Source organism: Lepidochelys kempii, chromosome 1, assembly GCF_965140265.1.
Source record: "Lepidochelys kempii isolate rLepKem1 chromosome 1, rLepKem1.hap2, whole genome shotgun sequence".
Taxonomy (NCBI): Eukaryota; Metazoa; Chordata; order Testudines; family Cheloniidae; genus Lepidochelys; species Lepidochelys kempii.
The window spans coordinates 5,412,868-5,483,876 of NC_133256.1; the positions used below are offsets into that span (position 1 = coordinate 5,412,868).

General features: G+C 46.6%; 4 protein-coding genes and 1 pseudogene across 4 annotated transcripts; 2 read left to right on the forward strand and 3 right to left on the reverse strand.

The window, feature by feature from the left end:
• Positions 1–1,382: 1,382 nt before the first annotated feature.
• Positions 1,383–6,629, reverse strand: LOC140905604 (olfactory receptor 51G2-like). The gene is made up of 3 exons (XM_073329114.1): positions 6,497–6,629; positions 4,986–5,012; positions 1,383–2,281 (listed from the first exon to the last, which is right to left on the reverse strand). Exons 1-3 carry the CDS (start codon positions 6,627–6,629, stop codon positions 1,383–1,385), a joined length of 1,059 nt encoding a protein of 352 aa, XP_073185215.1.
• Positions 6,630–12,082: 5,453 nt separating this feature from the next.
• Positions 12,083–13,018, reverse strand: LOC140896722 (olfactory receptor 51G2-like). The gene has a single exon (XM_073308793.1). The coding sequence runs from the start codon at positions 13,016–13,018 to the stop codon at positions 12,083–12,085; it is 936 nt and encodes a 311-aa protein (XP_073164894.1).
• A 17,473-nt stretch (positions 13,019–30,491) lies between these two features.
• Positions 30,492–31,413, reverse strand: LOC140896812 (olfactory receptor 51G2-like; annotated as a pseudogene).
• Positions 31,414–42,630: 11,217 nt separating this feature from the next.
• On the forward strand, positions 42,631–43,566 carry LOC140896877 (olfactory receptor 51G2-like). The gene has a single exon (XM_073308982.1). It carries the CDS (start codon positions 42,631–42,633, stop codon positions 43,564–43,566), a length of 936 nt encoding a protein of 311 aa, XP_073165083.1.
• Positions 43,567–68,512: 24,946 nt separating this feature from the next.
• On the forward strand, positions 68,513–69,448 carry LOC140896926 (olfactory receptor 51G2-like). The gene has a single exon (XM_073309119.1). The coding sequence runs from the start codon at positions 68,513–68,515 to the stop codon at positions 69,446–69,448; it is 936 nt and encodes a 311-aa protein (XP_073165220.1).
• Positions 69,449–71,009: the final 1,561 nt, after the last annotated feature.

Genomic DNA, 71,009 nt, shown 5'->3' on the forward strand with positions numbered 1-71,009 from the left:
CCAAAACACAGGCTCTCCGATCCTCCAGCCCCATCTTCCTCCTTTGCTCAGGAACATCCCCACCATCTTGCTTGCTGGGGTGACATTTGTTTCAGACATGCCACATCCCCTACTCCCCTTTTTCTCCTGAAGCCCCACCCTGTATCCCATCTCTTCCCACTAAGCCCTGCCTCCTGCTTCTCCACTTTCCCCGATGCTCCGCCTTACATGCAGGCCTGAGTCAGGCCATGGTAAGAGCTGCTCCGGGAGCACTGTCTGCTGTGAGGAACCCCAGACTGCCCACTTTCCCTGGCTTGTACATCCTGGGGAGTAAAATGTGGAGGGTCTGGGGCACCCACAGTGGCTGTGGCTGTCTGGGCAGCTCTTACCATGGCCCGGCTCTGGCTTCCAGCCAGACAAGGGAGCAGAGTCTCAGTGTCAGGGTTCCCTCCCCTCTCTGAACACTGGGGTACAGATGTGGGGACCCGCATGAAAGACCCCCGAAGCTTATTTCTACCAGCTTAGGTTAAAAACTTCCCCAAAGCACAAATCCTTTCTTTTCCTTGGATGGGTACTACTGCCACCACCATGTGAGTTAGAGAAAGATTCAGGAAAAGAACCACTTGGAGTTCCTGTTTCCCTAAAATATTCCCCCCACCTCTTTACCCCCTTTTCTGGGGAGGTTTGAGAATAATCTACCAACCAAATAGGTAAACCAGGTGAGGACAGACCAGACCCTTGGGTTTTTAGGACACTAAAAACCAATCAGATTCTTAAAAAACAGAACTGTATTATAAAAACAAAATAAAACAAGCACCTCTGTAAAATCAGGATGGAAGGTAATTTTACAGGGTAATCAGGTTCAAACACAGAGGATTCCCCTCCAGGCAAACTTCAAAATTACAAAAAAAAAAAAAAGGGATAAACCTCCCTCTTAGCACAGAGAAAATTCACAAGCTAAAACAAAAGGTAAACTAACGCCTTCTCTTGCTATACTTACAATTTGTAATCTTAGAGGATTATTTCAGGTATGGTTTAGGAGAGGTTTTTTTCTTTCCTGCCTGGTCCCCCTCTTTCTCCCGAGAGAACACAAATAAAAACCTTCCCCCACAGATTTGAAAGTATCTTCTCCCCTTATTGGTCCTTTTGGTCAGGTGCCAACCAGGTTATCTGAGCTTCTTACCCCTTTACAGGTAAAGGAGGGATTTTATGCTACCCATAGCTGTATGTTTATGACACTCTGTGAAAGGGGAGTATAGGGGTGGGGCCCTGGGGGAAGAGATGAGGCAAAAGGAGGGGCCTCAGGGAAAAAGGAACCAGGATGGAATAGGTGGCCGTGGCCGTCACTCATGTTTTTTGGATCCTGTGTCACAGGTGCCAGAACCAAGTGATGAACTGACCCTTCACTTGACAAATGCCCTGATTATCCTCTCACGAAGATGTTTGCTTTTCACACTGTACACAATTGGATTCATCACGGGGGGGACCAGCAGGTAGACATAGCCCAGGAGAATCTTAAGTAAGTGAGAAGAGCTATTCCCAAATCTGTGTATCACAGCCAGGCTGACGTTTGGTGTGTAGAAGAGCAGGACGGCACACAGGTGGGAGACGCAGGTGTTCAGGGCCCTGAGGCACTCCGTGTGGGACGTGATGCTCAGCACTGTTTTGAGAATCATCATGTAAGAGAGGAAGATGAGCAGTGAGTCCAATCCAAACGTGAAGAGAGTAGTAAACAAGCCATAGATGTAGTTGACTGTGATATCCGAACAAGCCAACTTCATGACATCCTGGTGCAGGCAGTAGGAATGCGAGAGGACGTTGGCTTGACAGTATTGGAACCTTTTCAGGAGACAGGGGAATGGTAATGCTACAGCCAGCCCTCTTACCACAAACACCAACCCCATCTTGGCTATTCTCGGTGGAGTTAAGATGGAAGCATATCTCAGCGGGTTACAGATGGCAACAAAGCGGTCAAAGGCCATCAACAAGAGCACGGAAGATTCAATTTTTGCAAGAAAGTGGAGGAAGAACAGCTGCCCAAAACAAGCATTAAGGCTTATCTCCCTAGAGTTAAACAAGTATATGCCCAGGATTGTCGGTATGGTGGATATAGATAAGCTAAGGTCTGTGACAGCCAACATGGAAAGGAACATGTACATGGGCTCATGGAGGCTTGGATCTGTTTTTATAATGAACAGAATGACTGAATTTCCTACTATCGAAATAGCGTACATTAAGCTGAAGAGGATTGAGATCCAGATATGGACGTCTTCCTGCCCAGGTATCCCAGTGAGAAGGAACACTGCAGAGTTGAATTCGGTGTAATTCGCAGCTGATATAATGGGCTGGGCCATTCCAAAGAGTTTTGAGATTTACTTCCTAAAATAAAAAAGAACAGGAGACTAGATGATATTTAATGAGACATTTTTCTGCTCTCTGTGCCACTTGAGAGACTTTCAGGAGCTTAAGGAAGATCAGCAAATAAATATCCTTGGATTTGCAGCACCAATAGGAAGATAGGCACTGCCAGAGTGGATCAGACCTGCAGTTCATCTAGCCCAGTATCCAGTGACCAGTTCCAGATGATACAGAGGAAAGTGGAAGAAGCCCTGCAATAGGCAGCTATGAGATAACCTGCTCCCAGGAAAAGTGTCCCCCTGACACCAACTAGTTAGACATATTTTGTGATGTAAATCTGGAAGGTTTAGAGCTCTTCCAAGACTTTAAAAAACAAATCCTCATGACTGTAATTGGATTTTCTGGTTACCCGTATCAACCTCCAGTCCTTCTTTGAATCATACTTAGCCCTTGGCCCCATTTGTATCTTGTGGCTTTGAGTTCTACAGCCTAGTTGAGCACTGTGTGATTGTACAGTTGCGACCTTCCTAAAGACACCCTTTCTGGCCCTCCACTTCTGAGTGTGACCCGTTGTATCATATGTATCAGATGGTAAAGACATGGCAAGTGCAGTGAAAACAGTCATTCTATAGAGCTGAAAACAGTGATTCTATTTAGCTGTCCTGCATTGAAGCTACGTATAAACATGTTTTATTGCTTCTGTAGAGGTTATGATCTACCGAATCTATTAATCCTGTTTGTATACATGTCTCATTTTTGCATTCGAAGTTATGAATATTGGCTGCATACTTGTTTAATTCTGAGTAGGTTTCAGTGAAGCAGTTGGTCAGCTTCCTGAGAAAAGACTATTCTCAGTCAGTGCCCAATCAAGAAGCCATAATGCCAACAATGAACTAGGAGATGCCGATCCACATCTGGGCTTTCCCAGTAATGTGGCTTGGCTGATAGGGAACTCAGTCATGCGTGGACATGTGACTTGCCCGGGGGACCCCAAAACTCCATTTTGCAGCTGGACTTTGTATAGAGGAGTGGAGGGGGTCTCCACCCACAAGATGTTTTGTCTGTTACTACTTGGAACCTCTTAAATCCTACTTTCTGTATTTAATACAATCACTTTTCACTTTTTAATTGACCCAGAGTATGTATTAATACCTGGGCAGGGGTGCAAACAGCTGTGCATACCTCTCTATCAGTGTTATAGAGGGTGAACCAACTGATGAGTAGTTACCCTTCCCTTCATAAATATAAAGGGAAGGGTAACCACCTTTCTGTATACAGTGCTACGAAATCCCTCCTGGCCAGAAGCAAAGTCCTTTTACCTGTAAAGGGTTAAGAAGCTCAGGTAACCCGGCTGGCACCTGACCCAAAATGACCAATGAGGGGACAAGATACCTTCAAACCTGGAGCGGGGGGAAAGGCTTTTGTCTGTCTGCCTGATACCTTTGCCGGGAACAGATCAAGGATGCAAGCCTTCCAACTCCTGTAAAGTTAGTTAGTAATCTAGCAAGAAAATGAGTTAGGTTTTCTTTGTTTTGGCTTGTGAAATTCGCTGTGCTGGAGGGAATGTGTATTCCTGTTTTTTGTGTCTTTTTGTAAACTAAGGTTTTGCCTAGAGGGATTCTCTTTGTTTTGAATCTGACTGCCTGTAAGATTATCTTTCATTCTGATCTTACAGAGTTGTTCTCCTATCTCTTTTTTGTTGTTCTTCTAATAAAGTTCTGTTTTTTAAGAATCTGATTGGGTTTTTGGGTCTTAAAAATTCAAGGCTGGTTTGTGCTCACCTTGTTTATTCTCAAGCATCCCCAGGAAAGGGGGTGTAAGGGCTTGTGGGGATATTTGGGGGAAATAGGAACTCCAAGTGGTCCTGTCTCCATTCTTTGTCTAAATCACTTGGGTGGTGGCAGCATACTGTTCAAAGACAAGGCAAAATGTGTGCCTTGGGAAAGTTTTTAACCTGAGCTGGTAAAAATAAGTTTAGGGTTTTTTTCATGCGGGTCCCCACATCTGTACCCTAGAGCTTAGAGTGGGAAGGCAACTGAGAAGGGTAAAACAGATTTATTTAGGGTTTGGACCCCATTGGGAGTTGGACATCTGTGTGTTAAAGACAGGCACACTTCTGTAAGCTGCTCTCAGTTAAGCTTTCAGCAGTTTGTGGGACGTGATTTAGACCTCGGTCTGGGTTTGCAGCAGGCTAGCAGGTCTGGCTCAAACCAGGCAGGGCACTGAAGTCCGAAGCTGACAGAGCAGGAAAGCAGGAGCAGACGTAGTCCTGGCACATCAGGTGGCAGCCTCCAAGGGGGGATCTGTGATCCAATCGGCCACACTCTCCCCGTGTAAGGGTCTGTAGATTTTTAGCAAGTTACAAGGTAACACAGAGAGTTACTTCAGCTGGGCGGGGGAAGGGATGGCATCACAAAAGTGTGAATATGCAAACACTAGGTTTGCGCTAATGTCAAGCTGAGTGTGCAAGTTACTTCAGCCATGCTCATGTAACAGGTGATGGGCGTAAATTACATGCAAGCTCTGTTACACTCCCCTTTCCTGCCCCTCAGCTCTCGTGTTTGCTGAAATACAAACTATCAGTTCTTTTCTCTCAGGACTTTTTGGAAAGTCTTGCCCAGGTATTGCAGAGGGTTTGTGTTCATCACCCTGAACGTCAGTGTTAGAAAGAGCTTCTGGTCAGTGACCAGGAGACAGTATCGTACAACTAGAAAAGGAGTACTTGTGGCACCTTAGAGACTAACCAATTTATTAGAGCATAAGCTTTCGTGAGCTACAGCTCACTTCATCAGATGCATATCGTGGAAACTGCAGCAGACTTTATATATACACAGAGAATATGAAACAATACCTCCTCCCACCCCACTGTCCTGCTGGTAATAGCTTATCTAAAGTGATCATCAGGTGGGCCATTTCCAGCACAAATCCAGGTTTTCTCACCCTCCACCCCCCCACACAAATTCACTCTCCTGCTGGTAATAGCTCATCCAAACTGACCACTCTTCAAGTTTGGATTTAAACTTGAAGAGTGGTCAGTTTGGATGAGCTATTACCAGCAGGAGAGTGAGTTTGTGTGTGTATGGGGGTGGGGGGGATGTGAGAAAACCTGGATTTGTGCAGGAAATAGCCCAACTTGATTGTCATGCACATTGTGTAAAGAGTTGTCACTTTGGATGGGCTATCACCAGCAGGAGAGTGAATTTGTGTGTGAAAAGCGGTCTCTCACTCACCCCCCCGCCAGGGAGGTGGAGAGACAACACTGGAGCTACGTGCTGGCAGAGCCTATTTCTGGGCTCCAGCCATGTCGCTGAGTTCACAATGCTGAGAAGCTCTTCACACAGACACGCTCAGACATCGCTGGGGAAGTCTGAAGTCCCTCGGCCTGCCCGAGTCCCCATCAGAGTGGATCCAGAATGGAGCCAGCCTGCAGCCTTTACGCTTCACTTCACATTTTAAAGACGGTGAAACCTACCAACGTACCCAATTCCTGCTAGAAGAGAAGCCGCCAGAGGTCTTCATCCTAGAGGACAAGGAGTCATCGGAGCGGTTGCATGGGCAGCAGGCAGTCTCTGTTCAGACGGGGAGGCAGGTGTCTATATGAAGATGCCGGCACTTTCCCCTGGGGGCCACTTGGCCATTTGGGAACCTGAGATGCTTGGCTAAGTGTGCACCAGCTTTAACCCCTCTCATGACCTATGGCAGGAGACCAAATCACAGGGGACGTGTGGTGAGGCTACCCAACTGGACTGCAGTGTCAGCCCTGCTGCAGGCTCTATTCCTTGTATCTGGGCTTGTCATCCCTGTTCATATAGTTCCAGTTAGTCACAGGGCTACCTCAAAGGTGGCCGAGTGGTAATGATCATGCTGTCACAGCTGTGATCCTGCTGAAATAAAATATAATATAATATAATAGTAATTATTATTAACAACATAGGACCGGATTTCTCCCCGGCAGCCCCCTGTCCTGAATGACAAACCCAGGGTGCAGGCCAGGGAAGGGAGAGTCCACAAGGCTCCCTACATGGAAATTTCCCTTGGATTGTTCTGGGGAGGGGGGTGTTCCTTCCCTTCTCCCTTATGAATTAAAAGGGGGACGAAGGACCCAGGGATCCCCAAAGTTAGGCACAGATCTCAGTGATCCACTGGTAGCTAGACCTACCCACCCACAATCTCTGGGCCTCCACAATTGCTCTAGGAACCTCTCCAGCTCCCTGCTGGCACAGGCTGATCAGAGAAGTGCTACCAGGGCCAGTCACAGTAGCTACTGCCTGCAGGATCTGCTGGAGAGGCATTGTACAGTTTGAAGAGGGCTGCATGGAGATGGGAATTGCAGAGTGCAGCCATAGACTCAGTCAGTCCAAACTTCATTTACGTTATGACGATGAGGCAGATGAAAAGACTCTAGTTTCTCTTTGGGATCCAGGCAGTTGCAGCTGGGCAGTAACTTTCAGATTAAAATGATCCTTTTTCTATGAATACTCTGCCCAAAAAAGTGAATGAAAAGGAAACGCTTCACTTTGGGTCAAAATGTTTCATGGAGTGAAAAAAAAATTGTTTTCCAGCCCAGCTCTTGCTCAACCCATGAGCCTCTGTCCCTCATGCTACAGGACCTCACCCCTAGGTGGCAGCACTAGCCCCGAATTCGCCTCCCATGAAGAACAGGAACTTAGGGTGACCGTATTTACCAATGAGAAAACTGGAGACCCTCAGCTGCTCAACCAAGGATGTCTCCCTCCCTCACACGAGATTGTTGCACGTGGCTGAAACCCTAGAGGAGCCCACCCAGTGCTTAGGAAGCTGTCACCTTTGGCTGGAACGCTGATCTTCCCTCTCCCCCCCACATCTCACCCCGTTTCAGGGGCTGGCTTCTCCATTCACCTTCCCTGAAGATTCTTCCATTCCCCACGTTTTTCACAGAAGTGGGCATTTGTCCCATTTCCTCCTCCCAGCTGGTCAAGTCACCAAGACCAACCAAGACAAATGGCTCCTTTTGACATTAAAAAAAAGTTGGTGTGGCTGGGAGAGAACTTAAAAAAGGGACTGTCCTGGCCAAAACGGGACGTGTGGTCACCCTACCATGGATGTCTGCTAGGGTGGCTGCACCAGCTTTATAACAGAGGGAGCCCCTGGAAAAGGCTTGTCTCCACCAGCCCATCCATCGGAGGAACAATTTAAGAACAGAGGAGTGGCCATATGGATTCAGACCAATGTCCATCTACTCCCTTGTTCTGTCTTCTGACAGTGGCCAGTGCCAGGTGCTTCAGAGGGAATGGACAGAAGAGGGCAATTATCAAGCGGCCCATCCTCCGTCATCTGATCCCGTCTTCTGACAGTCAGTGGTTTTGAGACACCCACAGCATGGGGTTGCGTCCGTGACCATCTTGACTAAGAGCTGTGGAGGAAAAATCCAGTAGGCCTAAACTTCCTGTTAGGATATAGATATTCAGGCCTGTCTGCAAAGGCCTGTTGCCGGCACCCAGTGCCGAGAGGCTGAACAACAGCTTGAGTGGTTCGTTACCCGGTGTGCTACACCCAATAATCACAACGGGGTGGAGAAGCAGAAAAGTTTATTTGCAGCTGCAAAAAGGTACAGGGAGAATAAAATCTCAAATCCTGCACAACAGAGCAGGAAGTTACACAGGCTTTTATACATCCTTTTTCCCAGCATACTTATCCAATAGCAAGCTGCTCCAAGTATTCATATAGCCAGCCAATCCAGTTCCCAGCTAGTTCCCTGATTCTCTGTATCATTTGTTAAACTATACATAAAGCTGCTTTATTCAGCATTGTTCTTCCATATCTCCCCTGTTTGGCCTTGCTTAGTTTCAGGCAGTCTGACTCTGCAACATACTGTTGCAGATTCTCAGCATAACTGCTGTGTGTGCCTCCAGGCGGGGGGGCCAAGGACACTTGGGCCTAGTACGCAGAGCTGCTGCGAGTGCCTCCAGGCAGGAGGGGGGCGGGGGCAAGGACACCGGGGCCTAGTGCGAGGGGGCTTCATCGACACTTGTGGTCTTCCATCCCCTCGAGTTACCTAGTGGCCATGCCCCAGTGTTCCCAACAGGCCTGTACTTTAAGAATTTAGGTGTATTCTTATCACTTGGTTTGTTCTACAGGTATAAAACAAAGAATCAAAATCACTGTCTGCTGGAGTAAGGGCCTTCTCTTACTGTGACAGTCTGAGGCCCTGTTCTTAGGCTAAGGCCTTTGGCTAAGCAGCAGAGGCAGCCATAAGCTAGGAAGCGACCGGTCACATCCTCACATTCCAAACTAGTCACATTGAAATAAGGTGCTATTGGGCTGTTAGGCACTATCAGGACAGGATTTTATTCCTATCACCTCCAGAGAAAGGGAAGTGCCTAGAAAATACAAAAGGAAACTTAGTTTGATAGCATCCTGTCTGGCAAGAACTCACTTACCAATAGCTGGGATGTGAAATCCTCACTTCTGTATTGTTTTGTCATTATAGTTCCCACTTTGCTATTGTTTGTCTGTGTAATCTCTGCCTGGTTCTGTGATTGTTCCTGTCTGCTGTATAATTAATTTTGCTGGGTGTAAACTAATGAAGGTGGTGGGATATAATTGGTTACATAATCATGTTACAATATGTTAGGATTGGTTAGTTAAATTTCAGGAAAATGATTGGTTAAGGTATAGCTAAGCAGAACTCAAGTTTTACTATATAATCTGTAGTCAATGAGGAAGTGAGTGGGTGTGGTTGGGGGAGATGGGAACAGGGAATGGGGGTAAGAAAATTGGAATCATGTTTTGCTAAAGGGGGAAATGGGAACAGGGAATGGGAGTAAGGAAGTTGGAATCATGATTGGCTAAGGGTAGGAATGGGAACAGGGACTCAGGTGTAAGGCTCTGTGGTGTCAGAGCTGGGAAGGAGGATCTCCCAAAGTCTATTGTTAGTTAAGTACTCCCAATTACTTGAATCGTCCCTTCACAATATCAGGTTTCAGAGTAACAGCCGTGTTAGTCTGTATTCGCAAAAAGAAAAGGAGTACTTGTGGCACCTTAGAGACTAACCAATTTATTAGAGCATAAGCTTTCGTGAGCTACAGCTCATTTCACTATGCATCTGATGAAGTGAGCTGTAGCTCACGAAAGCTTATGCTCTAATAAATTGGTTAATCTCTAAGGTGCCACAAGTACTCCTTTCCTTCACAATATGTTGGCCAAATCTCCCTTATGTGTTTCCTACAGCAAACACTTCAAATAAAAGCATAGAAGCAGTGCTCATAACTTCAGATATAAAAATGATACATGGATAGAAATAGGATGAACACATTCAGTAGATAATAACCTTTGCAAAGATATGTTACATGGCGTACCTAGCACAAAGCATATTCCAGTTATGTCATATTTACACTCATAAGCATATTTCCATAAACAAATAGAGTGCAACATCACAATTATCACAAAGCAAGTCTGATTGGACAGCACAGTCTCTTCCCTTTAGGGGGTTTTGTGACCAGCGCTACAAAGTCCACCCCAGCCTCCTTCAAAGTAGAAGGTTTATTGTCAAATAGAACAAAGCATTAGAGAAAATGGATTTAAAATAACAGGCAGCTGTCACACGTCTACACTCATCTATCTCACGTCTCACTACCAACTGAGTTAGACAGGGTTTGCTCTGGAAATAGAGGAACAGAGCTGGCCCATCTTACATTCTTTTGGAAAGCCAAGGAGCTCTTGGGACACAGCTTAGTTTCCCTGTGTCTCTGAGAACATCTTCCCATCTTTTGTCCCCTTTCTTGTGGAAGCAGCCTTTGCTGAAACCTGTGTGAGCCTGGGCCCAGTCACCACAGTGCTCAGCCTGCTGTGAGGCAGGGCAGGGCTATTATCCACCTGTCCAGAGAATCAGAGACAGCCAATGGCTTGACCAAGGTGACACATGTCAGGGAATCAAACACAGCAGTCCTGAGTCACAGAGCAGTGCCTGGACCACAGGACCAGACTTCCAGTCTCCTGAGTGGTGACAGGCCTGGCTGGATTCTCTGGTCTGCCAGCAGAGATTGAGAATGGCAAGAATCCCTGCACTTCAGAGATTGAGAATGGCAAGGAGCAAGTTACAGTGATTTGATTCACTGGCCTGTTCTCACCCTACAGTGTGGAGTCCAGAGCAGCCTGGGGACTGGGCTGACATACTCTCATTGGTAACAGCTTCCTAGAGCACAGAACACCCAGACCAAGTCCCTGAGGACAGATGCCACCTCAGGATGCCTCCTTCAGGCCTGAGGTGGCCCTGTAGGCACACTGACCTTCCCTCTGAGATTTTTGCAGTGACTTACTCTCAGCCTGGGATACTTAAAAGAGGAGCCCCCTTTGTGGGGTCACATTAATTTAGTCTTCTCCAAAACACAGGCTCTCCGATCCTCCAGCCCCATCTTCCTCCTTTGCTCAGGAACATCCTCACCATCTTGCTTGCTGGGGTGACATTTGTTTCAGACATGCCACATCCCCTACTCCCCTTTCTCTCCTGAAGCCCCACCCTGTATCCCATCTCTTCCCACTAAGCCCTGCCTCCTGCTTCTCCACTTTCCCCGATGCTCCGTCTTACATGCAGGCCTGAGTCAGGCCATGGTAAGAGCTGCTCCGGGAGCACTGGCTGCTGTGAGGAACCCCAGACTGCCCACTTTCCCTGGCTTGTACATCCTGGGGAGTAAAATGTGGAGGGTCTGGGGCACCCACAGTGGCTGTGGCTGTCTGGGCAGCTCTTACCATGGCCCGGCTCTGGCTTCCAGCCAGACAAGGGAGCAGAGTCTCAGTGTCAGGGTTCCCTCCCCTCTCTGAACACTGGGGTACAGATGTGGGGACCCGCATGAAAGACCCCCGAAGCTTATTTCTACCAGCTTAGGTTAAAAACTTCCCCAAGGCACAAATCCTTTCTTTTCCTTGGATGGGTACTTCTGCCACCACCATGTGAGTTAGAGAAAGATTCAGGAAAAGAACCACTTGGAGTTCCTGTTTCCCTAAAATATCCCCCCACCTCTTTACCCCCTTTTCTGGGGAGGTTTGAGAATAATCTACCAACCAAATAGGTAAACCAGGTGAGGACAGACCAGACCCTTGGGTTTTTAGGACACTAAAAACCAATCAGATTCTTAAAAAACAGAACTGTATTATAAAAACAAAATAAAACAAGCACCTCTGTAAAATCAGGATGGAAGGTAATTTTACAGGGTAATCAGATTCAAAACACAGAGGATTCCCCTCCAGGCAAACTTCAAAATTACAAAAAAAAAAAAAAAAAAAGGATAAACCTCCCTCTTAGCACAGAGAAAATTCACAAGCTAAAACAAAAGGTAAACTAACGCCTTCTCTTGCTATACTTACAATTTGTAATCTTAGAGGATTATTTCAGGTATGGTTTAGGAGAAGTTTTTTTCTTTCCTGCCTGGTCCCCCTCTTTCTCCTGAGAGAACACAAATAAAAACCTTCCCCCACAGATTTGAAAGTATCTTCTCCCCTTATTGGTCCTTTTGGTCAGGTGCCAACCAGGTTATCTGAGCTTCTTACCCCTTTACAGGTAAAGGAGGGATTTCATGCTACCCATAGCTGTATGTTTATGACACTCTGTTAAAGGGGAGTATAGGGGTGGGGCCCTGGGGGAAGAGATGAGGCAAAAGGAGGGGCCTCAGGGAAAAAGGAACCAGGATGGTATAGGTGGCCGTGGCCGTCACTCATGTTTTTTGGATCCTGTGTCACAGGTGCCAGAACCAAGTGATGAACTGACCCTTCACTTGACAAATGCCCTGATTATCCTCTCACGAAGATGTTTGCTTTTCACACTGTACACAATTGGATTCATCACGGGGGGGACCAGCAGGTAGACATAGCCCAGGAGAATCTTAAGTAAGTGAGAAGAGCTATTCCCAAATCTGTGTATCACAGCCAGGCTGACGTTTGGTGTGTAGAAGAGCAGGACGGCACACAGGTGGGAGACGCAGGTGTTCAGGGCCCTGAGGCACTCCGTGTGGGATGTGATGCTCAGCACTGTTTTGAGAATCATCATGTAAGAGAGGAAGATGAGCAGTGAGTCCAATCCAAACGTGAAGAGAGTAGTAAACAAGCCATAGATGTAGTTGACTGTGATATCCGAACAAGCCAACTTCATGACATCCTGGTGCAGGCAGTAGGAATGCGAGAGGACGTTGGCTTGACAGTATTGGAACCTTTTCAGGAGACAGGGGAATGGTAATGCTACAGCCAGCCCTCTTACCACAAACACCAACCCCATCTTGGCTATTCTCGGTGGAGTTAAGATGGAAGCATATCTCAGCGGGTTACAGATGGCAACAAAGCGGTCAAAGGCCATCAATAAGTGCACGGAAGATTCAATTTTTGCAAGAAAATGGAGGAAGAACAGCTGCCCAAAACAAGCATTAAGGCTTATCTCCCTAGAGTTGAACAAGTATAGGCCCAGGATTGTCGGTATGGTGGATATAGATAAGCTAAGGTCTGTGACAGCCAACATGGAAAGGAACATGTACATGGGCTCATGGAGGCTTGGATCTGTTTTTATAATGAACAGAATGACTGAATTTCCTACTATCGAAATAGCGTACATTAAGCTGAATAAGATAGAGATCCAGATATGGACGTCTTCCTGCCCAGGTATCCCAGTGAGAAGGAACACTGCAGAGTTGAATTTGGTGTAATTCGCAGCTGACATAATGGGATGGGCCATTCCAAAGAGTTTTGAGATTTACTTCCTAAAATAAAAAAGAACAGGAGACTAGATGATATTTAATGAGACATTTTTCTGCTCTCTGTGCCACTTGAGAGACTTTCAGGAGCTTAAGGAAGATCAGCAAATAAATATCCTTGGATTTGCAGCACCAATAGGAAGATAGGCACTGCCAGAGTGGATCAGACCTGCAGTTCATCTAGCCCAGTATCCAGTGACCAGTTCCAGATGATACAGAGGAAAGTGGAAGAAGCCCTGCAATAGGCAGCTATGAGATAACCTGCTCCCAGGAAAAGTGTCCCCCTGACACCAACTAGTTAGACATATTTTGTGATGTAAATCTGGAAGGTTTAGAGCTCTTCCAAGACTTTAAAAAACAAATCCTCATGACTGTAATTGGATTTTCTGGTTACCCATATCAACCTCCAGTCCTTCTTTGAATCATACTTAGCCCTTGGCCCCATTCGTATCTTGTGGCTTTGAGTTCCACAGCCTACTTGAGCACTGTGTGATTGTACAGTTGCGACCTTCCTAAAGACACCCTTTCTGGCCCTCCACTTCTGAGTGTGACCCGTTGTATCATATGTATCAGATGGTAAAGACATGGCAAGTGCAGTGAAAACAGTCATTCTATAGAGCTGAAAACAGTGATTCTATTTAGCTGTCCTGCATTGAAGCTACGTATAAACATGTTTTATTGCTTCTGTAGAGGTTATGATCTACTGAATCTATTAATCCTGTTTGTATACATGTCTCATTTTTGCATTCGAAGTTATGAATATTGGCTGCATACTTGTTTAATTCTGAGTAGGTTTCAGTGAAGCAGTTGGTCAGCTTCCTGAGAAAAGACTATTCTCAGTCAGTGCCCGATCAAGAAGCCATAATGCCAACAATGAACTAGGAGATGCCGATCCACATCTGGGCTTTCCCAGTAATGTGGCTTGGCTGATAGGGAACTCAGTCATGCGTGGACATGTGACTTGCCCGGGGGACCCCAAAACTTCATTTTGCAACTGGACTTTGTATAGAGGAGTGGAGGGGGTCTCCACCCACAAGATGTTTTGTCTGTTACTACTTGGAACCTCTTAAATCCTACTTTCTGTATTTAATACAATCACTTTTCACTTTTTAATTGACCCAGAGTATGTATTAATACCTGGGCAGGGGTGCAAACAGCTGTGCATACCTCTCTATCAGTGTTATAGAGGGTGAACCAACTGATGAGTAGTTACCCTTCCCTTCATAAATATAAAGGGAAGGGTAACCACCTTTCTGTATACAGTGCTACGAAATCCCTCCTGGCCAGAAGCAAAGTCCTTTTACCTGTAAAGGGTTAAGAAGCTCAGGTAACCCGGCTGGCACCTGACCCAAAATGACCAATGAGGGGACAAGATACCTTCAAACCTGGAGGGGGGGAAAAGGCTTTTGTCTGTCTGCCTGATACCTTTGCCGGGAACAGATCAAGGATGCAAGCCTTCCAACTCCTGTAAAGTTAGTTAGTAATCTAGCAAGAAAATGAGTTAGGTTTTCTTTGTTTTGGCTTGTGAAATTCGCTGTGCTGGAGGGAATGTGTATTCCTGTTTTTTGTGTCTTTTTGTAAACTAAGGTTTTGCCTAGAGGGATTCTCTTTGTTTTGAATCTGACTGCCTGTAAGATTATCTTTCATTCTGATCTTACAGAGTTGTTCTCCTATCTCTTTTTTGTTGTTCTTCTAATAAAGTTCTGTTTTTTAAGAATCTGATTGGGTTTTTGGGTCTTAAAAATTCAAGGCTGGTTTGTGCTCACCTTGTTTATTCTCAAGCATCCCCAGGAAAGGGGGTGTAAGGGCTTGTGGGGATATTTGGGGGAAATAGGAACTCCAAGTGGTCCTGTCTCCGTTCTTTGTCTAAATCACTTGGGTGGTGGCAGCATACTGTTCAAAGACAAGGCGAAATGTGTGCCTTGGGAAAGTTTTTAACCTAAGCTGGTAAAAATAAGTTTAGGGTTTTTTTCATGCGGGTCCCCACATCTGTACCCTAGAGCTTAGAGTGGGAAGGCAACTGAGAAGGGTAAAACAGATTTATTTAGAGTTTGGACCCCATTGGGAGTTGGACATCTGTGTGTTAAAGACAGGCACACTTCTGTAAGCTGCTCTCAGTTAAGCTTTCAGTTTGTGGGACGTGATTCAGACCTCGGTCTGGGTTTGCAGCAGGCTAGCAGGTCTGGCTCAAACCAGGCAGGGCACTGATGTCCGAAGCTGACAGAGCAGGAAAGCAGGAGCAGACGTAGTCCTGGCACATCAGGTGGCAGCCTCCAAGGGGGGATCTGTGATCCAATCGGCCACACTCTCCCCGTGTAAGGGTCTGTAGATTTTTAGCAAGTTACAAGGTAACACAGAGAGTTACTTCAGCTGGGCGGGGGAAGGGATGGCATCACAAAAGTGTGAATATGCAAACACTAGGTTTGCGCTAATGTCAAGCTGAGTGTGCAAGTTACTTCAGCCATGCTCATGTAACAGGTGATGGGCGTAAATTACATGCAAGCTCTGTTACACTCCCCTTTCCTGCCCCTCAGCTCTCGTGTTTGCTGAAATACAAACTATCAGTTCTTTTCTCTCAGGACTTTTTGGAAAGTCTTGCCCAGGTATTGCAGAGGGTTTGTGTTCATCACCCTGAACGTCAGTGTTAGAAAGAGCTTCTGGTCAGTGACCAGGAGACAGTATCGTACAACTGTTTACTGAACAAAGCGTTAATAGCACAAGCCCATTTTGAATACTAGTTGGAGTACTTCTGAAATACTTTCTAGAGTCAAAGAGATTAAGCACAAAGTTACCACTGCTCCTTGCCTTCGAGATTGCAACAACTCTGCAGCAGGCTCTCAACATCTATTCATGTCATGAAAGTGTAGTTTGTAATATTTGTATTACAATTAAAAGTTCTGGCATAATATTTACACATCTGGACTTTGGTACACACACGTCAACCCATTGTTTCCCCTCTCATCTTCCTTCAGAGATGATTTCTCATTGTCATGTCAGAGTGTGACTTACAGTGTCGAGTTTGTCATCTGGATTTCTTCAGAACCTGTAGAGATCGCAGCGTCTCAGCCATCAGTCAGTTGCTTGTCTGCCAACAAAAGTCCAATAACTCCTCTGTCCCTGGGTTAATAGCTGACGGGTTCTCCTCAGGTTCTGTTCTGTCAGTCTGTAGCCTGTATCCGGAGTGGTAACAGGCATTGGGGTCAGTATAGAAAATATTCATTCCCTGAGCTCTCACTCTCCAGTACAGAGTAATCCCAGCACCTCTTATTTGCACCATGATGTGGATTTACAAGAAGTGGATTCAAAGTCAAATGCATGAGTATTCAAGGAAATGGAACCTCATTTCACACACAAATGTTCTCTATTGCTTGCTCTCTCTCTCTCTCTCTCTCTCTCTCTCTCTCTGAATGTCTATATCCTGAATTCATAAAATACATCACACACTGGAATGACATTGGGACAGGCATGGAGCTGAGCTGCCATAATGAATGTGTCTGTAAAACCCAGTTCTTGGGATGTTTGCTGTAGAGCTATAGTGGGTTGACTATTGGGGTATTTAAGCTATGGCTGTATTAGGTGAAACTAGCCTGGCTCTTCTTAATTTAACACCAGGCTTCTGGAAAAGAAGCAATAGCTAAAGAAAAGCGGTCTCTCAGTGACCCCCCCCCAGGGAGGTGGAGAGACAACACTGGAGCTACGTGCTGGCAGAGCCTATTTCTGGGCTCCAGCCATGTCGCTGAGTTCACAATGCTGAGAAGCTCTTCACACAGACACGCTCAGACATCGCTGGGGAAGTCTGAAGTCCCTCGGCCTGCCCGGGTCCCCATCAGAGTGGATCCAGAATGGAGCCAGCCTGCAGCCTTTACGCTTCACTTCACATTTTAAAGACGGTGAAACCTGCCAACGTACCCAATTCCTGCTAGAAGAGAAGCCGCCAGAGGTCTTCATCCTAGAGGACAAGGAGTCATCGGAGCGGTTGCATGGGCAGCAGGCAGTCTCTGTTCAGACGGGGAGGCAGGTGTCTATATGAAGATGCCAGCACTTTCCCCTGGGGGCCACTTGGCCATTTGGGAACCTGAGATGCTTGGCTAAGTGTGCACCAGCTTTAACCCCTCTCATGACCTATGGCAGGAGACCAAATCACAGGGGACGTGTGGTGAGGCTACCCAACTGGACTGCAGTGTCAGCCCTGCTGCAAGCTCTATTCCTTGTATCTGGGCTTCTCATCCCTGTTCATATAGTTCCAGTTAGTCACAGGGCTACCTCAAAGGTGGCCGAGTGGTAATGATCATGCTGTCACAGCTGTGATCCTGCTGAAATAAAATATAATATAATAGTAATTATTATTAACAACATAGGACCGGATTTCTCCCCGGCAGCCCCCTGTCCTGAATGACAAACCCAGGGTGCAGGCCAGGGAAGGGAGAGTCCACAAGGCTCCCTACATGGAAATTTTCCTTGGATTGTTCTGGGGAGGGGGGTGTTCCTTCCCTTCTCCCTTATGAATTAAAAGGGGGATGAAGGATCCAGGGATCCCCAAAGTTAGGCACAGATCTCAGTGATCCACTGATAGCTAGACCTACCCACCCACAATCTCTGGGCCTCCACAATTGCTCTAGGAACCTCTCCAGCTCCCTGCTGGCACAGGCTGATCAGAGAAGTGCTACCAGGGCCAGTCACAGTAGCTACTGCCTGCAGGATCTGCTGGAGAGGCGTTGTACAGGTTGAAGAGGGCTGCATGGAGATGGGAATTGCAGAGTGCAGCCATAGACTCAGTCAGTCCAAACTTCATTTACGTTATGACGATGAGGCAGATGAAAAGACTTTAGTTTCTCTTTGGGATCCAGGCAGTTGCAGCTGGGCAGTAACTTTCAGATTAAAATGATCCTTTTTCTATGAATACTCTGCCCAAAAAAGTGAATGAAAAGGAAACGCTTCACTTTGGGTCAAAATGTTTCATGGAGTGAAAAAAAATTGTTTTCCAGCCCAGCTCTTGCTCAACCCATGAGCCTCTGTCCCTCATGCTACAGGACCTCACCCCTAGGTGGCAGCACTAGCCCCGAATTTTCAGGGGCTGGCTTCTCCATTCACCTTCCCAGAAGATTCTTCCATTCCCCACTTCCCCACGTTTTTCACAGAATTGGGCATTTGTCCCATTTCCTCCTCCCAGCTGGTCAAGTCACCAAGACCAACCAAGACAAATGGCTCCTTTTGACATTAAAAAAAAGTTGGTGTGGCTGGGAGAGAGCTTTAAAAAGGGACTGTCCTGGCCAAAACGGGACATGTGGTTACCCTACCATGGATATCTGCTAGGGTGGCTACACCAGCCTTATAACAGAGGGAGCCCCTGGAAAAGGCTTGTCTCCACCAGCCCATCCATCGGAGGAACAATTTAAGAACAGAAGAGTGGCCATATGGATTCAGACCAATGTCCATCTACCCCCATGTTCTGTCTTCTGACAGTGGCCAGTGCCAGGTGATTCAGAGGGAATGGACAGAAGAGGGCAATTATCAAGTGGCCCATCCTCCGTCATCTGATCCCATCTTCTGACGGTCAGATGTTTTGAGACACCCACAGCATGGGGTTGCTTACCTGACCATCTTGGCTAAGAGCCACTGATGGACCAATCCTCCATGGACTTATCTAGTTCCTTTTTTAATCCAGTTATGCTTTTGGACTTCACAACATCCCCTGGCATTGAGTTCCACAGGCTGACTCTGCATTGTGTGAAGAACTACTGCCTTTTATTTGTTTTAAACATGCTGCCTGTTAACTGCATGGGTGACCCCCTGGTTGGTGTGTTTTGTGAAGGGACAAATAACATTTCCTGATTCAGTTTCGCCACACCACACATGATTTTATAGACTTCTATCATATCCCCACTTCATCTTCTCTTTTCCAAGCTGAGAAGTCCCAGTCTTCTTAATTTCTCCTCATAGGGAAACTGTTCCATACCCCCAAACATTTTTTGTTGCCCATCTCTGTACCTACTCCAATTCTAATATATCTTTTTTGAGTTGCAGTGACCAGAACTGCACACAGTACTCAAGCTGTGGGCGTATCATGGATTTATACAGAAGCATGTTATTTTCTGTATTCTTATTTGTGTCTTTCCTCATGGTTCCTAACATTCTGTTCTCTTTTTTGACTGCTGCTGCACAACGAGTGAACCTTGTCAGAGAACTCTCCACACTAACACGGCTGCTCCTCTGAAACCTTTCTTGAGTGCTAACAGCTAATTTAGAAACCATCATTTTGTGTGTATAGTTGGGATTATGTTTTCTGATGTGTATTGCTTCCAGTTATTAACACTGAGTTTCATCTCCCATTTTATTGCCCAGTCACCCACTTTTGTGAGATTGCTTTGTAACTCTTCAAAATCTGATTTCCTCTTAAATATATTCAGTCATTTTGTCTCATTTGCAAATTTTGCCACCTCACAGTTAATCCCTTTTTCCAGATCATTTATGAATATGTTGAACAGCACTGCTCCCAATACTGGCCCCAGAAGGATGCCACTGTTTACCTGTCTCCATTTTGAAAACTGACCATTTATTGCTACCCGTTGCTTTGTATCTTTTAACCAGTTACTGATCTATGAGAGAACCTTCCTTCTTCTCCCAGGACTGCTTCCTTTTCTTAAGAGCCTTGGTGAGGGACCTTGTCACTTTCTCAAATTCCAAATACAATATATCCACTGGATCCCTCTACCCTGCATGTTTGAGGACCCCCTCAAAGAATTCTAATAGATTGGAGAGGCAGGATTTGCCTTTGAAAAGCTGTGTTGATTCTTCCCCAACAGATCATGTTCCTCTGTGGATCTGATAATTCTGGTCCTTACTATTACTTCAACTATAGTTTCCAGTTGTAAGGAATATGGTTACGCCGCAGAGAGCCAACACAACAGTGACGGGCTCGCAGAGTCACTTGGTGCCTGAGGCACAGCTCAGAGGGTCTTTTCTCATGTTCAGGCATGAGACATGCACACGCCGGTTAAGCAAGGTCATGCACATGTTTAATAGAAAGGGATGTGTTCAAAGCCCAGCTCCAAAAGCCTGCTACTAGCTCTCTATTAGACCCAAACAACCCCCTCTACCAGATCCAGCTACCCCCAAACTGGGTGATGTTGGAAATATGGATGCAGGGTGTGAGGTCTATCTGCAGCTCTAGAGGGGCTCTCGGTGCTCACGGAAGGGGTGGGGATCAGGATCAGAGCAAGGGGCAGCCCAGCAGGGCTCTGCTAAGCTAGGCAACGTTCCTCAGATCCTTCACTCTCTGAAAGCACGTCCTGATTCCCCCTCTTACTGACAAACTGTAGCAGGGGCCCAGAACTCCCTTGTCAAAGGGGGCTCTGCTGATGACAGGCCTCATCACCAAGTGGTGTTGGGAAGAGTTCAGGTTCTGCACCCAATGCCCCAGACCATCCTCATGAGGCACACAGAGCTGAAATCTTTCTATGGCACTTAGCAATATCCCCACTTATTGTAGAGTTCAGGAGCCTGTCAGTCTGTAACATATTTATCAGTACAACACTGCATGTAGTAGGGCAGTGCTATTAACACCACTGGGCAGATCCAAAGGCCAGAAGGCACCATTGTGATCAGGTAGTCTGACCTCCTGCCTAGCACAGGCCACAGACCTGCCCAAAAATAAGTCCTAAAGCAGAGCTGTTTAGCTAGAACTACATCCTGCCTTGATTTAACAATTGTCAGTGATGGAGAATCTACCACAGCCCTTGGTAAATTGTTCCAATGGTTAAATAAAATTACACATTATTTCCGATCTTAATGTGTCTAGCTTCATCTGCCAGCCAGTGGATCATGTTATAACTTTCTCTGATACATTGAAGAGCCCATTGTTAAACTTTTGTTCCTTATGCAGCTACTTACAGACTGTGTTCAAGTCACCTTTTAACTTCTCTTTGTTAAGCTAAATAGATTGAGCTCCTTTAGTCTATCAGTATAAGGCAGATTTTCTAATCCTTTAATCATTCTCGTGGCTTTTCTCTGGACTCTTTCCATTGTATCAATGTCCTCCTTGAACTATAGACACCAGAACTGCACAAAATATTCCAGCCACGGTCACACCAGTGCCAAACACGAGAGGTAAAATAACCTCCCTGCTCCTACTCAAGATTCCCCCAGTTGTACATCCTGGATTGAATTTGTTTTTTTGGCTGTAGTGTGGCACTAGAAGCTCATGTTCAGCTGATTATCCACTATGACCCCCAAGTGTTTTTCGGAATCAGTGCTTCCCAGCATTGGGTCCCCCATACAATATGGATGGCTTGTCTCTTCCTCCAAGATGTACACCTTCACATTGAGCCGTATTAAAACACATGTTGCTGTGGGACCGATGGACTAAGTGAGCTGCCCAAGGTCACAGAAGAGGTCTGTGGAAGAGCCTGGAACTGAAGCCAGGACTTCTGAGTCCGAGGACAGCACTTTAAGCCCTGAATCATCTTTCCTCTCTGGGACAAATGACTGAGGTCGGGGCAGCTAGCAGGTCAGCATGCTGAGATTACCAGAAACTCAGGGAGTTACACTCCTGTAACATCATAAACAGTGTGGTGGAAAATTAACCACACTTTGTCTTTGGATCAGAACAGGCCTGAGGCTCCTTTATTGATTACAAATGCAGGGGGGTAACAGCTCGAAGTAGCTGCCCCCCGATGCAAAGCACACACAGCTTTTTAATGCTTAAAACCACAGACAAATTACACATACTTCCGTATTAATTACCTTACTTGAAATACATTGCAAAATTAACACTGGTCAGAAGCAAAAACAAGCGTCTCCCCCACTAGGCCCCCTCTTGTTATTCACTGTCTGTTCTTTTGCGGTCAGCGACCTTTCTAACACAACTGTTGCGGCTATATATTTCATAAGCTTGACTCTTAGAAATTTGTTCTGTCCCCATAGAATCATAGAATCATAGAATATCAGGGTTGGAAGGGACCTCAGGAGGTCATCTAGTCCAACCCCCTGCTCAAAAGCAGGACCCATCCCCAATTAAATCATCCCAGCCAGGGCTTTGTCAAGCCTGACCTTAAAAACTTCTAAGGAAGGAGATTCCACCACCTCCCTAGGCAACGCATTGCAGTGTTTCACCACCCTCCTAGTGAAAAAGTTTTTCCTAATATCTAACCTAAACCTCCCCCACTGCAACTTGAGACCATTACTCCTTGTCCTGTCCTCTTCCAACACTGAGAATAGTCTAGAACCATCCTCTCTGGAACCACCTCTCAGGTAGTTGAAAGCAGCTATCAAATCCCCCCTCATTCTTCTCTTCCGCAGACTAAACAATCCCAGTTCCCTCAGCCTCTCCTCATAAATCATGTGTTCCAGACCCCTAATCATTTTTGTTGCCCTTTGCTGGACTCTCTCCAATTTATCCACATCCTTCTTGTAGTGTGAGGCCCAAAACTGGACACGTACTCCAGATGAGGCCTCACCAATGTCGAATAGAGGGGGACGATCACGTCCCTCGATCTGCTCGCTATGCCCCTACTTATACATCCCAAAATGCCATTGGCCTTCTTGGCAACAAGGGCACACTGCTGACTCATATCCAGCTTCTCGTCCACTGTCACCCCTAGGTCCTTTTCTGCAGAACTGCTGCCTAGCCATTCGGTCCCTAGTCTGTAGCTGTGCATTGGGTTCTTCTGTCCTAAGTGCAGGAACCTGCACTTATCCTTATTGAACCTCATCAGATTTCTTTTGGCCCAATCCTCCAATTTGTCTAGGTCCCTCTGTATCCTATCCCTGCCCTCCAGCATATCTACCACTCCTCCCAGTTTAGTATCATCCGCAAATTTGCTGAGAGTGCAATCCACACCATCCTCCAGATCATTAATGAAGATATTGAGCAAAACCGGCCCCAGGACCGACCCCTGGGGCACTCCACTTGACACCGGCTGCCAACTAGACATGGAGCCATTGATCACTACCCGTTGAGCCCGACAATCTAGCCAACTTTCTACCCACCTTATAGTGCATTCATCCAGCCCATACTTCCTTAACTTGCTGACAAGAATACTGTGGGAGACCGTGTCAAAAGCTTTGCTAAAGTCAAGATACAATACATCCACTGCTTTCCCTTCATCCAAAGAACAAGTAATCTCATCATAGAAGACAATTAGATTAGTCAGGCATGACCTTCCCTTGGTGAATCCATGCTGACTGTTCCTGATCACTTTCCTCTCATGTAAGTGCTTCAGGATTGATTCTTTGAGGACCTGCTCCATGATTTTTCCGGGGACTGAAGTGAGGCTGACTGGCCTGTAGTTCCCAGGATCCTCCTTCTTCCCTTTTTTAAAGATTGGCACTACATTAGCCTTTTTCCAGTCATCCGGGACTTCCCCCATTCGCCACGAGTTTTCAAAGATAATGGCCAATGGCTCTGCAATCACAGCCGCCAGTGCCTTTAGCACTCTCGGATGCAATTCGTCTGGCCCCATGGACTTGTGCACGTCCAGCTTTTCTAAATAGTCCCTAACCACCTCTTTCTCCACAGAGGGCTGGCCATCTATTTCCCATGTTGTGATGCCCAGCGCAGAAGTCTGGGAGCTGACCTTGTTTGTGAAGACAGAGGCAAAAAAAGCATTGAGTACGTTAGCTTTTTCCACATCCTCTGTCACTAGGTTGCCTCCCTCATTCATTAAGGGGCCCACACTTTCCTTGGCTTTCTTCTTGTTGCCAACATACCTGAAGAAACCCTTCTTGTTACTCTTAACATCTCTCGCTAGCTGCAGCTCCAGGTGCGATTTGGCCCTCCTAATTTCATTCCTACATGCCCGAGCAATATTTTTATACTCTTCCCTGGTCATATGTCCAACCTTCCACTTCTTGTAAGCTTCTTTTTTATGCTTAAGATCTGCTAGGATTTCACCGTTAAGCCAAGCTGGTTGCCTGCCATATTTACTATTCTTTCGACACATCGGGATGGTTTGTCCCTGTAACCTCAACAGGGATTCCTTGAAATACAGCCAGCTCTCCTGGACTCCTTTCCCCTTCAAGTTAGTCCCCCAGGGGATCCTGGCCATCCGTTCCCTGAGGGAGTCGAAGTCTGCTTTCCTGAAGTCCAGGGTCCGTATCCTGCTGCTTACCTTTCTTCCCTGTGTCAGGATCCTGAACTCAACCAACTCATGGTCACTGTCTCCCAGATTCCCATCCACTTTTGTTTCCCCTACTAATTCTTCCCGGTTTGTGAGCAGCAGGTCAAGAAAAGCTCCCCCCCTAGTTGGCTCCTCTAGCACTTCACCAGGAAATTGTCCCCTATGCTTTCCAAAAACTTCCTGGATTGTCTACGCACCGCTGTATTGCTCTCCCAGCAAATATCAGGAAAATTAAAGTCACCCATGAGAACCAGGGCATGCGATCTAGTAGCTTCCGCGACCTGCCGGAAGAAAGCCTCATCCACCTCATCCCCCTGGTCCAGTGGTCTATAGCAGACTCCCACCACTACACCACTCCTGTTGCTCACACTTCTAAACTTAATCCAGAGACACTCAGGTTTTTCTGCAACCCACAATTGGTCAAGCACCCTTCCACCAAGTGCGTTTTTCCCTTATTCAAGCCCTGCATTTTCCTCTTATTTAATGGTGTTAAATTTGCAAATGAATTTTAGTTTTGCAGTTTCTCTTTGAAATCTGTTTTTGACATTATTTTGTTGAAGTATGGTTACTTTTAAATCTGTTAAAGAATGACCAGGGAGATTGAAGTGTTCTCCTACTGGCTTTTGTATGTTACTATTCCTGATGTCTGATTTGTGACCATTTATTCTTTTACATAGAGACTGTCCGGTTTGGCCAATGTACATGGCAGAGGGGCATTGCTGGCACATGATGGCATATACCACATTGGTAGATGTGCAAGTGAATGAGCCTCTGATGGCGTGGCTCATGTGGCTGGGTCCTCTGATGGTGTCACTAGAGTAGATATGGGGACAGAGTAGGCAACGGAGTTTGTTACAGGGAATGGTTCCTGGGTTAGTGTTTCTGTGGTGTGGTGCATAGTTGCTGGTGACTATTTGCTTCAGGTTGGGGGGCTATCTGTAAGCGAACACTGGCCTGCCTCCCTAGATTGAGAGTGAGGGATCATTTTACAGGATAGGTTGTAGGTCATTGATGATGTGCTGGAGAGGTTTTAGCTGGGGGCTGTACGTGATGGCCAGTGGCGTTCTGTTATTTTCTTTGTTGGGCCTGTCTTGTAGTAGGTGACTTCTGGGTACCCTTCTGGCTCTGTCAGTCTGTTTCCTCACTTCTCCATATGGGTATTGTAGTTTTAAGAATGTTTGATAAAGATCTTGTATGTGTTTGTCTCTGTCTGAGGGATCGGAGCCAATTTGGTTGTATCTTAGGGCTTGGTTGTAGACAATGGATGGTGTGATGTGTCCTGGATCAAAGCTGGAGGCATGTAGATAAATATAGCAGTCAGTAGGTTTCCAGTATAGGGTGGTGTTTATGTGACCATCACTTATTTGAACTGTAGTGTCCAGGAAGTGGATCTCTTATGTGGACTGGTCCAGGCTGAGGTTGATATGGGGTGGAAATGGTTGAAATTCAGGTGGAATTCTTCAAGGGCCTCCTTCCCGTTGGTCCAGATGATGAAGATATCATCAATATAGTGCAAGTAGAGTAGGGGCATTAGGGGACGAGAGATGAGGAAGCGTTGTTCTAAGTCAACCATAAAAATTTTGGCATCCTGTGGGGCCATGTGGGTACCCATAGCAGTGCTGCTGACTTGAAGGTATAAGTTGTCCCCAAATCTGAAATGGTTGTGGGTGAAGACAAAGTCACAAATCTCAGCCACCAGGTCTGCCATGGCCTCATCAGGGATAGTGTTCCTGAGAGCTTGTAGTCCATCCTCTTGTGGAATATTGGTGTAAAGAGCTTCTACATAAATGGTGGCCAGGATGGTGTTTTCAGGAAGATCATCAATGCATTGTAGTTTCCTCAGGAAGTCGGTAGTATCTCGAAGATAGCTAGGCATGCTGGTAGCGTAGGGTTGGAGGAGAGAGTCCAAATAGCCCGATAATCCTGCTGTTAGGGTGCCAATGCCTGAGATGATGGGGCGTCCAGGGTTTCCAGGTTTATGGATCTTTGGTAGTAGATAGAATACCCCTGGTTGGGGCTCTAGGGGTTTGTCCATGTAGATTTGTTCCCGTGCTATAGCAGGGAGTTTCTTCAGCAGATTGTGTAGTTTCTTTTGGTAACCATCAGTGGGATCAGAGGATAATGGTCTGTAGAATGTGGGGCTGGAGAGTTGCCTGGCAGCTTCCTGTTCATAATACAACCTGTTCATTATGATTACAGCACCTCCTTTGTCAGCCCCTTTGATTATAATATCAGAGTTGTTTCTGAGGCTGTGGATGACATTGCATTTTGTACAGATGAGGTTATGGGGCCAGTAATGCTGTTTGTTCACCATTTCAGCCTGTGCACGTCTGCGGAAGCACTCTATGTAGAAGTCCAGTCTGTCATTTCGACCATCAGGAACAGTCCACACAGAATTCTTTTTCTTGTAGTGTTGGTAGGAGGGTTACAAGGATATTAATACTTCCCTATCTTCCCTATCTCGCCTGACACATTCAAGGATCTCATTTGCTTTTTGTTAACTCCTGCAGGACACAGGTGGCTCACAGTCATCCTGGGACTGACTAATACATCTTTCTCCTCCTTGGTCAGTTCCAGCTTACCCTTGACTGTATAAACTGGCATGTAGTGAGTTGAACTAGGGAAGATTCAGAACTGACATGATAACGGTGTAAAAGCACTTTTACAGGAATGAAATACCAGGTACTAATGGGCTCTTTAACCTAGCAGGGAAAGGTATAACAAGGACCAATGGCTGAAAACTGAAGCCAGAGAACTTAGATTTGGAAAAGAGGAACACATATTTTTGACTGTGTTGGTAATTAACCAGGGGAACAAACTCTCAAAGGACGTTGTGGATTCTCCTGATCTCTAAACCAGTATTAGATGCTGTCATAAATATAGATGGAAGGGTAAACCCCTTTAAAATTCCTCCTGGCCAGAGGAAAAATCCTCTCACCTGTAAAGGGTTAAGAAGCTAAAGGTAACCTCGCTGGCACCTGACCAAAATGACCAATGAGGAGACAAGATACTTTCAAAAGCTGGGAGGAGGGAGAGAAACAAAGGGTCTCTGTCTGTCTATGTGAAGCTTTTGCTGGAGACAGACCAGGAATGGAGTCTTAGAACTCAGTAAGTAATTTAGCTAGGTACGTGTTAGATTATGATTTCATTAAATGGCTGAGAAAATAGCTGTGCTGAATAGAATAACTATTCCTGTCTGTGTGTCTTTTTTGTAACGTAAGGTTTTGCCTAGAGGGATTCTCTATGTTTTGAATCTAATTACCCTGTAAGGTATTCACCATCCTGATTTTACAGAGGTGATTCTTTTCTTTTTACTTCTATGAAAAGGCTTCTTGTAAGGAAACTGAATGCTTTTTCATTGTTCTAAGATCCAAGGGTTTGGGTCTGTGGTCACCTATGCAAATTGGTGAGGATTTTTACCAAACCTTCCCCAGGAAGTGGGGTGCAAGGGTTGGGAGGATTTTGGGGGGAAAGATGTGTCCAAACTGTTTTTTCAGGAACCCAGATAAAGTTTGGTGGTGGCAGTGGAAGTCCAAGGGTAAAATAGTTTGTACCTTGGGGAAGTTTTAACCTAAGCTGGTAAAAGTAAGCTTAGGAGGTTTTCATGCAGGTCCCCACATCTGTACCCTAGAGTTCAGAGTGGGGAAGGAACCTTGACAGAGGCCTTCCTAAAAGATAGGCTTTAGAGGAACAGAAGCGATGCTTTAGTCAAAAAGAAATCATTGGGCTCAATATGGGGGTAAACTGGGAGAAAATTTTCCAGGAGGTCGGACTCGATAATCTAATGGTCCCTTCTTTCCTTAAATTCTATGAATCTATGATTTATTCTCTTGAGTGAATTTCTATTTTGGATGCAACTGGAGAATGTAAGCATTCAGAATAGCAACTATCACTCAACAAGAATATATGCTGGCCTAGAAGGCTCAAGATTGCTACAATGAAACCAGGATGTATGGTCTCTTTGCTCTATAAACCAGATCATTTCCTGTCATGAGAGGAATCTCACAATTTAATCATGATAGGTGTGGAGAAAGTACATAGGGAAGTGTTATTTACTCCTTCTCATAACACAAGAACTAGGGATTGCCAAATGAAACTAATAGGCAGCAGGTTTAAAACAACAAAAGGAAGTATCTCTTCACATAACGCACAGCCACCCTATGGAACTCCTTGCCAGAGGATTTAGTGAAGGCCAAGATTATAACAGAGATCAAAGAAGAACTAGATAAATTAGTGGAGAGGAGGTCTTTCAGTGCCTATTAGCCCAGATGGGCAGGGATGGTATCTCTGGCTTGCTTTTCCCAGAAGTTAGGAATGGGTGACAAGGGATGGGTCACTTGATGATTGCCTGTTCTGTTCATTCACTCTGGGGCACCTGGCATTGGCCACTATTGGAAGACAGGATACTGGGCTAGATGGACCTTTGTTCTGACCCAGTAGGGCCATTCTTATGTTCTTAATTGTCTCGCTCTTTGATCTGGGAACAGCATCCTACCAAAGATAAAAGCTTATCAACAAGCAGCACTGATTGGACACTTGAGACTCTTACTTGTGACCAGAGCTATATAGTCACCCCCAGCCTCCTTAAAATGAGTAGGTTTATTATCAAATAGAATTGGCCCAACTTATAGTCTTTTGGGAAGACAAGGAGCTCTTGGGACCCAGCCTAGTCTCTCTGTGTCTCTAAGAGCATCTTCCTATCTGTTTGTTTTTTGTCCCTTTCTTCTGGAAGCAACCTTTACTGAAACCCTGTGATCCTGGGCCCTCTCATGACATTCTTATCCATGTCTTTGTTACAGGGCCTAGGTGTGAAGCTGACCTTTGCCTTCAGTCTGCTTTCGCTCAACCAGACCATTAAAGATGAGGTCCCCCATGGCTGTTAATACATAGTTTGTCAGTTAGAACCATTTAGCCTTAATGGCTTACAATCACTGGTTCTGTGACTGTGCTGAACCTCCCTGCAGCACTCCAATATTACTCTCAGAAATCCACTACTTAACCTTCACTGTCACCCCCACATCTGCCACAGACACGAAGGGGCTGGAGTCATGGGGCTTCCCAGAAGCCAGCTGTCACAGGAGGCTGTGGTAAGAGGCCTTTTATAGACAAATGTCAGAGGTGTTGCTCTGTGGAACCCTGACACCGCCCTGATCTTAGGGTCTCAGAGTATCTAACTGCATTGACTGTACATATCCTTCCACCACTGCTGTGAGGCAGGGCAAGGCTATTATCCACCTGTGCAGAGATATCCAATGGCTTGTCCACAGCCACGCATGGCCTGGGAATCAAACTCAGCTCTCTGGAGTTACAGAGCTGTGCCCAGACAGCAGGACCAGCCTTCCAGACACATGAGCAGTGACAGGCCTGGTTGCATTCTCTGCTGCGCCAGGAGAGCTCCCCCCTGCGCTATATAGAGTGGGGATGGCCATGTGCCAGTTAGAATAATAGAATCATAGAATATCAGGGTTGGAAGGGACCTCAGGAGGTCATCTAGTCCAACCCCCTGCTCAAAAGCAGGACCCATACCCAATTAAATCATCCCGGCCAGGGCTTTGTCAAGTCTGACCTTAAAAACTTCTAAGGAAGGAGATTCCACCACATTTTACAGAGGTCACATTTTACATGTTACAGAGGTCTGATTCGCTGGCCTGTTTTCTCCCTGCCTCAGCAGAGTTTAGAGCAGCCTGGGGGCTGGGATGACATCTGCCCGTTGGTAACGGCTTCCAGGACTACAGCCCACTTTGCCCAAATCCCTGTGGATGGGGGCCATCCCAGAGTGCCCCCTTGGGATCTGAGGTGGCCCTGCAGGAACCCTGCCCGTCCCTCTAAGGTCCTTGCAATGACTTACTCTCAGCCTCGGATACTTAAAACAAGATACCCCTTTGTGGGGTGGCATTTATTTATTTATCTTCTCATTAAGCCCAGCCTCTTGCTCCTCCACTTTCCCCGAGGCTCCGCCTCTCAGCCAGGCCACAGTTGGGCCATTGTAAGAGCTGCTCTGGGAGCAAAGGTTGCTGGGGGGAGACCAAGATTCTCCACATTCCCTGACTTGTACATCCTGGGGGATAAAATGTGGAGGGTGTGGAGCATCCTAGTTCCCTTAGCAGATTTTACCAAGGCCTGGCTCTGGCTTCCAGCATGGAAAGGAGGCAGAGTCTCGGGTAAAGGGGAACAGTAGAGGTGTGGTCTTCAGGGAAGAGACAGGGCAGAGGAAAGGGCCTCAGGGGAAGAGGAAACAGGATGGAATACATGGCCATGCCCATCGCTCGTGTTTTTCCTCTCCCATGACACCAGCACTGGAGCCAGGTGATGAACTGACCCTTCACTTGACAAATGGCCCGATTATCCTCTCATGAAGGTGTTTGCTTTTCACACTGTACACAATGGGGTTCATTGGAGAGGGACCAGCAGGTAGATGTAGCCCAGGATAATCGGAAGCAAGTGAGAAGAGCTATTCCCGAATCTGTGTATCAAAGCCAGGTTGAAGTCTGATATGTAAAAGAGCACGACAGCGTAGAGGTGGGAGACGCAGGTGTTTAGGGCCCTGAGGCACTCTCTGTGGGATGTGATGCTCAGCACTGTTTTGAGGATCATCACATAAGAGAGGAAGATGAGGAACGAGTCCAACCCAACTGTGATGACTTTAGCAAACAAACCTTGGATGCTGTTCACTGAGATGTCTGAACAAGCCACCTTCAGGATGTCCGGGTTGAGGCAGTAGGAATGGGAGAGGACATTTTCTCGACAGTATCAGAACTGTTTCAGGAGAATGGGAGTATTAGTACCACCGATTTTACCACAGCCACCAGCCCATCATGGCTATTCTCGATGGAGTTAAGATGGAGGCATATCTCAGTGGGTTATGCGATGAAGAGTTCAAAGGCCATCAACAAGAGGACAGAGGATTCAATTTTTGAAAGTGAGTGGATGAAGAACATCTGAGCAAAACAGGCATCAAGGCTGATTCCCCTAGAGTTAAACAAGTATATGCCCAGTATCGTCGGTATGGTGGTTATGGATAAGCCAAGGTCCGTGACAGCCAACGTGGAAAGGAAAATGTACATGGGCTCATGGAGGCTTGGATCTGTTTTTATAAAGAACAGAATGACTGAATTTCCTACTATTGAAATAACATACATGAAGCAGAAGGGGATAGAGATCCAGAGGTGGATGTCTTCCAGCCCAAGTATCCCAGTGACAAGGAACATTACAGAGTTAAATTTAGTGTCATTGACAGCTGACATAATGTACTGGGCAGGTGCGGGGACTTTTGAACTTTCGTTCCTGAAAAGAAAAAGAACAGGAGACTAGATGATATTTAGAGAGACATCTTTCTGCTCTCAGTACAAATCTAGAAATTCCCAGGACCTCAAGGAAAATCAGCAAAAAAATGTCTTGGATTTATACCACCAATAGGAAGATAGGCACTGCCAGACTGGATCAGACCTACAGTCTGCCTAGTCCAGTAGCCAGTAAGGGATCCTGCAAAGGAAGGTGGAAGAAGCCTTGCAATAGGGAACTAAGATATACCCTGATCCCATGGAAAGTTTCCCCCTGACACCCACTTGTTAGACATATTTTTGTCATGTAAATCAGGAAGGTTTCGATCCCTTACAAAACGTTTTTGAAAAAAATTCTCAGTACTGTAATTGTATTTCCTGATTACTCGTTTAAACATCCCATCCTTCTTTGAATCCTGAGAAGCTGCTGGGCCCATTGATATTTTGTGGCTGGGAGTTGCACATGTGGAAGTATAACATTGTATATGAGAGGGCATGCCAAAACATGTTAGTAAGTATCTGAGGGAGCACACGTAGGGACAGTTAGCTTTTGAGGGAGCACATGTAGGGACAGTTAGCTTTTGAATGGAGAAGCAATTAAGATAGAGCCAGCACATCTAAGAAGCAGGCATCAGAATGGAAGGTGTGAAGGGCAATTAGTTAAGTTAACTGGAAGCTGTTAAAGGAGATTGTTAAGGGTGGCAGGTAATTGAAGATACGTGACTGGTCTCAGGGATCTCGAAGGGTGGTGACTAAAATCTTTTTCTTCTTTTGTCTGTAACTTCTCTGTAACTTGTTCTCCAGCAAGCTGTATAAATTAAGAGACACAAGCCCCACTCAGGGGGCTCACTTCTAAATGTATTAGCAGAGCAGCTTTGCTAATAAAACAGAGTGGTCTGATAAATTGTGAGTCTGAGTCAAACTTTGACACTAGTGACCTGGGAGTCAAAAAACACAGGTCACAGCCATCTATTCCATCCTGGACCCTTACATCTGAGACAAATGGACACAAATCTGACATCAGGAAGCATAACATTCCAAAACCAGAAGGAGAACACTTCAACCTCTCTGGCCACTCAGTAAAATATTTCAGGGCGGGAATTTTGCAACAGAAAAGCTTGAAAAACAGACTCCGACGAGAAACTGCTGAGCTTGAATTAATGTGCAAACTAGATACCATGAAATTGAGTTTGAATAGAGATGGGAGTGGCTGGGTCATTACACATATTGAATCTATTTCCTTAACTTAAGTGTCCTCACACCTTCTTGTCAACTGTCGAAATGGGCCATCTTGATTATCACTACAAAAGTTTTTTTTCTCCTGCTGATAATAGCTCATCTTAACTAATTAGCCTCTCACAGGTCGTATGGTGACTTCCAACTTATCTGCATGTGTATATCTCTATATCTTATTATATGTTCCATTCTATGCATCCGATGAAGTGACCTGTAGCCTATGAAAGCTTATGCTCTCATAAATTTGTTAGTCTCTAAGGTGCCACAAGTACTCCTGTTCTTTTTTCTGAGAAGACATGAGCTACTGATCTCCACTTTGTAAAGAGAGGTCCAGATGGGGTTGAAGGCCCAGAGCAAGGGGAGAGGGGCTGGTGAGGGAGGAGAGCGCAGTCGGGAAAGGAAACCAAGGCCGGAAGCAGCATTTACAAAGTGGTGCTGTTCATGGGGAGCCAGGGGAGCAATGGGATGGTGGCCCATAAAGAGCCGTATCGGTGGCTACCCCAAACTCAGAATTCCTGTTGATACAGTCAGTAAAGAGAAGGGACGTGGATGTTGTTTCTTGTTACACCTGGCCTTTCACTGTCCTGTCTCTGCCTAAACATCCAGGGGCCATGACAAAAGCTGCAGAGCTCTTCTGTTGTCGCAGTCCTGGCCCTTCCTGAACACTCTGGTTGCTGTATGATTCATGGGGCTGCACCAGCTGTGGACAGGGATTACTACTTGGGCAGAGACACCCACCCTTCCCTGACGCCTTCAGCCAGATTCTTGTGTCTGAGTGGTGTCAGAGACCTGATTAACACAGGAGCCCCCCGAGAACCCCTTCAGTCATCCCCTCCCCTACTGATGGCTCTGCACACTGCACACCTGCTGAGCCCTCTTCCCACAGAGGCAGAGCAGAACTATTTGTGTGAATGAGTGTCTGAGACACACGAGTCCTGCCAAGAGACTCAGGCCCAGATTTCCTCCCCTTCCCCCAATTTGTGCTGCCCCAGCTGATTGGAAAGTGGTGGAAATTCATCTCAACTCCCCCAGAGAGGCACGGCTAGCTCCTATCCCAGCCTAGCTCATGCAGTTTAGGGTGACCACCTAGTCAAAAGGTAAAAGCAAGACACATGAAGGAGTCCTGCCACCCTGTGACCCTGCCCCTACCCTTCTTCTCCTCCCTGAGGCTCCACCCACTCCTCCTCCTCTTCCTCTAAGGTCTTTGCTCCATCTCTCCCCCCAGAAGGCTTCATGCTCTGCTCCTCCTCTTCTCCTTGAGGGCCTGCCTCCTGGTCTTCCTGAAAGCGAGAGCTAAGCTGTGTTCAGAGCCTCCCAGGGATCCTGGCCCACCGTGGGGAACCACGGACCCACTATCTGCCCTTGGCATTGGGGGCAAGAGGAGGAGCAGGAGCAGGGGCCTGAAAACAGCCCCCATCCCATGACCCTGTCTCCCCACAGGTAGCAAAATGGAGTTTAGTGTCATGTGGTCTGATCACATGCCTTTGCATTCCCTGCTGAGTCATAGCTTCCATTATCCATAGGCTGTCTGGAGAAGTCTCAGGAAGGCTTTTCTCAGGTAGGGGATAAGCTTTTCCTGGGGTCTATTATTTCCCCAATGCACCAACAACCAGAATAGGCCCTTCATAACCAGCTGTCTAGACTGTAAGTATTTTGCCGACTGTGTGTAAGCCTGGTGTAGCTACACAGATAAATAGTCAATATTCATAACTTCAGATGCAAAAATAAAAAATGCATAGATGTGGGATCATCATATTCTGCTAATCAGAGCTTTTCCATAGACACCTCACAGGACCCGTTTTGTACAGGATGCGTTATAACTATGTCATAATCACATCACAATGATGACGACGGGGAAAGTGTCACAGAAGCCTCCTCAGCTGCCCTGGAACCTTCATGGCACATGTAAAAAGGTCAAGTTCTTCAAGAAGAGACAACGTGGTAGCAGACGGGGTGGGGGAGGGTACTGGGTTGCAGTCACAGGGGCAAGGGAGGCTCAGTCTTGTCCAGGAGCGGGGGATCTTGGAAGCCATTACCACCCAGAGGAGGTCAGCCCAGCCCTCAGGCTGCTCTAAACTCCACTGAGGCAGGGGGAGAACAGGCCAGCGAATCAAACCTCTCTAACTGGCTCCGTGCCATCCCTGCTCTCTGCGGCCCACGGGGGAGCTCTGCTGGCGCAGCAGACAATCCAGCCGGGCCTGTCACCATTCAGGAGTCTGGAAGGCTGGTCCTGTGGTCTGGGCACGGCTCTGCAATGCCATGCAAGAGAACGGGGTTTGATTCCCTTACTGTGGGCAAGCTGTTGGCTGTCTGAGCCTCTGCTCAGGTGTATACTAGCCCTGCCCTGTCTCACAGCGGTGGCAGGAGGATAAATACATTTAAGGTGCTCAGGTACTCTGAGACCCAAAGATCAGGGTACTGTCAGGGTTCCACAGAGCAACACCTCAGACATTTGTGTATAAAAGGCCTCTTACCACAGCCTCCTGTGACAGCTGGCTTCTGGGAAGCCCTGTAACTCCAGACCCTTGGTGTCTGTGGCAGATGTGGGGATGCTTGGGGCTGATGGTGAGGGGTAGGTATTGGATCTCTGAGGGGAGCGATGGAGTGTCACAGGGATGCCGGGAGTTCCAGCACAATCACGGGAACAGTGTTTGTAAGCCATTGAGGCCGAATCAGTCTAACAGCCAAACAATGGAGCAAGTGCCACTGGGGCCTCATCTTAGATATTTTGCTGAGAGAAAATGGTCTCAGGGCAAAGGTCAGCTCACTCCTTGGCCCTGAAACATCGACATGGCTGAGCACTATGGTGTCTGGGCCCAAGCTCACACAGGTGGCACCAAAGGTTGCTTTCACAAGAATGGAGTAAACAGATGGGAAGATGCTCTCAGAGACACAGGGAAAGTAGGATGTGTCCCAAAGCTCCTTGGTTTCCCTAAAGAATGTAAGAGGACCATTTTCTCCAATGCTTTGTGCTGTTTCCTAATCAACCTACTAGTTTTAAGGAGGGTGGGGGTGAGTCTATAGCTCTGGTCACAAGCATCCCAAATGGAAGAGACTGAGGTGTCCAATCAGATCTGCTTGGTGATAAGCGTTTAGCACAGATGGGGTATTGTTCCAAGCTCAAAAAGTGGGACAATTGTAAGACTCCCCCCAAGCCAGGAAAGGACCTGGTTGAGAGGGTGCAGAGATGATATATCCCGGTTTTATTGTGGCAGTCCCAATTTTTCTTGGCCAGCGTCTATCGTTGAGTGCCTGTCAGCATTCAAAGGAGCAACTTGTTCAAGTTGCAGCCAAGGTACAATCCACTCAAGACAATGATTCAAAGCTCTGGTCTACACAAAGAATTTAGGTGGGATTTAGCAACCTTAAATCAGTTTGGCCCTGCACCCATTCACACTACAAAACCATTTTTTTCCTGACTTTAAGGGCTCTTAAAACTGGTTTCTGCACTCCTCCCCAACGAGTGGTTTAGCACTGAAGTCGACCTTGCTGGGTCCAATTTGGGGAAGTGTGGACGCAATTTGACAGTATTGTCCTCCGGGAGCTATCCCAGAGTGCTCCATTGTCATCGATCCGCACAGCACTCTCAACTCAGATGCACTGGCCAAGTAGACAGGAAAAGCCTCGCAAACTTTTGAATTTCATTTCTTGTTTGGCCAGTGTGGCGAGCTGATCAGCACAGGTGACTATGCAGTCCCAGAATCACAAAAGAGCTCCAGCATGGACTGAACAGGAGGTACTGGATCTGATTGCTGTATGGGGAGATGAATCCGTGCTAAAACTCCATTCTAAAAGACAAAATGACAAAACATTTGAAAAATTCTCCAAGGGTATGAAGGACAGAGGCTAGAACAGGGACCCGCAGCAGTGCCACGTGAAACTTAAGGAGCTCAGGCAAGCCTACCAAAGAACCAGAAAGGCAAAGGGCTGCTCTGGGTCAGAGCCCCAGACATGTCGCTTCTATGATGAGCTGCATGCCATTCTAGGGAGTGCCCCTCCAGCTAGCCCAGCCCTGTGCATGGACTCCATCAATGGACTCTCACACAACAGGGATGCGGATTTGGGGGATGAGGAAGATGATGATGGGGAGGAGGTTGAAGCACAGTAAGCAAGCGGAGAAGCCATTTTCCCTTACAGCCAGGAACTGTTTCATCTCCATCCCAGAGGCTATCAAAGATTAGAAGCTGAAATAAACCGCACTTTTGATGAAATTTTCTCTGAGCTCTTGCGGGCCTCCCACTGAAAAAACTTGCAGGCTGAAAGAACTCAGCACAATGCCTTGAGGGAGACAATGTCAGAGTCCAGGAAAGCACAAATCAATGCGAGGACAGGAGGGACAAGCGAGAGGATAGATGGCATCAGCGTGATGAGAGGAGGCAGGATGCAATGCTGAGGCGACTGGAGGATCAAATTAATATGCTCTGGCATATGAATGAGGTGCAGAAAAGGCAGCAGGAGCACAGACCACCGCTTCAGACCCTGTGTAACCAACTGCCCTGCTCCCCAAGTTCCATACCCACCTCACCCAGACGCCCAAGAACATGGTGGAGAGTCCATCCAGACACCCAACCACTCCACCCCAGAGGACTGCCCAAGCGACAGAAAGCTGGCATTCAATAAGTTTTGAAGTACAGTGTCGCCTTGTCCTTCCGTCCTCCCCTAGCGAAAGATTTGGCCTCCTGCCGTTTGCCATTGGCCATGATGGGAGTTAAAGCTGGTGTTCAGTAAGTCAAGCAGCTGAGGCTCCCTGTTGGCCAAGTGGGCCCCAGGGGAAGATGCCAGCAGGCTTCATAAAGGGAGATGCCTCCCGTTCTGAACAGATACTGCCTGCAGCCTGTGCAGCCTTGCCGATGACTCCTTGTCGTTTAGGGTGAAGACCTCGAGTGTCAGCGGCTCCTCTTCTAGCAGGAATTGGGTACGTTGGCAGGTTTCACTCTCTTTAAAATGCGAAGCGAATTGGAAAGGCTGGAAGCTGTTTCCATTGGCAGGTGTTCTGTTCAGCAGCAGAGGACTCAACAGGGCTGTTAGGGGTCACTCAGTGATGGGGCTGGAGGACAGGCAGCACTAGGTAGCTTGGAAACCCCTCCCCCACATCTGCCCATGCTGGGTGGTGGGTTGTTTCAAGCTACACAGAAATCTGACATTCAAAGTGAGCTCGAACTGTTAAAATCCTGATGCTCCATGTCCGGATTTTTCAAGGGGTCATGTTTCTAGAGGTGCCGTGTGCTCTGGGCTATAACGGGGTTGAAAAAAGAACTAGATAAGTTCATGGAGGACAGGTCCATCAATGGCTATTAGCAGGTTGGGCAGGGATGGTGTCCCTGGTCTCTGTTTGCCAGAAGCTGGGAATGAGTGACAGGGGATGGATCACTTGGTGATTCCCTGTTCTGGTCATTCCCTCTGCGGCACCTGGCGTTGGCCACTGTCAGAAGACGGGACACTGGGCTAGATGGACCTTTGGTCTGACCCAGTATGGCTGTTCTTGTTTTTATGTTCTTATCGGCCCAATTCTGCCGGTGGCTGAGCGAGATGAGACCCCATGGAATATCAGTGACTAGTTCACAAATCACCTCAGGTATATTTGCTGCTGGAAATTTATTCAGTAAAAGCATTTTCAAAGGTTTTATTCTCTGGCTCGATTGTGAAAGCAGGAATTGAGAGCTGCGTTGTTCTATAGTAAGAGGTCTGATAGGGCATATTTCTTTTTCCTGACTGGCTGAGGGCTCCAATGTTTCTGCCCTGTAGATACCCCTCAGAGCTGCAGGGATACTGCCATCTCTACCCCCACTCTGGCCTCTGAGTGCCAGACATCAGACCTTGTAGTTTTCCCTCTCCTGGGCTGGAATCACGTGATCCTCACACTCTCAGGCTGGGCTCTGGGCTACCACACACTGCGGGTCCACCGGGCTGGCCCTGCAGGTCTGAGTGCGTTTGGCACCTGTGGCTCTTCCCTCTGGGAGTCTGTGACCAGTGGTGAGAGGAGTGACCAGCCAGCCTTCTTGCCCCCAAATACTGTTTGATCTGAAGAGAAGGAAGAAAGTGTAACATGGGAGAATAAGAGGGTTTTTTTAAACGATGGTCTGTACACGTCTCTGAGTCCAAGCCCTCCCACTCTGTTGGGGAGCCAGGCAGGCTGAGAGCCTTTAGACTTCCCCAGCTGTGTCTGTGCCTGTCAGCCTGAAGAGCTTCTGAGCAACAGCTGCCCCCCCTCTGGACAGACTCCCAGTGCTGGCAAAACAAGCTGTGTAACGTGGCTGGAGCCTGGAAATAGGCTCGTCCCAGCTTGTTGCTCCTGTGTTGTCTCTCAACCTTCCTGAAGTGCTCACTGAGCGATGGCTTTTCTTGAGCTGTTGCTTCTCTTCCTGCTTCTTTTTTATTAGCCTGCTGGTAAACTAAGATGAGCCAGACGAGTTTCTCCTAATATAGGTGGAGCACAAACATCCCAACACTTAACCCAATACAGCTCTACAGCAAACATCCCCAGAATTGGGTTTAACCCACACATTCATTATGGCAGCTCAGCTCCATAGATGTCACAGTGCCGTTCCCAGTGCTCCGCATTTTATGAATACAGGACACAGGCAGCCAGTGAGCAATAGGCTACTTTCCTGTGGGAAATGAGGTTCCATTTCCCTGAATACTCATACACTTGACTTTGAAATCCACGTCCGGCAAGCTCTCATCATGGCTGAATCACAGGTGCTGGGGTTACCTGGTGCTAGTGAGTGAAAGCTCAAGGAATGAATAATTTCTATAGCAATCCCAATGCTTGTTCCTACTCCGGAGACAGGCTACAGACTGACAGAACAGAAGCTGAGGAGACCCAGTCAGCTATTAAACCAGGGACAGAGGAGCGACTAGACATTTGTTTGCTGCCAAGGGACTGAATGAGGGCTGAGATGCTGTCATTTTTTCAGGTTCTGAAGAAATCCAGATGACATAAAGTAGGTTTTAAGTCCCACTCTAACCTGAGAAAACATCTCGGAAAGCAGATCAGAAGGGAAAGAATGGGTTGGCAGGAGTGTACTAAAGTACAGGTATGCAAATGGAATGCCAAAACTTTTCATCATAATACAAATATTACAAACCAAAGTTTCATAACATGCATCTCTAGCCAAAGCTGGCAGTAGAGTTGTTGGAATCGCTATAGGAAGGAGCACTGGTAACAGTTGGGGAAGAAATTATCTGATAAGGATTTGTGATGCCCCTATTGCAGGATAATTGTATGCGCTAAGAAGGATGGGAAAGGGTCATCTTAGTGGGTGGCCAACAGGGAATATGGCAGCAAGAGAGTATCTGAAGGCCCCTGATTATCCAGCTACTTCCACTTAAATTTCCCCTAACCGCAATAAGTCTGTTATAACCCATGGCTTACTCTTAACCGCACTTGGACTATGATTTACCCTCAAAACTGGCTTAAACTGGAAAAATTACTTATCACTGCAATATGTATGATTTTGTCCTTACAAGACATTGTTGGAAGGGTCTGTGGAAAAGTACCCATGCAGAAGTGTATTGTTTGAAAATGCCACCGAAAACCCTGGATAAGTCTGTTAAAGTGTATGGAAAACAGAGCAGCTTCCCACCCTGTGTGGGGCTATGCTAACTCTCCTGCTTGCATAAAATAAAAAAGCCTCAGGCAATTCTGATTCCTAAAACAAAGTGTGGTTCATTTTCCATGACACAGTTAATGGCCTTTGTTTTAGAAACTATTTCAGAAGTATTCCACATCCTGGTTGCAATGGGTTTGTGCTATTAATTGTTTTGTTCAGTGAACCATCTTACAATACTGTCTCCTAGTAACTGACAAGAAGCTGTTTCTAACACATACATTAAGGTCCTGAATTCATTCACTCTGCAAGACTTGTGAAAGGCTTTCCAAACAGCCCTGAGAGTACAGAACCGCTGGCCTGTGTTACTGCAAAGAGCAGAGCCGAGGTGCAGCAAAGGGGAGTGCAATAGAGGTTGTACATAATTTACACCCATCAACTGTTACGCACTCATGGTTGAAGTAACTTGCTCACTCAGCTGGATATTAGTGCACAACTAGTGTTTCCATTATTCACCCATTTGTGAAGCCAACCCTTCCCCCTAGCTGAAGTAACTGTCAGTTATATCTTGTAACTTGCCTGATATCCACAGATCCTTGCACGGGGAGATGATGCAGTTCCTGTGAGGGTGAAGAGACTCTTGTTGGATGATTGAATTCTCTGGAATCAGTCAATGCTGACCAGGCAAAGCACTTCAATTTCTCTTGGAGGGATTCTTGAGAGTCAGGGTGTATCACCAAGAGCATTTGGTAAGGGAGAGTTAACAGAGTTCGGTTCTGATCGAATTTACACATATATATCTGGAGTAATGCAGTTGAAGTCACTGTCATTGAATTCAGAACCTGGCCCTGCGAATTGATCCCATGTGCTACAAAGAGGCAGTGGCAGAATTTTGACTCTGAGGAGTTGTCATAAACATATAGCTGAGAGTAACCTAGAATTCCTCCTTACCTGTAAGGGGTTAAGAAGCTCAAATAACCTGGTTGGCACCTGAGCAAAAGGATCAATGGGGAAAGAAGATATTTTCAATTCGGGGTTGGGGGGTGAAGAAGGCTTTGTTTGTGGTCTGTGTTGTGTGTTCTCTGGGGAAGCGGAGAAGCATCAGGTCAGAAAACTGCTTCTCCTAAAGTCATCTTAAAATGAGTCTCAGTATTGCAAAAAAAGTAAATAAGGCAAGGTGTGTTAGGTTATCTTTTGTTTTTAGCTTGTGAATTTTCCCTATGCTTAGAGGAACATTTATCCCTGTTTTCTGTAACTTTAAAGTTTGACCTAGAGGGGAATCCTCTGTGTTTTGAATCTGATTACCCTGTAAAGTTACCTTCCACCCTGATTTTACAGAGGTGCTTCTTTTACTTCTTTATAATAATGTTCTGTTTTTGAAGAATCTGGTTTACGTATTTGGTTGGTAGATTATTCTCAAGGCTCCCCGGGAAAGGGGGTGACGGGACTCGGGGGGATATTTTAAGAAAACAGGAACTCCAAGTGGTCCTTTTCCTGAATCTTTCTCTAACTCACTTGGTGGTGGCAGCAGCACCCATCCAAGGACAAGGAAGGATTTGTGCCTTGGGAAAGTTTTTAACCAGAGCTGGTAGAACTAAGCTTCGGGGGTCCTTCATGCGGGTCCCCACATCTGTACTGTCGAGTTCAGAGTAGGGAAGGAACCTTGACAGGAGTGGAGAAAGTGAAAAAGAATGTATATAATGAGGCAATGAAACACATTTACAAATAGCTTCAATGGAGGACAGATAATACAACGACCGCTTTCACCATGCACTTGCAATGTGTTCATGCACGAGTCATGATACAATGGGCCACACTCAGAAGTGAAGGGCCAGAAAGGGTGACTGTGTGAAAGTTACAACTGTAAAATCACAGTTATCAAATAGGCTGCGGAACTCCCAGCCACAAGATATCATTGGGGATCAGAGCATAGTAGGATTGAAAGAGGGACTCGCTGCTTCTCAGGGTAATTGGAAAAAAACAATTTCATTAGTGAGCAATTTAAAAAAAAAAGGCTTGGAAGGGCTCTAAACCCTCCTGATTTATACCACAAAATATGGCTAACTTGTGGTTGTCAGGGGGAAACTTTCCCTGGGCGCTGGTCATCTCATAGCTCCCTATTGCAGGGTTTCTTCCACCTGCCCCTAAAGCTTCTGGAACTGACCACTGGATAGTGCACTAGATGGACTCAGGTCTGATCCAGTCTAGCAATGCCTATCTTCCCATTAATTGGGTAAATCAAAGAGTATGTTTTTACTGATCTTTCTTCATCTCCTGGGAGTCTCTAGACTTGCACTCAGAGCAGAAAGATGTCTAGTTAAATATCAGCTAGTCTCCTGTTCTTTTTCCTTTCAGGAAGGAACCCTGAAAACTCCTTGAACCTGCCCAGTCCATTATGTCAGCTGTCAATGATACCAAGTTCCAATTTACAATTTTCCTTCTCACCGGAATACCTGGAAAGGAAGATGTCTATCTCTGGATCTCTATCCCCTTCTGCTTAATGTATGTTATTTCAATAGTAGGAAATTCAGTCATTCTGTTCATTATAAAAACAGATCCAAGCCTCCATGAGCCCATGTATATTTTCCTTTCCATGTTGTCCATCACAGACCTTGGCTTATCAATATCCACCATACCGACGATACTGGGCATGTTCTTGTTCAACTCTAGGGAGATCAGCCTTGATGCCTGTTTTGCCCAGCTGTTCTTCATCCACTTGCTTCAAAGTATGGAATCCTCCTTCCTCTTGTTGATGGCCTTTGACCGCTTCATTGCAATCTGTAACCCACTGAGATATGCCTCCATCTTAACTCCATGGAGGTTATCCAAAATGGGACTGCTGTGTGTGCTAAGAGGGATAGTCGTAGTATTACCACTCCCTTTTCTGCTGAAACGGTTCCAATACTGTCGAACTAATATTCTCTCCCATTCCTACTGTGTACATCAGGAAGTCATGAACATGGCTTGTTCGGATATCACAGTCAACAATGTCTATGGCTTGTCTACTCTACTCTTAACCATTGGGTTGGACTCATTGCTCATCTTCCTCTCTTATGTGATGATCTTCAAAACAGTGCTGAATGTCGTGTCCCATGCGGAGTGTCTCAGGGCCTTGAACACCTGCGTTTCCCACCTCTGTGCCGTCCTGCTCTTCTACCTACCAGAGATCGGCTTGTCTGTGATACACAGATTTGGGAATAGCTCTTCTCACTTGTTTCAGTTTGTCCTGGGCTACTTCTATCTGCTGGTCCCACCCCTAATGAACCCCATTGTGTACAGCATGAAAAGCAAACAACTTCGTGCAAGGATAATCAGGGTGTTCATCAACTGAAGGGTCAGTTCCTCCCACTGCTCCCATACTAGTGACCTGGGAGTGAAAAAACACAGGCTACAGCCATCTATTCCTTCCTGGACTCTTACATCTGAGACAAAGGGACACAAATCTGACATCAGGAATCATAACATTCAACAACCGGAAGGAGAACACTTCAACCTCTCTGGCCACTCAGTAAAAGATTTAAGGGTGGGAATTTTGCAACAGAAAAGCTTGAAAAACAGACTCCGATGAGAAACTGCTGACCTTGAATGTATGTGCAAACTAGATACTATGAACTTGAGTTTGAATAGAGATGGGAGTGGCTGGGTCATTACACATATTGAATCTATTTCCTTAACTTAAGTATCCTCACACCTTCTTGTAAACTGTCAAAATGGGCCATCTTGATGATCACTACAAAAAGTTTTTTTCTCCTGCTGATAATAGCTCATCTTAACTAATTAGCCTCTCACAGGTCGTATGGTGACTTCCAACTTATATGTATGTATATATCTATATATATATATATCTTACTATATGTTTCATTCTATGCATCTGATGAAGTGGCGAAAGCTTATGCTCTAATAAATTTGTTAGTTTCTAAGGTGCCACAAGTACTCCTGTTCTTTTTATCTGAGAAGACATGAGCTACTGATCTCCACTTTTTAGAGAGAGGTCCAGATGGGGTCTAAGACCCAGAGCAAGGGGAGAGGGGCTGATGAGGGAGGAGAGCCCAGTCGGGAAAGGAAACCAAGGCCGGAAGAAGCATTTACAAAGTGACGCTGTTCATGGAGAGCCAAGGGAGCAGTGGGATGTTGGCCCATAAAGAGCTGTATCGGTGGCTACTCCAAACTCAGAATTCCTGTTGATACAGTCAGTAAAGAGAAGAGACGTGCATGTTGTTTCCAGTTACACCTGGCCTGTCCCTGTACCATCTCTGCCTAAACATCCAGGGGCCATGAGAAAAGCTGCAGAGCTCTTCTCTTGTTGCAGTCCTGGCCCTTCCTGAGCGCTCTGGGTGCTGCATGATTCATGGGGCTGCACCAGCTGTAGACAGGGGCTACTACTTGGGCAGAGACACCCACCCTTCCCCGACGCCTTCAGCCAGATTCTTGTGTGTGAGTGGTGTCAGAGACTTGATTTACACAGAAGCCCCAGGAGAAGCCATTCAGGCATCCACTCCCCTACTGATAGCTATGCACACCTGCTGAGCCCTCTTCCCACAGAGGCAGAGCAGAACTATTTGTGTGAGTGAAGGTCTGACACACACTAGTCCTGCCAAGAGACTCAGGCCCAGTTTCTCTCTCCTTCCCCCGATTTGTGCTGCCCCAGCTGATTGGAAAGGGGTGGAAATGCATCTCAACTCCCACAGAGAGGCACGGCTAGCTCCTATCCCAGCCTAGCTCATGCAGTTTAGGGTGACCACCTAGTCAAAAGGTAAAAGCAAGACACATGCAGGAGTCCTGCCTCCCTGTAACCCTGCCCTTCTTCTCCCCCCTGAGGCTCCACCCACTCCTCCTCCTCTTCCTCTCAGGCCTTTGCTCCATCTTTCCCCCCACAAGGCTTCATGCTCTGCTCCTCCTCTTCTCCTTGAGGGCCCGCCTCCTGGTCTTCCTGCAAGATAGATCTAGGCTGTGTTAAGAGCCACCCAGGGACCCTGGCCCACTATGGGAACTACGGACCCCCTATCTACCCTGGGCATGGGGGGGCAAGAGGAGGAGCAGGAGCAGGGGATTGAAAACAGCCCCCATCCCATGATCCTGACGCCCCACAGGTAGTCCATGCAATGGGATCTCAAGGGAGACTTCAATCCCCTTGTCAAGGTTCCTCCCCCACTCTGAACTCTAGGGTACAGATGTGGAGACCTGCATGAAACACCGCCTAAGCTTATCTTTACCAGCTTAGGTCAAAACTTCCCCAAAGTACAAAATATTGCACCCTTTGTCCTTGGATTGGCCACTACCACCACCAAACTAATACTGGTTACTGGGGAAGAGTTGTTTGGACGCGTCTTTCCCCACCAAAATACTTCCCAAAACCTTGCACCCCACTTTCTGGGCAAGGTTTTGTAAAAAGCCTCACCAATTTGCCTAGGTGACTACAGACCCAGACCCTTGGATCTGAGAAAAATGAAAAAGCATTCAGTTTCCTTACAGGAAGACTTTTAATAAAAATAGAAGTAAATAGAAATAAAGAAATCCCCCCTGTAAAATAAGGATGGTAGATATCTTACAGGGTAATTAGATTCAAAAACATAGACAACCCCTCTAGGCAAAACCTGAAGTTACAAAAAAGATACACAGACAGAAATAGTTATTCTATTCAGCACAGTTCTTTTCTCAGCTATTTAAAGAAATCATAATCTAACACGTACCTAGCCAGATTACTTACCAAAAGTTTTAAGACTCCATTCCTGGTCTATCCCCGGAAGAAACCAGCATATAGACAGACACACAGACCCTTTGTTTCTCTCCCTCCTCCCAGCTTTTCAAAGTATGTTGTCTCCTCATTGGTCATTTTGGTCAGGTGCCAGCAATGTTACCTTTAGCTTCTTAAGCCTTTACAGGCGAGAGGAGCTTTCCCCTGGCCAGGAAGGATTTCAAAGGGGTTTACCCTTCCCTTTATAGTTATGACACAGGGGGTGTCATAACTATAAAGGGAAGGGTAAACCCCTTTAAAAACCCTCCTGGCCACAGGAAAAATCCTCTCACCTGTAAAGGCTTAAGAAGCTAAGGGTAACCTCTCTGGCATCTGATCAAAATGAGCAATGAGGAGACAAGATACATTCAAAAGCTGGGAGGAGGGAGGAAAAAAACGGGTCTGGGTCTGTCTGGGTGAGGCTTTTGCCGGGGACAGAACAGGAATGGAGTCCTAGAACTTTTAATAAGTAATCTAGTTAGGTATGTGTTAGATTGTAATTTCTTTAAATGGCTGAGAACATAGCTCTGCTGAATAGAATGAATATTCCTATCTGTGTGTCTTTTTTGTAACTTAAGGTATTGCCTAGAGGGATTCTCTATGTTTTGAATCTAATTACCCTGTAAGGTATTTACTATCCTGATTTTACAGAGATGATTCTTTTTTACTTCTATTAAAAGTCTTCTTGTAAGGAAACTGAATGCTTTTTCATTGTTCTAAGGGTTTGGGTCTGTGGTCACCTATGCAAATCGGTGAGGATTTTTACGAAACATTCCCCAGGAAGTGGGGTACAAGGGTTGGAGGTTTGGGGGGGGGGGAAGACGTGTCCAAGCTACATTTTCTCAGGAACACAGATAAAGTTTGGTGGTGGCAGTGGAAGTCCAGGGGTAAAATAGTTTGTACCTTGGGGAAGTTTTAACCTAAGCTAACAAAAGTCAGCTTAGGAGGTTTTCATGCAGGTCCCCGCATCTGTACCCTAGAGCTTAGAGTGGGGAAGGATCCTTGACATGATGGCAGAGTGGTGGGATTAACTTGAAATCATTTTGAGATCAATTTGAGATTTTCTGAACCAGAAAAACAGATTTTAAAAGGAAATTTTTAAAATCCTTTGTGCTGCTAGAAAGCAGGTCTCCAACTGGCAATAGTTGGAAGGTTGGTTTGTTTGTTTGTTTTTTTGCTTTGCTTTGCTTTGGGGCCAGAGCAGAGACAAAAGGGAATTGTCTTTGGGAGCTGCAGTTTCTCTTCCTAAAGGCAGAGTCGTTACCCTCCTGCAGGTAAATTCACAAGTCTTCACAGACCTAAGAGCAACTAGAGGAGATTTCTACCTATTTGCCTGAAGACAAAAGTGTTAGTTTTTGGGTCTTTTGGTTTTGTATTTTTCTGTACGCTGACAATCACTATCAGAGAATAGGTATGCTATTCCAGCACAGCAAAATTTTACAAGCCAAGTTTTGTTTGCTTTATTTCTAAACCTCGGGTGTAAAGTTAGTTAAAAACCAAGAAGTTAGGATGACAGACTCCTCGGCTCAACAAAAGCCGAATTAGCCAGATTTCAGGCTGATGAAAAACAAAAGGAACATGAAAGACAGATAGAACTCATGCGGCTGGAGAAGGAGGTACAGGAGGCTGCCCACAGGAGGGAGATGGAGCAAGGGACAAAGAGATGGAGGCAAGGGACAAAGAAAGTGAGGCAGCGAAAGAGGCAGAACAACACCAAGTGGCTGCTCACAGGAGAGCTATGGTAGCAAGGGACAAAGAAATGGAGGCAAGGGCCAAAGAACTGGAGGAGAAGGAAAAAAGAGAGGAAGCATGTGGAGGAGATGGAGAAGGTAAAGGCTCAGCAGAATATACCAACAAACTCTAGCAATCCTTCTCCAGGTACCACTTCCCATCCCAGAAAGTTCCCCACCTACAAGGCAGGCGAGGTTACTGGGGCCTTCTTAGAAAACTTCGAAAGAGCCTGCCTTGGGTACAGCATCTCTACCTGCTAATACATGGTAGAGCTGAAGCCGCAGCTCAGTGGACCCTTAGCTGAGATGGCAGCTGAAATGCCTAAAAAACACATGAACAAGTATGAACTGTTTAAATCCAAGGTGAGAGTCAGCATGGGGATAACACCCGAGCATTCTCGTCAGAGGTTCAGAGCCCTAAGGTGGAAACCAGACGTGTCATTTACCCGACATGCCTACCACATTGGGAAACATTGGGATGCCTGGATATCAGGAGCCAGTATTGAATCTCCAGTAAATTTGCCCTTCCTAATGCAAATGGAACAATTCTTAGAGGGTGTTCCTGAGGAAATAGAAAGAAACATCCTAGATGGGAAGCCCAAAACTGTAATCGAGGTGGGAGAGATTGGAGCCAGATGGGTAGAGGTGGCAGAGGAGAAAAAAACTGGTTGCAGTTGGAGCGGAGTCCAGAAGCGACAACCCCAGACCACACCCTATTCCTGGGGGCCGCCAAGGCCCCACCTACCTCCCAAAGAACCCTCCCGGCACCTTATCGTCCCACCACCCCTGTCAAGGTTCCTCCCCCACTCTGAACTCTAGGGTACAGATGTGGGGACCTGCATGAAAAACCTCCTAAGCTTATCTTTACCAGCTTAGGTCAAAACTTCCCCAAGGTACAAAATATTACACCCGTTATCCTTGGACTGGCCGCTACCACCACCAAACTAATACTGGTTACTGGGGAAGAGCTGTTTGGACGCGTCCTTCCCCCCAAAATACTTCCCAAAACCTTGCACCCCACTTCCTGGACAAGGTTTGGTAAAAAGCCTCACCAATTTGCCTAGGTGACTACAGACCCAGACCCTTGGATCTTAAGAACAATGAACAATCCTCCCAACACTTGCACCCCCCCTTTCCTGGGAAATGTTGGATAAAAAGCCTCACTAATTTGCATAGGTGACCACAGACCCAAACCCTTGGATCTGAGAACAATGAAAAAGCATTCAGTGTTTTACAAGAAGACTTTTAATAAAAAATAGAAGTAAATAGAAATAAAGAAATCCCCCCTGTAAAATCAGGATGGTAGATATCTTACAGGGTAATTAGATTCAAAAACATAGAGAACCCCTCTAGGCAAAACCTGAAGTTACAAAAAAGATACACAGACAGAAATAGTTATTCTATTCAGCACAATTCTTTTCTCAGCCATTTAAAGAAATCATAATCTAACACATACCTAGCTAGATTACTTACTAAAAGTTCTAAGACTCCATTCCTGTTCTGTCCCTGGCCAAGACGACTACAGACAGACACAGACCCTTTGTTTCTCTCCCTCCTCCCAGCTTTTGAAAGTATCTTGTCTCCTCATTGGTCATTTTGGTCAGGTGCCAGCGAGGTTACCTTTAGCTTCTTAACCCTTTACAGGTGAGAGGAGCTTTCCCCTGGCCAGGAGGGATTTCAAAGGGGTTTACCCTTCCCTTTATATTTATGACAACCCCATTCTCCGGCAACCCACCTCACCCCAGTGACCCATCAGCTGGACGATATTTTAAATGTAACGAACTGGGGCATGTAAAGGCCAACTGCCCCAAGAACCCCCACAGATTACAGTTCATTGCACCGGAATCACACCAGAGATCCGCAGGCCCAGATACTTCCAGATACCCTTGGAGCAGAGGGAAACTGTGAGTGTGGGTGGGAAGAAGTTCACCATGTGGAGGGACACCGGAGCACAAGTGTCAGCTAGCCATGCTTCCTTAGTGGACCCCAATTTAATCAACCCAAAGATCCAAGTGACGATTCAACCCTTCAAGTCCAACTCTTTCAATTTGCCTACAGCCAAGTTGCATGTCCAGTACCAGGGCTGGTCAGGAACGTGGACTTTTGCAGTCTATGATGATTATACCATTCCCATGCTGTTGGTGGAATATTTGGCCAGTCATGTGAAGCGGGCCAAGAGGGTGGGAATGGTCACCCGCAGCCTGGCTAAACAAGCTGGGAGGCCTAGCTTTGTTCCGGAAACTTCTATCGGGACCCGGTCAGAGGTGATGGACCTGGACCCCAGACCAATGTCTGCAACAGCAGTAGTGGATCCAGTCCCAGAGACCCAGACGGAACCAGTCCCAGAACTGGAACCAGCGGAACAACCAGCACCAGACCCATTGCCAGCCCTGAATCCAGTACTTGCAACCTCAACACCAGAGGGCCCCACCGAACCTGAACCGGCAGTAGCCCATAACCCTACACAAGAGGCTCAGCCCGAGCCTGAACCTCAACATAGTGTCCCAGCGGAGATCGGTTCACAGTCAACGGAAACAGCCCCATCCCCTACATCGCTTCCAGAGGGACCAAACATAGGTCCACAATCCAATGAGGAACTGATGTCTCCAGCATCAAAGGAACAGTTCCAGATCGATCAGGAAAGAGATGAAAGCTTCTAGAGAGCTTGGACGGCGGCACGGAGCAACCCACCGCCTCTCAGCTCTTCTAATCCATCCAGGTTTGTTGTAGAAAAAGGATTTTTATACAAGGAAACTCTTTCTGGTGGACACCAGGAAGACTGGCATTCTCAGAGACAGTTGGTAGTTCCAACTAAATACCAGGCCAAGCTCTTGAGCTTAGTCCACGATCATCCTAGTGGCCATGCTGGGGTGAACAGGACCAAAGACCGTTTGGGGGGTCCTTCCACTGGGAGGGAATGGCCAAGGATGTTTCTACCTATGTCCGGTCCTATGAAGTATGCCAAAGAGTGGGAAAACCCCAAGACCAGATCAAAGCCCCTCTCCACCCACTCCCCATCATTGAAGTTCCATTTCAGCGAGTAGCTGTGGATATTCTGGGTCCTTTTCCAAAAGAGACCCCCAGAGGAAAGCAGTCCATACTGACTTTCACTGATTTTGCCACCCGATGGCCAGAAGCAGTAGCTCTAAGCAACCCAAGGCCTAAAAGTGTGTGCCAGGCACTAGCAGACATTTTTGCCAGGGTAGGTTGGCCCTCCAACATACTCACAGATGCAGGGACTAATTTCCTGGCAGGAACTATGGAAAACCTCTGGGAAGCTCATGGGGTAAATCACTTGGTTGCCACTCCTTACCACCATCAAACAAACGGCATGGTGGAGAAGTTGAATGGAACTTTGGGGGCCATGATACATTGCTCTTTGCCTTCAGAGTTGTACCACATCCCAGTTTAGGGTTTTCCCCATTTGAACTTGTATGTGGCCGTGAGGTTAAGGGGCAATTACAGTTGGTGTAGCAGCAAAAGGAGGGATTTACACCTCTCCAGGAACTAACCTTCTGTGCTTTGTAACCAACCTACATAACACCCTCCGAACCTCTTTAGCCCTTGCTAAAGAAAACTTACAGGATGCTCAAAAAGAGGAAAAAGCCTGGTATGATAAACATGCCAGAGAGTGTTCCTTCAAAGTAGGGGAGCAGGTCATGGTCTTAAAGGTCCTCCAGGCCCATAAAATGGAAGCATGTTGGGAAGGGCCATTCATGGTCCAGGAGCACCTGGGAGCTGTTAATTATCTCATAGCATTCCCCACCTCCAACCGAAAGCATAAGGTGGACCATATTAATTCTCTAAAGCCCTTTTATTCCAGAGAATTAAAGGTTTCTCAGTCTACAGCCCAGGGAGGAGACGACGCTGTGTGGCCTGAAGGTGTCTACTATGAAGGGAAAAGTGCTGGTGGTGTGGAAGAGGTGAACCTCTCCATGACCCTTGGGCATATGCAGTGACAGCAGATCAAGGAGCTGTGCAGTAGCTACACACCGACATTCTCAGCCACCCCAGGACTGACTGAACAGGCATACCACTCCATTGACACAGGTAATGCTCACCCACTTAAAGTCCAACCTTACCGGGTGTCTTCTCAAGCTAAAACTGCTATAGATTGGGAGATCCAGGATATGTTACAGATGGATGTAATCTGCCCCTCTGGAAGTGCATGGGCATCTCCATTGGTTCTAGTTCCCAAACCAGATGGGGAGATATGTTTTTGCATGGACTACCGTAAGCTAAATGCTGTAACTCGCCCAGACAACTATCCCATGCCATGCACAGGTGAACTATTAGAGAAACTGGGACGGGCCCAGTTCATCTCTACCTTGGACTTAACCAAGGGGTACTGGCAGGTATCGCTAGATGAATCTGCCAAGGAAAGGTCAGCCTTCATCACACATGTCGGGGTGTATGAATTTAATGTACTCCCTTTCGGTCTGCGAAATGCACCCGCCACCTTCCAAAGACTTGTAGATGGTCCCCTAGCGGGATCTGGAGAATATGCAGTCGCCTACCTTGACAAGGTGACCATCTTTTCCGATTCCTGGGCAGACCACCTGGAACATCTACAAAAAGTCCTTGAGAGCATAAGGGAGGCAGGACTAACTGTTGAGGCTAAAAAGTGTCAAATAGGCCGAAAGAGAGTCACTTACCTTGGACACCAGGTGGGTCAAAGAACTATCAGCCCCCTATAGGTCAAAGTGGATGCTATCCAAAAGTGGCCTGTCCCAAAGTCAAAGAAACAGGTTTAATCCTTCTTAGGCTTGGCCAGTTATTACAGATGATTTGTACTACAATACAGCCAAATCGCCGCTCCACTGACAGATCTAACCAAAAAGAAACAGCCAAATGCTGTTCAGTGGACCAAAGAGTGTCAGAAGGCCTTTAACCAGCTTAAAGCGACTTTCATATCTGACCCTGTACTAAGGGCCCCAGACTTTGACAAACTGTTCCTAGTAACTACAGATGCGTCCGAGCGTGGTGTGGGAGCAGTTTTAATGCAGAAAGGACCAGATCAAGAATTCCACCCTGTCGTGTTTCTCAGGAAAAAACTGTCTGAGAGGGAAAGCAACTGGTCAGTCACTGAAAAAGAATGTTACGCCATTGTCTACGCCCTGGAAAAGCTACTCCCATGTGTTTGGGGAAGGCGTTTCCACCTGAAAACCGACCATGCTGCACTACAGTGGCTTCATGCCACCACAGGAAATAACAAAAAAATTATTCAGTGGAGTTTAGCTTTCCAAGATTTTGATTTCGACATCCAACACATCTCAGGAGCTTCTAACAAAGTGGCTGATGCACTCTCCCGTGAAAGTTTCCCAGATTCAACTGGTTAAAATCAGCCTTGAGATGTGCAAAATATTGTTAGTCTTTATGTACTTGGTAGTATATTTAGAGGTGCATGTGTCTTATTAACTCTGTTTTTTCCTAGAGCTCCAGGAAGAAACCCCAGCCAGCGTTTCACCCTAGCTGAGATTTGGGGGGGGCGTGTCATAAATATAAAGGGAAGGTAAACCTCTTTAAAATCCCTCCTGGCCACAGGAAAAATCCTCTCAGCTGTAAAGGGTTAAGAAGCTAAAGGTAACCTCGCTGGCACCTGACCAAAATGAGCAATGAGGAGACAAGATACTTTCAAAAGCTGGGAGGAGGGAGAAAAACAAAGGGTCTGGGTCTGTCTGGGTGATGCTTTTGCGGGAGACAGAACAGGAATGGAGTCTAGAACTTAGTAAGTAATCTAGCTAGGTATGTGTTAGATTATGATTTCTTTAAATGGCTGAGAAAATAGCTGTGCTGAATACAATGAATATTTCTGTCTGTGTGTCTTTTTTGTAACTTAAAGTTTTGCCTAGAGGGATTCTCTATGTTTTGAATCTAATTACCCTGCAAGGTATTCACCATGCTGATTTTACAGAGATGATTCTTTTTTTACTTCTATTAAAAGTGTTCTTGTAAGGAAACTGAATGATTTTTCATTGTTCTAAGATCCAAGGGTTTGGATCTGTGGTCACCTATGCAAATTGGTGAGGATTTTTACCAAACCTTCCCCAGGAAGTGGGGTGCAAGGGTTGGGAGGATTTTGGGGGAAAGACGTGTCCCAACTATGTTTTCTCAGGAACCCAGATAAAGTGTGGTGGTGGCGGTGGAAGTTTGTACCTTGGGGAAGTTTTAACCTAAGCTGGTAAAAGTAAGCTTAGGAGGCTTTCATGCAGGTCCCCACATCTGCAATGACCATGACAAGGTTGAGTTTGGGATCCTGACAAAAGGAAGCAAGGAGAGTAGCAAAACTTGGAACTTAGGACTTCAGAAAAGCAGACTCTGACTCTCTCCGGGAACTAATGGGCAGGATGAGAGGGAAATGAGTCCTGGAGAGCTGGCTCTATTTTAAAGAAGCCTTATTGAAGGTGCAGGAACAAACCATCCCGATGTGCAAAAAGAATAGCAATTACGGGAGGCTTCACAGAGAAAACTTCAGTAAGCTTAAGCAAAAAAAGGAAGTTTACAAGAAATGGAAATTTGGACAGATGACGAGGAGGAGTACAAAAATATTGCTCGAACACGCAGGGGTGTAATCAGGCAGGCCAACGCACATTTGGAGTTGCAGCTAGCAAGGGATGTGAAGGATAACAAGAAGGGTTTCTACAGGTATGTTAGCAAAAAGAAGAAGGTCAGGGAAAGTGTGGGACCCTTAGTGAATGGAGGAAGCAACCTAGTGACAGATGATGTGAAAAAAGTACTCAGTGCTTCTTTTTACCTCAGTCTTCACAGACAAGGTCAGCTCCCATCCGGCTGCACTGGGCAGCACATTCTGGGGAGGAGGTGAGCAGCTCTTGGTGGTGAAAGAACAGGTTAAGGGCTATTTGGAAATATTGTTGTTTCAAATTCATGCATTCTTTACGAATTTGTCACACAAATGGGGGGATAACTGCCAAGGTAACCCAGGAGGGGTGGGGGAGAAGTAGTAAAAACGCAAGTAGTCCACGCAAAAACGTATCTCCCCACCTGGTTTGGGAACTAGAACAACTGGAGATGCCCATGCACTTCCAGAGGGGCGGATTACACCCATCTGTAACATATCCTGGATCTCCTCTTCTATAGCAGTTTTAGCTTGAGGAGACATCCGGTAAGGTTGGACTTTAACTGGGTGAGCATTGCCTGTGTCAATGGAGAGGTATGCCCGTTCAGTTTGTCAAACTGAGAAACCTTTAATTCTCTGGAATAAAAGGGCTTTAGAGAATTAATATGGTCCACCTTATGCTTTCGGTTGGAGGTGGGGAATGCTATGAGATAATTAAGAGCTGCCAGGCGCTCCTGGACCGTGAATGGCCCTTCCCACCATGCTTCCATTTTATGGGCCTGGAGCGCATTTAAGACCATGACCTGCTCCCCTACTTTGAAGGAACGCTCTCTGGCATGTTTATCATACCAGGCTTTTTGCTCTTTTTGAGCATCCTGTAAGTTTTCTTTAGCAAGGGCTAAAGAGGTTCGGAGGGTGTTTGCAGGTTGGTTACAAAGTCCAGAAGGTTAGTTCCTGGAGAGGTGTAAATGCCTCCCATTGTTGCTTCACCAATTGTAAGGCCCCTTAACCTCACGGCCATATACAAGTTCAAATGGGGAAAACCCTAAACTGGGATGTGGTACAGCTCTGTAGGCAAAGAGCAACTGCTGCAACACTAAGTCCCAATCATTGGAGTGCTCATTTATGAATTTAGGAATCGTGGCCCCCAAAGTTCCATTCAACTTCTCCACCATGCCATTTGTTTTGATGGTGGTAAGGAGTGGCAACCAAGTGATTTACCCCATGAGCTTCCCAGAGGTTTTCCATAGTTCCTGCCAGGAAATTAGTCCCTGCATCTGTGAGTATGTTGGAGGGCCAACCTACCCTGGCAAAAATGTCTGCTAGTGCCTGGCACACACTTTTAGGCCTTGGGTTGCTTAGAGCTACTGCTTCTGGCCATCGGGTGGCAAAATCAGTGAAAGTCAGTATGGACTGCTTTCCTCTGGGGGTCTCTTTTGGAAAAGGACCCAGAATATCCACAGCTACTCGCTGAAATGGAACTTCAATGATGGGGAGTGGGTGGAGAGGGGCTTTGACCTGGTCTTGGGGTTTTCCCACTCTTTGGCATACTTCATAGGACCGGACATAGGTAGAAACATCCTTGGCCATTCCCTCCCAGTGAAATGACCCCTGAAACGGTCTTTGGTCCTGTTCACCGCAGCATGGCCACTAGGATGATCGTGGACTAAGCTCAAGAGCTTGGCCTGGTATTTAGTTGGAACTACCAACTGTCTCTGAGAATGCCAGTCTTCCTGGTGTCCACCAGAAAGAGTTTCCTTGTATAAAAGTCCTCTTTTTACAACAAACCTGGATGGATTAGAAGAGCTGAGAGGCGGTGGGTTGCTCCGTGCCGCCGTCCAAGCTCTCTGGAAGCTTTCATCTGCTTTCTGTTCGATCTGGAACTGTTCCCTTGATGCTGGAGACATCAGTTCCTCATTGGATTGTGGACCTATGTTTGGTCCCTCTGGAAGTGATGTAGGGGATGGGGCTGTTTCCGTTGACAGTGAACCACTCTCCGCTGGGATGCTCTGTTGGGGTTCAGGCTCCGGCTGAGCCTCTTGTGTAGGGTTATGGGCTACTGCCGGTTCAGGTTCGGTGGGGCCCTCTAGTGTTGAGGTTGCAAGTACTGGATTCAGTGCTGGCACGGGGTCTGGTGTTGGTTGTTCGGCTGGTTCCGGTTCTGGGACTGGTTCCGTCTGGGTCTCTGGGACTGGATCCACTACTGCTGTTGCAGACATTGGCCTGGGGTCCGGGTCCATCACCTCTGACCGGGTCCTGATATAAGTTTCCGGAACAGAGCTAGGCCTCCCAGCTTGTTTAGCCTGGCTGCAGGTGACCGTTCCCACCCTCTTGGCCTGCTTCAAATGATTGGCCAAGTCTTCCCCCAACAGCATGGGGATGGGATAATCATCATAGACTGCAAAAGTCCACATTCCTGACCAGCCCTTATACTGGACAGGCAACTTGGCTGTAGGCAAATCGAAAGAGTTGGACTTGAAGGGTTGAATTGTCACTTGGATCTCTGGGTTGATAAAATTGGGGTCCACTAAGGAAGCATGGATAGCTGACACTTGTGCTGCAGTGTCCCTCCACTTGGTGACCTTCTTCCCACCCACACTCACAGTTTCCCTCCGCTCCAAGAGTATCTGGGAGGTATTGGAGAGGTATCTGGGAGGTTGCTGGAGAACGGGGTGGTGGGATGATAAGTTGTCTGGAGGGTTCTTTGGGAGGTAGGTGGGGCCTTGGGCAGCCTCCAGGAATAGAGTGTGGTCTTTGGTTGTCGCTTCTGGACCTCGCTCCAACTGCGACCAGTTTTCTTCTTCTCTGCCACCTCTAACCATCTGGCTCCAATCTCTCCTGCCTTGATTACAGTTTTGGGCTTCCCATCTAGGATGTATCTTTCTATTTCCTCAGGAACACCCTCTAAGAATTGTTCCATTTGCATTAGGAAGGGCAAATTTACTGGAGATTCAACACCTGCTCCTGATATCCAGGCATCTCAATGTTTCCCAATGTGGTAGGCATGTCGGGTAAACGACATGTCTGGTTTCCACCTTAGGGCTCTGAACCTCCGACGAGAATGCTCGGGTGTTATCCCCATTCTGACTCTCACCTTGGATTTAAACGGTTCATACTTGTTCATGTGTTCTTTAGGCATTTCAGCTGCCACCTCAGCTAAGGGTCCACTGAGCTGCAGCCACAGCTCTACCATGTATTGGCAGGTAGAGATGCTGTACCCAAGGCAAGCCCTTTTGAAGTTTTCTAAGAAGGCCTCAGTATCCTCGCCTGCCTTGTAGGTGGTGAACTTTCTGGGATAGGAAGTGGTACCTTGAGAAGGATTGCTAGGGTTTGTTGGTATATTCTGTTGAGCCTTTATCTTCTCCATCTTCTCCACATGCTTCCTCTCTTTTTCCTTCTCCTCAAGTTCTTTGGCCCTTGCTTCCATAGCTCTCCTGTGAGCAGCCACTTGGTGTTGTTCTGCCTCTTTTGCTGCCTCACTTTCTTTGTCCTTTGCCTCCATCTCCTTGTCCCTTGCCTCCATCTCCCTCCTGTGGGCAGCCTCCTGTACCTCCTTCTCCAGCCGCATGAGTTCTATCTGTCTTTCATGTTCCTTTTAGAATCATAGAATATCAGGGTTGGAAGGGACCCCAGAAGGTCATCTAGTCCAACCCCCTGCTCAAAGCAGGACCAATTCCCAGTTAAATCATCCCAGCCAGGGCTTTGTCAAGCCTGACCTTAAAAACCTCTAAGGAAGGAGATTCTACCACCTCCCTAGGTAACGCATTCCAGTGTTTCACCACCCTCTTAGTGAAAAAGTTTTTCCTAATATCCAATCTAAACCTCCCCCACTGCAACTTGAGACCATTACTCCTCGTTCTGTCATCTGCTACCATTGAGAACAGTCTAGAGCCATCCTCTTTGGAACCCCCTTTCAGGTAGTTGAAAGCAGCTATCAAATCCCCCCTCATTCTTCTCTTCTGCAGGCTAAACAATCCCAGCTCCCTCAGCCTCTCCTCATAACTCATGTGTTCCAGTCCCCTAATCATTTTTGTTGCCCTTCGCTGGACTCTCTCCAATTTGTCCACATAAATGTTTTTTTTGTTTTTCATCAGCCTGAAATCTGGCTAATTCCGGCTTTTGTTGAGCCGTGGAGTCTGTCATCCTAACCTCTCTGTTTTTAACTAACTTTACACCCGAGGTTTAGAAATAAAACAAACAAAACTTGGCTTGTAAAATTTTGCTGTGCTGGAATAGGATACCTATTCTCTGATAGTAATTGCCAGCCTACAGAAAAATCCAAAAAAAAAAAAAAAAGACCCAAAAACTAACACTTATGTCTTCAGGCAAATAGGAAGAAATCTCCTCTAGTTGCTCTTAGGTTTGTGAAGACTTGTGAATTTCCCTGAAAGAGGTTAACTACTCTGCCTTTAGGAAGAGAAACTGCAGCTCCCAAAGACAATTCCCTTTTGTCTCTGCTCTGGCCCCAAAGCAAAGCAAAGCAAAAAAAAACCCAAACAAACAAACAAACAAAAAAAACCCTTCCAACTAATTGCCAGTTGGAGACCTGCTTTCTAGCAGCACAAAGGATTTTAAAAATTTCCTTTTAAAATCTGTTTTTCTGGTTCAAAAAATCTCAAATTGATCTCAAAATGATTTCAAGTTAATCCCACCGCTCTGCCACGATGTCAAAGATCCTTCCCCACTCTGAGCTCTAGGGTACAGATTGGGGGACCTGCATGAAAACCTCCGAAGCTGACTTTTGTCAGCTTAGGTTAAAACTTCCCCAAGGTACAAACTATTTTACCCTTGGACTTCCACTGCCACCACCAAACTTTATCTGGGTTCCTGAGAAAATGTAGTTTGGACACGTCTTTCCCCCCCCAAATCCTCCAACCCTTGCACCCCACTTCCTGGGGAAGGTTTCGTAAAAATCCTCACCAATTTGCAAAGGTGACCACAGACCCAAACCCTTGGATCTCAGAACAATGAAAAAGCATTCAGTTTCCTTACAGGAAGACTTTTCATAGAAGTAAAAAAGAATCATCTCTGTAAAATCAGGATAGTAAATACCTTACAGGGTAATTAGAATCAAAACATAGAGAATCCCTCTAGGCAAAATCTTAAGTTACACAAAAAAGACACACAGACAGGAATATTCATTCTATTCAGCACAGCTATGTTCTCAGCCATTTAAAGAAATTACAATCTAACACATACCTAACTAGATTACTTATTAAAAGTTCTAGGACTCCATTCCTGTTCTGTCCCCGGCAAAAGCCTCACCCAGACAGACCCAGACCCTTTGTTTTTCTCCCTCCTCCCAGCTTTTGAAAGTATCTTGCCTCCTCATTGGTCATTTTGGTCAGGTGCCAGCGAGGTTATCTTTAGCTTCTTAACCCTTTACAGGTGAGAGGATTTTTCCTGTGGCCAGGAGGAATTTTAAAGGGGTTTGCCCTTCCCTTTATATTTATGACACAGGGGGCTTGAAGTCTCCCATGAGAACAAGGGCGTGAGATCTGGAAACTTCTGTTAGTTTTCTGACGAAAGCCTCGTCTACCTCATCCTCCTGGTCTGGTAGTCTATAGCAGACTCCCACCACAACATCACCATTGTTGCTCTCACCTCTAAACTTACCCCAAAGACTCTCAACAGGCTTTTCCCCAGTTCAGAGCAACTGGAGCTCTGAGCAATAGTACTGCTCTCTTACATACAGTGCAACTCCTCCACCTTTTCTCCCCTGCCTGTCCTTCCAGAACAGTTTATACCCATCCATGACAGTGCTCCAGTCATGTGAGCTACCCCACCAAGTCTCTGTTATTCCATTTACAGCATAGTTCCTTGACTGTGCCAGGACTTCTAATTTTTCCTTCCTGTTTCCCAGGCTTCTTGCGTTCCTATACAGGCACCTAAGATAACTACCGATTGCCCTGCTTTCACAGTAGGAATCAGGAGGCCACTCCTGTTGCACCCTACTCATTGCGTTTCCTCCCAGTATCCCACTTCCAAGCATACCACACTGCTTAGGTCACCGTCCTCCAGTGAACCTAGTTTAAATCCCTCCTCACTAGGTTAGCAAGCCTGCCTGTGAAGATGCTCTTCCCTCTCTTCGTTAGTTGGATCCCATCTCTTCATAGCAACTCTTCTTCCTGGAACAACATCCCGTGGTCGAAGATTCTCCAGCAGGGACCTGGAGACGGTCCTAGAGAAGATGTGGAGGCACAGAGATTGTGGGTGGGGGACCTAGCTACCAGTGCATCACTGAGATCTGTGTCTCACTTTGGGTATCTCTGGATCCTGGGTCCCCCTTGTCAATCCTCAGGGAGATGGAAAGAGACTTCCCATCCCGGAACAATCTGAAGGAAATTTCCATGTAAGGAGCCTTGTGGCAACTCCCTTCACTTCCCTGGCCTGCACCCTGAGTTTGTAATGTAGGACAGGGGGCTACTGAGGAGAAATCAGTCCCTATATTATTATTATTGTTGTTTTATGTTATATTATTTCAGCAAGATCACAGCTGAGACAGCATCATCCTTACCACTTGGCTGCACCCAACATAGCCCTGTGACTAATCGGAATCATATGAACAGTGATGACATTCCTAGATACCAGGAATAGGGTTACTTCCACCTGCCTCTGAAGCTTCTGGAACTGGCCACTGGATAGTTTCCTCCCAGTATCCCACTTTCCCACATACCACAAGGCTTAGATCACTGTCCCCCAGTGAACCTAGTTTAAATCCCTCCTCACTAGGTTAGCAAGCCTGCCTGTGAAGATGCTCTTCCTTCTCTTGGTTAGGTGGATCCCATCTCTTCATAGCAACTCTTCTTCCTGGAACAACATCCTGTGGTCGAAGAATCCAAAGCCACGTAGTCTGCAGTGGCCCAGTCAAGGTCATTCTTGGCAGTACATCGACACCCACGTGGAGAAGTACGAAGGGTTAGCGGTCCCAGGGCTTGATCAGTCTCAGTAGACGCTCTGTCACATCCTGAATTCTAGCTCCAGGCAAGCAGCACAGTTCTTGAGTCTCCCAGTCTGGACTGCAGGTGGAGGACTCCATCCCCCTTAGAAAGTTGTCCCCAAAACCCACCACTCATCTCCTCCTCGTGGAACCCCCATCCCTAGGACAATGCATCCCATGCCTTCCAGTTGATAGGGTTTCCTTCTGATCCCTTCCCTCAGATGGCTGTTCCAAGTTATTCTCCGCCATAGTACATGTGTAGAGAACCTGAAAATGGTTTCTTATCTCTATTTACAATGGTGTGGATGGGTTCTCCTCTTTCTTCTTCTGGAAGTAACATACTGCCTGTTTTCTTACCCATTCTGCACTGCCCTCTCTGATTCTCCAGCATGCTGTGCCTGCAATACCAAAAGCTGACTTCTATCCAGAAAGTCTTCATTTTCTCTTGTTACGCATTACACCTGGTAGGACACGCACACCAGTGCTGCGAATTACACCTGGTAGGACACGCACACAAGTGCTGCGAATTACACCTGGTATGACACGCACACAACTGCTGCGAATTATACCTGGTAGGACACGCACACAAGTGCTACGAATTATACCTGATAAGACACGCACAGTTCGAATCTAGGCTGAGGCACAGAAATAAAGTCCACAACTGCAGAGTTCCCAAAAAACACTAACTTTATTACACTCGAGCGTGGTGCCCCCCTGCTAGCGAGGAGGGGACCCTGAATGCAGATTATACAAAGGTTATATACCTTTTAGCAAAGCATGTTGCCCTCGTGCATTGGAAACCTTAGCCAATAAACAAACCCTTGTCTTATCTACCACCTATCCCTTCTTGGTGCATTCCTCGTGCTATACCAGTATGTTAATTACACAGCATGGTCCTAAAGCCATGCATCAGTAACTTTTATTATCAGGATGGGAGGCCTCACATCAAGGCCAAGAGACAGGGAGTTAGAGACTGACAAAAACCAGATACTGGGAGTCAAGGCAGGCTGGAGACAAGGAGGAGGATTTTCACAGGGATTCAGTATTTAAGGATTACTGCTCCTGGTGTATGATGTGCTGGCATTTAAACAATGGTGGGCCCCAAACCAAAATGGAGTCACATGTGCTAACTTTTCCTTAACACTCTGATGTAATGCAGGTTTCATACTTGGGTCTTGAGTCCTTTAACCTTCTCTTCCAATATGGAGGTCAGCCTGCACTTCACACAGACGGAGTCACTTCTATCCTCTGGGAGAGAGACAAACATGGCACATCCTATCCAGGTCACAACAGCTGATCGCTCACTATCCATAATGTGTTCCTTCTAAGAGCCTCTTCAGAAGTTGTAGTTACTGATCACAGAAGCCTGAAAGGCAACCCCCAGCCCAACATTCTGTGGGATCTCCCCCCAGGCAAACTCTCAGGCAAACTCCGTATATTTAGTTACTCTAACCAGCCTAGCCATCTCTGTGAGCCCCATCCACCTGTACAATGTCTCTTCAGCAGATCCTGTGGGCAGTGGCTACTGTGAGAAGCCCTGGAAGCACAACTCTGATAAACCTGTTTTAGCAGGGAGCTGGAGACCGTCCTAGAGAAGATGTGGAGGCAAAGAGATAATGGGTGGGGGACCTAGATACCAGTGGATGACTGAGATCTGTGTCTCACTTTGGGTATCCCTGGATCCTGGGTCCCCCTTTACAATCCTCAGGGAGATGGAAAGAGACCTCCTGTCCCGGGACAATCTTAAGGAAATTTCCATGTAAGGAGCCTTGTGGAATCTCCCTTCACTTCCCTGGCCTGCACCCTGAGTTTGTATGGTAGGACAGGAGGCTGCCGAGGAGAAATCAGGTCCTATATTATTATTATTGTTGTTTTATGTTATGTTATTTCAGCAAGATCACAGCTGAGACATCATCATCCTTACCACTCGGCTGCACACAACGTAGCCATGTGACTAATAGGAATCGTATGAAAAGTGATGACAGGCCGAGATACCAGGAATAGAGCTGGCACCACAGTCCAGTTGTGTAGCATCCCCTGTGATTTGGCCTCCTGCAGTTTGCCATTGGACATGACGGGAGTTAAAGCTGATGTACAGTAAGTCAAGCAGCTGAGGCTCCCTGTTGCCCAAGTGGCCCCCAGGGGAATGTGCCGGCAGGCTTCATAAAGGGAGATGCCTCTCGATCTAAACAGATACTGCCTGCAGCCTGTGCAGGCTTGCCGATGACTCCTTGTCGTTTAGGGTGAAGACCTCTAGTGTCAGCGGCTCCTCTTCTAGCAGGAACTGGGTACGTTGGCAGGTTTCACTGTCTTTAAAATGCGAAGTGAACGGGAACGGCTGGAAGCTGTTTCCATTGGCAGGTGTTCTGTGCAGCGGCAGAGGACTCAGACGGGCTGTCGGGGTCACTCAGTGACGGGGTTGGAGGGCAGGCAGCGCTAGGTAGCTTAGGAAGCCCTCCCCCACATCTGCTCATGCTGGGTGGTGGGTTGTTCAAGCTACACAGAAATCTGACATTCAAAGTGAGCTCAGACTGTTAAAACCTGATGCTCCAAGTCCGGATTTTTCAAGGGGTCATGTTTCTAGAGGTGCCGTGTGCTCTGGGCTATAACGGGGTTCAAAAAAGAACTCGATTATTTCATGGAGGACAGGTCCATCAATGGCTATTAGCAGGTTGGGCAGGGATGGTGTCCCTGGCCTCTGTTTGCCAGAAACTGGGAATGAGTGACAGAGGATGGATCACTTGGTGATTCCCTGTTCTGGTCATTCGCTCTGGGGCACCTGGCAGTGGCCACTGTCAGAAGACGGGACACTGGGCTAGATGGACCTTTGGTCTGACCCAGTATGGCCGTTCTTGTTTTTATGTTCCTAAGGGCCCAATCTTGCCGGTGGCTGAGCGAGATGAGACCCCATGGAATATCAGTGACTAGTTCACAAATCGCCTCAGGTATATTTGCTGCTGGAAATTTATTCAGCAAAAGCATTTTCAAAGGTTTTATTCTCTGGCTCGATTGTGAAAGCAGGAATTGAGAGCTGCGTTGTTCTATAGTAAGAGGTCTGATATGGCATGTATCTTTTACCTGACTGGCTGAGGGCTCCAACGTTTCTGCCCTGTAGATACCCCTCAGAGCTGCAGGGATACTGGCATCTCCACCCCCTCTCTGGCCTCTGAGTGCCAGACATCAGACCTTGTAGTTTTCCCTCTTCTGGGCTGGAATCCTGTGATCCTCCCACTCTCAGGCTGGGCTCTGGGCTACCACACACTGCGGGTCCACCGGGCTGGCCCTGCAGGTCTGAGTGCGTTTGGCACCTGTGGCTCTTCCCTCTGGGAGTCTGTGACCAGTGGTGAGAGGAGTGACCAGCCAGCCTTCTTGCCCCCAAATACTGTTTGATCTGAAGAGAAGGAAGAAAGTGTAACATGGGAGAATAAGAGGGTTTTTTTAAACGATGGTCTGTACACGTCTCTGAGTCCAAGCCCTCCCACTCTGTTGGGGAGCCAGGCAGGCTGAGAGCCTTTAGACTTCCCCAGCTGTGTCTGTGCCTGTCAGCCTGAAGAGCTTCTGAGCAACAGCTGCCCCCCCTCTGGACAGACTCCCAGTGCTGGCAAAACAAGCTGTGTAACGTGGCTGGAGCCTGGAAATAGGCTCGTCCCAGCTTGTTGCTCCCGTGTTGTCTCTCAACCTTCCTGAAGTGCTCACTGAGCGATGGCTTTTCTTGAGCTGTTGCTTCTCTTCCTGCTTCTTTTTTATTAGCCTGCTGCTAAACTAAGATGAGCCAGACGAGTTTCTCCTAATATAGGTGGAGCACAAACATCCCAACACTTAACCCAATACAGCTCTACAGCAAACATCCCCAGAACTGGGTTTAACCCACACATTCATTATGGCAGCTCAGCTCCATAGATGTCACAGTGCCGTTCCCAGTGCTCCACATTTTATGAATACAGGACACAGGCAGCCAGAGAGCAATAGGCTACTTTCCTGTGGGAAATGAGGTTCCATTTCCCTGAATACTCATGCACTTGACTTTGAAATCCACGTCCGGCAAGCTCTCATCCTGGCTGAATCACAGGTGCTGGGGTTACCTTGTGCTAGTGAGTGAAAGCTCAAGGAATGAATAATTTCTATAGCAATCCCAATGCTTGTTCCTACTCCGGAGACAGGCTACAGACTGACAGAACAGAAGCTGAGGAGACCCAGTCAGCTATTAAACCAGGGACAGAGGAGCGACTAGACATTTGTTTGCTGCCAAGGGACTGAATGAGGGCTGAGATGCTGTCATTTTTTCAGGTTCTGAAGAAATCCAGATGACATAAAGTAGGTTTTAAGTCCCACTCTAACCTGAGAAATCATCTCTGAAAGCAGATCAGAGGGGAAAGAATGGGTTGGCAGGAGTGGACTAAAGTACAGGTATGCAAATGGAATGCCAAAACTTTTCATCATAATACAAATATTACAAACCAAAGTTTCATAACATGCATCTCTAGCCAAAGCTGGCAGTAGAGTTGTTGGAATCGCTATAGGAAGGAGCACTGGTAACAGTTGGGGAAGAAATTATCTGATAAGGATTTGTGATGCCCCTATTGCAGGATAATTGTATGCGCTAAGAAGGATGGGAAAGGGTCATCTTAGTGGGTGGCCAACAGGGAATATGGCAGCAAGAGAGTATCTGAAGGCCCCTGATTATCCAACTACTTCCACTTAAATTTCCCCTAACCGCAATGAGTCTGTTATAACCCATGGAATACTGTTAACCGCACTTGGACTATGATTTACCCTCAAAACTGGCTTAAACTGGAAAAATTACTTATCACTGCAATATGTATGATTTTGTCCTTACAAGACATTGTTGGAAGGGTCTGTGGAAAAGTACCCATGCAGAAGAGTATTGTTTGAAAATGCCACCGAAAACCCTGGATAAGTCTGTTAAAGTGTATGGAAAACAGAGCAGCTTCCCACCCTGTGTGGGGCTATGCTGACTCTCCTGCTCGCAAAAAAATAAAAAAGCCTCAGGCAATTCTGATTCCTAAAACAAAGTGCAGTTAATTTTCCATGACACAGTTAATGGCCTTTGTTTTAGAAACTATTTCAGAAGTACTCCACATCCTGGTTGCAATAGGTTTGTGCTATTAATTGTTTTGTTCAGTGAACCACTGTATGATACTATCTCCTGGTAACTCACAAGAAGCTGTTTCTAACACATACATTAAGGTCCTGCATTCATTTACTCTGCAAGTCTTGTGCAAGGCTTTCCAAACAGCCCTGAGAGAACAGAACTGTTGGCCTGTGTTTCTGCAAAGAGCAGAGCCGCGGTGCAGCAAAGGGGAGTGCAATAGAGGTTGTCTATAATTTACGCCCATCGACTGTTACGCACTCATGGTTGAAGTAATTTGCACTCTCAGCTGGATATTAGTGCACAACTAGTGTTTGCATTATTCACCCATTTGTGAAGCCAACCCTTCCCCCCAGCTGAAGTAACTGTCAGTCTTATCTTTTAACTTGCCTGATATCCACAGATCCTTGCACGGGGAGATGATGCAGTTCCTGTGAGGATGAAGAGAAACTTGTTGGATGATTGAATTCTCTGGAATCAGTCAATGCTGACCAGGCAAAGCACTTCAATTTCTCTTGGAGGGATTCTTGAGAGTCAGGGTGTATCACCAAGAGCATTTGGTAAGGGAGAGTTAACAGAGTTCAGTTCTGATCGAATTTATACATTTATATCTGGAGTGATGCAGTTGAAGTCACTGTTACTGAAATCAGAACCTGTCCCTGCGAATTGATCCCATGTGCTACAAAGAGGCAGTGGCAGAATTTTGACTCTGAGGAGTTGTCATAAACATACAGCTGAGGGTAGCCTAGAATTCCTCCTTACCTGTAAGGGGTTAAGATGAGCAAAAGGACCAATGGGGAAAGAAGATATTTTCAATTCGGGGTTGGGGGGGTGAAGAAGGCTTTGTTTGTGGTCTGTGTTCTGTGTTCTCTGGGGAAGCGGAGAAGCATTAGGTCAGAAAACTGCTTCTCCTAAAATCATCTTAAAATGAGTCTCAGTATTGCAAAAAGAGTAAGTAAATAAGGCAAGGTGTGTTAGATTATCTTTTGTTTTTAGCTTGTGAATTTTCCCTATGCTTAGAGGGAGATTTATCCCTTTTTTCTGTAACTTTAAAGTTTGACCTAGAGGAGAATCCTCTGTGTTTTGAATCTGATTACCCTGTAAAGTTACCTTCCACCCTGATCTTACAGAGGTGCTTCTTTTACTTCTTTATAATAATGTTCTGTTTTTGAAGAATCTGGTTTACCTATTTGGTTGGTAGATTATTCTCAAGGCTCCCCAGAAAAGGGGGAGATAGGACTTGGGGGGATATTTTAAGGAAACAGGAACTCCAAGTGGTCCTTTTCCTGAATCTTTCTCTAACTCACTTGGTGGTGGCAGCAGCACCCATCCAAGGACAAGGAAGGATTTGTGTCTTGGGGAAGCGTTTAACATAAGCTGGTAGAAAAAAGGTTCGGGGGTCCTTCATGTGGGTCCCCAGATCTTTACCCTAGAGTTCAGATTAGGGAAGGAACCTTGACAGGAGTGGAGAAAGTGAAAAAGAATGTATATAATGAGGCAATGGAACACATTTACAAATAGCTTCAATGGAGGACAGATAATACAATGACCGCTTTCACCATGCACTTGCCATGTGTTTATGCACGTGTCATGATACAATGGGCCACACTCAGAAATGAAGGGCCAGAAAGGGTGACTGTGTGAAAGTTACAACTGTAAAATCACAGTTATCAAATAGGCTGCGGAACTCCCAGCCACAAGATATCACTGGGGATCAAAGCATGCAGGATTCAAAGAGGGACTGGATGCTTATAGGGGTAATTGGAAAATCCAATTTCATTAGTGAGCATTTTTTTTTAGAAAAGGCTTGGAAGGGCTCTAAACCCTCCTGATTTATACCACAATATATGGGTAACTTGTGGGTGTCAGGGGGAAACTTTCTCTGAGCGCTGGTCATCTCATAGCTCCCTATTGCAGGGTTTCTTCCACCTGCCCCTGAAGCTTCTGGAACTGGCCACTGGATAGTGCACTAGATGGACTCAAGTCTGATCCAGTCTGGCAAAGCCTATCTTCCCATTAATTGGGTAAATCCAAGAGTATGTTTTTGCTGATCTTTTTTGAACTCCTGGGAATCTCTAGACTTGCACTCAGAGAAGAAAGATATCTAGTTAAATATCAGATAGTCTTCTGTTCTTTTACTTTTCAGGAAGAAATGTTGAAAACTCCTTGAACCTGCCCAGTCCATTATGTCAGCTGTCAATCATACCAAATTCCAATTTACAATTTTCCTTCTCACCGGAATACCTGGAAAGGAAGATGTCTATCTCTGGATCTCTATCCCCTTCTGCTTAATGTATGTTATTTCAATAGTAGGAAATTCAGTCATTCTGTTCATTATAAAAACAGATCCAAGCCTCCATGAGCCCATGTATATTTTCCTTTCCATGTTGTCCATCACAGACCTTGGCTTATCAATTTCTACCATACCAACGATACTGGGCATGTTCTTGTTCAACTCTAGGGAGATCAGCCTTGATGCCTGTTTTGCCCAGCTGTTCTTCATCCACTTGCTTCAAAGTATGGAATCCTCCTTCCTCTTGTTGATGGCCTTTGACCGCTTCATTGCAATCTGTCACCCACTGAGATATGCCTCCATCTTAACTCCATGGAGGTTATCCAAAATGGGACTGCTGTGTGTGCTAAGAGGTGTAGTCGTAGTATTACCACTCCCTTTTCTGCTGAAACGGTTCCAATACTGTCGAACTAATATTCTCTCCCATTTCTACTGCGTACATCAGGAGGTCATGAACCTGGCTTGTTCGGATATCACAGTCAACAATGTCTATGGCTTGTCTTCTCTATTCTTAACTTTCGGGTTGGACTCGTTGCTCATCTTCCTCTCTTATGTGATGATCTTCAAAACAGTGCTGAATGTCGTGTCCCATGCGGAGTGTCTCAGGGCCTTGAACACCTGCGTTTCCCACCTCTGTGCCGTCCTGCTCTTCTACATACCAGAGATTGGCTTGTCTGTGATACACAGATTTGGGAATAGCTCTTCTCACTTGCTTCAGTTTGTCCTGGGCTACTTCTATCTGCTGGTCCCACCCCTAATGAACCCCATCGTGTACAGCGTGAAAAGCAAACAACTTCGTGCAAGGATAATCAGGGTGTTCATCAACTGAAGGGTCAGTTCCTCACGCTGCTCCCATATTAGTGACCTGGGAGTCAAAAAACACAGGCCACAGCCATCTATTCCATCCTGGACCCTAACATCTGAGACAAATAGACACAAATCTGACATCAGGAATCATAACATTCAAAAACCGGAAGGAGAACACTTCAACCTCTCTGGCCACTCAGTAAAAGATTTAAGGGTGGGAATTTTGCAACAGAAAAGCTTGAAAAACAGACTCCAACGAGAAACTGCTGACCTTGAATTAATGTGCAAACTAGATACCATGAACTTGAGTTTGAATAGAGATGGGAGTGGCTGGGTCATTACACATATTGAATCTATTTCCTTAACTTAAGTATCCTCACACCGTCTTGTCAACTGTCAAAATGGGCCATCTTGATGATCACTACAAAAAGTTTTTTTCTCCTGCTGATAATAGCTCATCTTAACTAATTAGCCTCTCACAGGTCCTATGATGACTTCCAACTTATCTGTTTGTATATATCTATCAATATCTTACTATATGTTCCATTCTATGCATCCGATGAAATGGGCTGTAGTCCACAAATGCTTATGCTCTCATAAATCTGTTAGTTTCTAAGGTGCCGCAAGTACTCCTGTTCTTTTTATCTGAGAAGACAGGCACTACTGATGTCCACTTTGTAGAGAGAGGTCCAGATGGGGTCTAAGGCCCAGAGCAAGGGGAGAGGGACTGGCGAGGGAGGAGAGTGCAGTCGGGAAAGGAAACCAAGGCCGGAAGCAGCATTTACAAAGTGACGCTGGTCATGGAGAGCGAGGGGAGCGGTGGGATGTTGGCCCATAAAGAGCCGTATCGGTGGCTACCCCAAACTCAGAATTCCTGTTGATACAGTCAGTAAAGAGAAGAGACGTGCATGTTGTTTCCAGTTACACCTGGCCTGTCCCTCTACCGTCTCTGCCTAAACATCCAGGGGCCATGAGAAAAGCTGCAGAGTTCTTCTCTTGTTGCAGTCCTGGCCCTTCCTGAGCGCTCTGGGTGCTGCATTCATGGGGCTGCACCAGCTGTGGACAGGGGCTACGACTTGGGCAGAGACATCCACCCTTCCGCGACACCTTCAGCCAGATTCTTGTTTCTGAGTGGTGTCAGAGACTTGATTTACACAGGAGCCCCAGGAGAAGCCATTCATGCATCCCCTCCCCTACTGATGGCTCTGCACACTGCACAACCACTGAGCCCTCTTCCCACAGAGGCAGAGCAGAACTATTTGTGTGAGTGAGGGTCTGACACACACGAGTCCTGCCAAGAGACTCAGGCCCAGTTTCTCTCCCCTTCCTCCGATTTGTCCTTCCCCAGGTGATTGGAAAGTGGTGGAAATGCATCTCAACTCCCCCAGGGAGGCACGGCTAGCTCCTAGCTCATGCAGTTTTGGGTGACCACCTAGTCAAAAGGTAAAAGCAAGACACATGAAGGAGTCTTGCCTCCCTGTGACCCTGCCCCTGCCCTTCTTCTCCCCCCTGAGGTTCCACCCACTCCTCCTCCTCTTCCTCTAAGGCCTTTGCTCCATCTTTCCCCCCACAAGGCTTCATGC

Bases quoted from the DNA above. Each gene is read 5' to 3' on its own strand.
- LOC140896926 (XM_073309119.1), top strand. From the start codon at position 68,513: ATGTCAGCTGTCAATCATACCAAATTCCAATTTACAATTTTCCTTCTC.
- LOC140896877 (XM_073308982.1), top strand. From the start codon at position 42,631: ATGTCAGCTGTCAATGATACCAAGTTCCAATTTACAATTTTCCTTCTC.
- LOC140896722 (XM_073308793.1), bottom strand. From the start codon at position 13,018: ATGTCAGCTGCGAATTACACCAAATTCAACTCTGCAGTGTTCCTTCTC.
- LOC140905604 (XM_073329114.1), bottom strand. From the start codon at position 6,629: ATGCCTCTCCAGCAGATCCTGCAGGCAGTAGCTACTGTGACTGGCCCT. The intron at 5,013-6,496 runs GTAGGTCTAGCT...GTCACTGACCAG, and splicing joins GGCCCAGAGATTGTGGGTGG to AAGCTCTTTCTAACACTGAC. The intron at 2,282-4,985 runs GTGATGAACACA...TCAACTCTGCAG, and splicing joins TTCTAACACTGACGTTCAGG to TGTTCCTTCTCACTGGGATA.